Here is a 72,089-nt window from a genome sequence, read left to right on the forward strand (position 1 = left end):
GTTTCAATCTATCTTATCAACAGCCTTGGAGATAGTGTCACCCTTTGGAATGGAGAACAGATTTGTTTACTGTCCGGTAAAATAAAGGTTGCATCTCTCTCCAGGGCAAAGGTTGCACATGTAGGCTTGCCATCCAATTGTAAGCATTCCATTGCTCTGAGCTTGAGATTCTTCATCTGTGATGCAGACCTACTGTGTGTACAGTGACTCCTGGGTCGGCTTCCGTGTTGGCTCCAGGAAAACTGGGGGACAAGGAGAACCCATGTGACTGTGAAGTTCATGCTGCTCACTGGGTTATAAACAATAAAATCCAAGGATAAGCCCTTTGACCTTTCATGGTTCTTAGCCATGCTGTGTCTCACAGCCATGCCTCTGTATGAGTGATTTTTCCCCAACTGAATTTCCTTAGCATCTTATCCTCTGGTTCCTCCACATCACCCTCAGGCATCACTTCTTCCTTGGAAATTTCTTAACTCATCCACTCTCTCCCCTAGAACAAGTCAATCACACTTTCCTCTTTGTCACCTTTTAATTTATAATTATTACTACAAATGCCAGATTTAAAGGCCAAATATCTCCCTCAAAAAATATTCTTCTGAAAACAGGAAGTTGTATGCTGATTCCATGTAAAGTCTGTTACAGGGGCCTCCCTCCCCCCAATATTTTGTTTTTCAAGTCAGAATAGTATTTGGAGAGAAGACATTAGCATGAAGCAACCTCAGCAAGTGTTGGTATTGGATCCCCATAGTAGTCACCTAATGGAATTATTAACAAATGGGGCAAAGAAATTTAATTTAGGTGTAATTATTCCTCTGGGTGGGGGGAGGTTATGACCTCTTAAGTTCTTTCCTGGCATGTGGTCACCAACAAGGCTTTAAAAAATATCACTTTCCAAAAGCACTAGAGAAAGAGATTCATGCTGAGAAGCTCATAAAGAGTGAATGGAACTTGCAGCTTTAGAGAAAATTTCCTGTGACAACATCAATTCGAGCAGAGCAACCTCTCACACAGAGGGAAGTAAAGATGCCAAGTGTCAGATGATTCAAAAAACAGTTCTCCTGACGAGGGGATACAGACACTGAGGGGTACGTGAAGAGCTTGAATATACTTACATCATAAAAATGAAAATAGAAAGACTTAGCATTGCTTATAAATTTTGTAATTTGAAATGTACAACAAATTTAAAATTTAAATATTTTACGAAGCCTTTGGCCAACTTACATACATATTGGGCATGATTTTTTTTGTGTGTGTGCACAACTCTATTTTGGAATTTCTAATTTTGAAGACGGGGCTCTCACTGCATTCACAGCTATTTTGCATTTGGTCATAAATGGTACATTCATAAATGGAACATTTTTGCTACCAAGTCCATGACTGACAGTCTCTTCTGAATGAGCTGAAGTTAGGTATTCAGCTACATCCTCAGTGTTTGGCACATTGTCCGACACATGGTAGACATAAAAATTCATTTTGCAAGCAAAAATCCTCACCTGAGGTGTCAGTTTTCTTCTCAGTAAAATAATGTGGTTTGACTTGTCCATTTCTGCTGTCCTTCTGGACTTGGATGCTCCAAGAGGCCCTCCCGCAGTGGCCGCTGGGATCGGATGCTGTAACTGCCTTCGTTTCTGTGCAGAGACTCCGTTATGTCTCCCCTGGGAGGCCTGATCAAGACGGCCTTGCCAGAGCTGAATGGCACCTTTGTGACAGGCCCCCTCTCCCCTGCCATGGGGCCCGGTCTGTGGGAAGAGGGAAGCGTGTGCTTTATGGCATGTTTTGCTAATGTGAGAATCAAAGGCTTTCCAGGTGTTAATGGTGGCCACGGTGCGGAGAGCCCAGAGTGACATAACTTGGTTCTGGGCTGTGTGGGTGCGATTGCCTTTCTTGGCTCAGCTAACTCTTCGTTTCCTTTCACCTTTTGGTTGGAAGGGACCTGGTGAGCTGAGGCAAAGTTTCCTAAGGATTAGGATGTAAACCTGATCTTCCTGAACCCCAGATCCCAGGGTTGGGAGTCAGCTGGCTGACGCGGGGGAGGAAGCTGGGGACCATTCCCTCTGTGGATGCTGCTGCTCTCCATGTTCAAAAGATGCTGGAGGAGTGTTCTCAGGGCCCATTAATTAAGACCCGAGGAGCCCATCTTGCCTCTGCCACATCAGCGAACACCGTTGTCTCACCGTGCCTGCACAGGAGTTAAATGTCTTATTCTGCCTTGTTCATTACATTCTCAGTTTTAAGAGCTCAACCCGCCTGCCTATGGTGCCTGGCGGCTTGGGGACAGCCCTTCCCAATTATCACCTCCAGAATAAACCTATTCAGGTCCCTGCAAAAACAAATGACATCACCAACAGTAACCTAGCCATCACGTGCCACTGACCTTTTGGGGAGGATTTCTACCTGAGACACGTTCCCTCTAATTCCAAACAGTCCAGGGAGGCAGGCAGGGAAGGGATTCCTGTTTGCACTGGCCAATCAGGAGCAGGAGGACACACAGAGGTGAAGCAGTTAGCTTTCTCAGGATGACAAAATGCCTCAGGCCCCCTTGACCCAGGTCCTGGCCCTCAGACTCTCAGCAGGAAGAGTGCCTTCAGAAAACCACTTCATGCAGGGGTCACCCCAGAATGGATCTTTCTTCCACGGCTGCAGAGCTGCTGTGTGTGGCCTCAGAAAGAGAGTAAGGTATTCAGGGTGAGTTTATGCTGTCTGCACACCTGGGTTCTGTAGTTTACTGTGTTATTCAACAGCTCTGTGTCATTTAACAAATTAATTTTATTTATAAAATAGTAATCATCTCATGGGATTTCTGGAAGATAAAAATGTCTGAATATAAGTACTATACTTAAGTTCCCAACCAATCTGAGTTCCTCTCTCCTATTCTTTAAAGATACATCCCTTCACCATCAGGAATTTTACTTGAAGTCAGTTCAGTTGTGTTTGACTCTTTGTGACCCTGTGGACTGCAGCATGCCAGGCCTCCCTGTCCATCACCAACTCCTGGAGTTTACTCAAACTCATGTCCATCCAGTCGGTGACGCCATCCAACCATCTCATTCTCTGTCGTCCCCTTCTCCTCCTGCCTTCAATCTTTCCCAATATCAGGGTCTTTTCTAATGAGTCAGTTCCTCACATCAGGTGGCCAAAGTATTGGAGTTTCAGCTTCAACATCAGTCCTTCCAATGAATATTCAGGACTGATTTTCTTTAGGATGGACTGGTTGGATCTCCTCACTGTCCAAGGGACTCTCAAGAGTCTTCTCCAACACCACAGTTCAAAAGCATCAATTTTTCAGCACTCAAGTTTCTTTATAGTCCAAGTCTCACATCCATACATGACTACTGGAAAAAAAATAGCTTTGACTAGATGGACTTTTGTTGGCAAAGTAATGTCTCTGCTTTTTAATATTCTGTCTAGGTTGGTCATACTTTTCTTCCAAGGAGCAAGCGTCTTTTAATTTCATGGCTGCAGTCACCATCTACAGTAATTTGGAAGCCCCCCAAAATAAAGTTTGTCATTGTTTCCACTGTCTCCCCATCTATTTGCCATGAAGTGATGGGACCAGATGCCATGATCTTAGTCTTCTGAATGCTGGGTTTTAAGCCAACTTTTTCACTCTCCTCTTTCACTTTCATTAAGAGGTTCTTTAGTTCTTCTTCCTTTTCTGCCATAAGGGGGGTGTCATCTGCATATCTGAGATTTTTTATATTTCTCCCAGTAATCTTGATTCCAGCTTGTGCTTCATCCAGTTCAGCATTTCTCATGATGTACTTACTCTGCTTATGAATTAAATAAGTAGGGTGACAATATACAGCCTTGACGTACTTATTTCTGTATTTGGAACCAGTCTGTTGTTTCATGTCCAGTTCTAACTGTTGCTTCTTGACCTGTGTACAGATTCCTCAGGAGGCAGGTCAGGTGGTCTGGTATTCCCATCTCTTGAAGAATTTTCCACAGTTTGTTGTAATCCACACAGTCAGAGGCTTTGACATAGTCAATAAAGCAGAAGTAGATATTTTTCTGGCGCTCTCTTGCTTTTTTGGATGTTAGCAATTTGATCTCTGATTCCTCTGCATTTTCTAAATCCAGCTTGAACATCTGGAACTTCACAGTTTACATACTGTTGACACCTGGCTTGGAGAATTTTGAGCATTACTTTGCTAACATGTGAGATGAGTGCAATTGTGCGGTAGTTTGAGCATTCTTTGGCATTGCCTTTCTTTGGGATTGGGATGAAAACTGACCTTTTCCAGCCCTGTGGCCACTGCTGAGTTTTCCAAATTTGCTGGCATATTGAGTGCAGCACTTTCACAGCATCATCTTTTAGGATTTGAAATAGTTTAACTGAAATTCTGTCACCTCCTCTAGCTTTGTTCGTAGTGATGCTTCCTAAGGCCAACTTGACTTCTCATTCCAGGATGTCTGGCTCTAGGTGAGGGATCACACCATTGTGATTATCTGGATCATGAAGATCTTTTTTGTACAGTTCTTCTGTGTATTCTTGCCACCTCTTCTTATTATCTTCTGCTTCTGTTAGGTTCATAACATTTCTGTCTTTTATTGTGCCCATCTTTGCATGAAATGTTCCCTTGGTATCTCTAATTTTCTTGAAGAGATCTCTAGTTTTTCCCATTCTATTGTTTTCCTCTATTTCCTTGCATTGACCACTGAGGAAGGCTTTCTTATCTCTCCTTACTATTCTTTGGAACTCTGCTTTCAAATAGGTATATCTTTCCTTTTTGCCTTTGCTTTTCACTTTCTTCTTTCCTCAGCTATTTGTAAGACCTCCTCAGACAACCATTTTGCCTTTTTGCGTTTCTTTATCTTGGAGATGGTCTTGATTCCTGTCTCCTGAACAATGTCATGAACCTCCATCCATAGTTCATCAGTACTCTGTCTATCAGATCTAGTCCCTTAAATCTATTTCTCACTTTCACTGTATAATCATAAGGGATTTGATTTAGGCCATACCTGAATGGTCTAGTGGTTTTCCCCACTTTTTTCAATTTAAGTCTGAATTTGGCAATAAGGAGTTCATGATATGAGCCACAGTCAGCTCCTGGTCTTGTTTTTGTTGACTGCATAGAGCTTCTTCATCTTTGGCTGCAAATAATATAATCAATCTGATTTCAGTATTGACTCTCTGGTGACGTCCACGTGTAGAGTCTTCTCTTGTGTTATTGGAAGAGGGTTTTTGCTATGTCCAGTGTGTTCTTTTGGCAAAACTCTATTAGTTTTGCCCTGCTTCATTCTTTACTCCAAGGCCAAATTTGCCTGTTACTCCTTGTGTTTCTTGACTTCCACTTTTGCATTCTAGTCCCCTATAATGAAAAGGACATCTTTTTGGGAGTTAGTTCTAGAAGGTCTTGTAGGTCTTCATAGAACCATTCAACTTCAGCTTCTTCAGCATTACTCTTCGGGGCATAGACTTGGATTACCGTGATATTGATTGGTTTGCCTTGGAAATGAACAGAGATCATTCTGTCATTTTTGAGATTGCACCCAAGTACTGCATTTCGGACTCTTGTTGACTATGAGGGCTACTCCATTTCTTCTAAGGGATTCCTGCCCACAATAGTAGATATAATGGCCAACTGTAAAATAAACAAACAAGCAAAATTCTCAGCTTGAGAAGCAAGCCTGAATGGCCGGGCTACAGAAAGACATGCGAAAAAGAATAGATTAAACTATGAGGCCAACATCATCACATCATCAAAGGGGTTTCATGGAAGGGAGGACTAAACAATTTGGAGTTTTCAGCCCAATCACCCTAGGTGTGGGATGAGTCCCTCTTGACAGATGTCAGCTTCCCTGTGACTCTCAGCCCTGCTGTCCCAGGCACAGCCTCACTCATCTGAGAGCAGGACCTCAGACACCAAAATACTCACTGGTTGTTGCTCTAAGTCTCTCTAAGCAAAACGGTCGATGAGGTCAATGACAAGGGTCCCAAGGCCACATTTCTATTCTCCCACATTCGAGTGCAGACTTGGACTTAGATATCTAGAAACTTCCTCTGCACTGAGGGGGCCCCAGTTCCCAGCTTTGACTCTTTTTGTTTCCTCACTCCCTGAGCAGAATACCTGCCCTGGTTAATAATGTTCCCTGGACTCCCTATAAAGCTATGGTGTTGAAGATACCAGGTTATTTTGAAGCAAACATTTCCAGCTGAAGAAGTCAGTTTCTGTCTGAAATAAGTCAGAGAGAGAGAAAGACAGATAGTGTGTGATATCACTTACATGTGGAATCTAAAGAACACAACAAATGAGTGAATGTAACAAAAGGGAAGCAGACACACAAATAGAGAACAAGCTAGTGGGTTCCAGGGTGGAGGTGGGAGGGGCAGTGTGAAGGTGGGGAAGGAGGAGGCATAAGCTATTAGGTGTAAGATAGGCTCAGGGATGTATTTGTACAACATGGGGAATATAGCCGACAATTTATAATAACTGTAAATGGAATGCAACCTTTAAAAACTGTAAAATAAAATATAGTGTGGATAAACAATAAGTTCCTACTGTGTGGCACTGGGAACTATCTTCAGTATTCTGTGATAAACCATAACAGAAGAGAATATGAAAAAGAATATATACATACATGTATATATATATATGTACATAACTGAATCACTTTGCTGTACAACAGAAATTCACACAACATTATAAATCAACTATACTTCGATAAAATTTGAAAAGCTGAAAAATAAACAAACAAGCAAAATTCTCAGCTTGATTTGCAAGGAGCATACTCACTTCATAAATGGAAATGCTGGGCTAAGTTATTTAGAATCTAAAGCCAGAGGGATAGAGGAGCAACAGAACAACTCTGGAGCAACACTGTCGAATTTTTTCAAGTGTTTGTTGACCAGCTGAACTTTAAGCACTTTTACACAGATGTCTCTTTCATCTCCATTTTCTTAAGCTCGGACAGAGTCAGTGTTAAAACATGTTTCTGATTCAGCCCCACTCCATTCCTCAGCATGCTGTCTTGTCTAAGGAAGTTGATATTGAAAAAAATCCTCCAGCACCATGAGTCTTTTTTGGAAAAGGAAAACACACAGAACTAGCAACATGATTTGCCAGGCCCAGTGCAAATGGGCAACTCTTATTCAAAGGCGGCTAAGAATTTCCAAAGGGTGAGAGAAGAGTATTAAACCAAGCATGTGACCTTTCTAAGGCCAGGATCTTATAAGACTGCACAGATCACAGGCCCAGGAAACCACGCTAAAGAGACATTTCAAAGAGCTTAAGTGCAAGTGTTAAAGGCCTTCGGGGTGGGCATTTTCCTCAGATTCTGTAAAATATGAATTCAAAATTGACTAATTGGGGATCTCTAAATGCAGTGGAGTCAGCAGTTGGGAGAAATCTCCTGTATGTGCATCCATTCAGTCCTCACACTCTCCTGGGGGTTTACTGAGTACTATGCATCCCCACTTGAGGCTGAGGGTGCAAAAGATCTGTAAGACAGACCCTGCTTTTTATTTCTGTATCCCCAGCATGGCAAGGTTCCTTGGTGGCTCAGATGGTAAAGAATCTGCCTACCAATGCAGGAGATGCAGTTTCGATCCCTTAGTTGGGAAGATCCCCTGGAGAAGGAAATGGCAACCCACTCCAGTATTCTTACTTGGAAAATCCCATGGACAGAGGAACCTGGTGGGCTACAGTCCAAGGGGTCGCAAGGTTTGGACACAACTTAGTGACTAAGCAGCAATGGTCAGATTTAGGAACTCTGCGTAGAGACAGAGTAGATCGTATATGATCTAGGGTGACAACTGCTCTGGTCTAGGCATCTGTGGAAGAAAAGTTATCCTCATCCCTTGACAGCATCATGATGGCCACATAACCTCAATCACACCCCAACCTTGACTATCCTCTAGCTGCTAATTCCATAGGCAGAGTTCCCAGGCTCTGGCTTGGACACCAACAAAATGACACGAAGAGAGTATGAGTAATAATGCCCAGGAATATGCTGGAAGGAAGAGGCAGCCTGCTCAGATCTGCTGACATGACCCATTGCTCAGCCCACTACAGGCAGAACCCCTGCTGTCCTAGAGACAAAGGCCATTTCTCTCCAGGTACATCCCGATCCATCATCCCTATGAGTAGGATCTTCTTCCTTATACCCTAAGGTGGTAGTGGAGGCCATGACTTACTCTCAATGAGTAGCATCGTGCATGGAAAAGATCCAGCCAGGCCTGAGTTCCAGACGAGCTCCTCGTCTGCACGTATGACAAATCCCATGTGAGTCAGGGAGGTGGCTGCGCATCTGTGTGCAGGTGGTGACTCTAGCATGGTGCTTTGATTCTCTAATTAATGCTTCTCTCTTGATTTAACTGACGAGGACACTGTGGCCAATAGACATCAGTTGCCCTACCCTGGTGGGTACTCAACCCAAGATGCCCAGGCCCCAACTCTTTGCATACTGCACATGGCTGAGGCCTCTGCACCCTCGTCTGTGAAAAGCAAACCTCTCTGCTAGTTATGTCAAGGGTGGTTGAAGGTCCCATAAGGGGACATTAAAATCATCTCGAAAGCTAGGAGACATTGCATTGAATATGTAAATGACTACTGTTATTTTTCAGCAGTAGAAATGCACTTTTATATAAACAGCATTACGAGAAGATAGTGATATATGTATTGCTTTTAAGTCTTCACTAAGTCATAGGACAATTGTTTTGATTTTTATTACCTGATTATAAAAATCATATATGCTAATTGTATATGGTTGTTGTGGAAAATACAGGTGATACGGACAAAAAAATAATAAGAGAAAATACTCCTATAAATCCCAGACTGTAATGGTAAATAATCATAGCCTGTGTTTTCTGTGTGTGGGAGCCCCTAAAATGTATTGTTGAGAGAAGATTATGTAACTCAGGCATACACATACCATTTATATCCCATTTTGAAAATTTAACATTCATCCTTTCATTCAATGTGGCTGTTTCTACTGTTTCAAGCATATGCTAGGTCCTGGGGGAAAAGAAGATGAGCAATGCAGAGAGTAAAACCTAGCAAGGCAGGTAGACTCAGACAAAGCAATTACAAAAATGAACCTGAGCTAATTTCGAGAAGATGTTGGAAGGAAGAATATGGGAAACAAAAAGAGAAGAGAGATAGGAGTTATAAGATGAAGGGGGTTTGGTTGGGAGAGTAGCAGCCAATGTCTAGGACCAGGAAAGAGCACAGCACATGGTAGGGACACAGAACAAAAATGAGATCACTATGGCCAAGGCTGAAAGAACAAATGCTATGAGGTATAGTGTATGGAACTGCCCACATTGTTTAAACTTTCTGTGAAGATTCATTTTGAAGGTCTGATGCACTTTAAAGGTCTTCACTTTAAAATACGAGGTAGTGGGCTGCAAACAGTCCATCTCACCTCTGGCTTACAGGCTGGGAAGATTTCTCTCCCTGGAGCAAGAGTTGGTCCAAGATTCTAAGGGGCTTCCTTATTCTTATCATCATTATCCATCCCAGAGAAATCAGAAGATGCTACCTACAACTGTTGTGCTAAAATATATTTATACTGCTGCTGCTGCTGCTGCTAAGTCGCTTCAGTCATGTCCGACTCTGTGTGATCCCATAGATGGCAGCCCACCAGACTCCGCCATCCCTGGGATTTTCCAGGCAAGAATACTGGAGTGGGTTGTCATTTCCTTCTCCAGTGCATGAAAGGGAAAAGTGAAAGCGAAGTCTCTCAGTCGTGTCCAACTCTTAGTGACCCCATGGACTGTAGCCTACCAGGCTCCTCCATCCATGGGATTTTCCAGGCAAGAGTACTGGAGTGGGGTGCCATTGCCTTCTCCAATATTTATACTACATTCTTTTATTACTCTGCTTGTGTGTCTGGCTCTTCTGCAGAAATCTCAGTGTTTTTTAATTTATTTATTATAATTGGAGGCTAATTACTTTACAATATTGTAGTGGTTTTTGCCATGCATTGACACGAATCAGCCATGGGTGTACATGTGTTAAGGATTTGTCTGTATTTCCTCATGATGTGGACCTTTGAATCCATGCAGCTTGTAGATCTGGGCTTGGCCTGGATGGAAGCTCATGGTTCACCTCCTCCTCTGTCTTAGAAAATTCTGTCTTGGGCTCTTAAAGCAGGATGAGACAGTGGTGACGACTTTGATGTGAGGGCCACAGGTGTTTGTGGGCTGCCCCTGGCACTTGGTTTGGGACATCACTTCACCTCTCTGGGTCTCAGTTTCCTCTCTGGTGAAAGAGGGTGAATGGAGGTGGCAAGGACTGATGTAAGATGGGTGAGGACATGGCAGACCTGGTGCTGAGGGGCTGACCTGTACAAGGGCGTTGTTGTGAAGAAACCCCACACCTGGAGTCTGTAGGGAAAGGCCTCAGGGGAGGAAATGGCAGGGCCCAGTCTGTGGATGGGCATTTCCTGACAGGACCGGACCTAACAATGTTGAATGGATGGGCTTCTTTGATACACTATCCTTTCAGTGGGGGCTGGGTCTGTATATCAGGGTAATTGGTGTTTTCATTCTGTGTGTGCTCCCTAACATAGCTTCATATTTTATAGGGAAGCCTCCAATAAATGATGAATGAAAACTCCTTAGTACAGGACTTCTGAAATCCATTTATTATTCTACAATGGAGCCTAAGAAGTTCATGCTCTGTTTGCAGATCATGACAAACTTGGAATCAATGAATTTATTTATTTGTGTTCATTGCAGCCCCATATCTCATCATCAGCAATGTGTTTGAAATATGCTGGGCATGGGGACAAGACAGGGGTGAGGGAGACAATCTAGCTTATGTGGAGGGCTTACTAAATGACAAGTGTTCTTAACTTTGCAATTCTCCCTCTTGTGACTCGAGGCAAGTGTTGGGATCCCTAACTTTATAGAAAAAGAAACTGACACCCAGATTTCTAGATAGAATCCACAAGGCTGCTTGGCTAGGAAATGTTGGAACTGAGACCTAAAGCAGGTACATGTGGTTCCAAAATCTCTGTCTTAGCTCACCTATATGCTGTCTCCAAAGATAAGTGGAAAGTGTACCCTGTCCTCAGTTATACTAAGCTTGAGAGAATCTGAATGAGGCCATAAACAGCCTGAGCTACCTCCAGTTTGAGTCCTTATGTTTAAAGATGGATGGATGGCACTGGCTTGGGACTCCTGGATGGGTCCATTCTCTGCATGGCCAATCAGTATGAACAAGGGGAGCATGGGTCCCCTGGTTTCATCTGGTGGTCGGGGGAGGCTACAGAACCGCTCTCTAGGAAGGATGATGGCATGTAGAGGTGGGTACTTTTCAAAACCTCAATCAACCTAAATCCCATCAACAAGCTACTCACAATGGGTACAAATCCAGAGATCAAGTCAAAATCTGGAATATAAGTTTAAATAATCCCCTTTGAACATACTTCTATTCAATCCTTTGTCCATTTTTTTTAATTGAGTTGCTACCATTATTATTTTTTGCCACTGCGTTGTTCAGTCCAGTTCAGTTCAGTTCAATTGCTCAGTTGTGTCTGACTCTTTGAGACCCCATGGACTGCAGCACGCCAGGCCTCCCTGTCCATCACCAATTCCAGGAGTTTACTCAAACTCGTGTCCATTGAGTCGGTGATGCCATCCAACCATCTCATCCTCAGTCATCCCCTTCTCCTCCTGCCCTCAATCTTTCCCAGCATCAGGGTCTTTTCAAATGAGTCAGTTCTTTGCATCTGGTGGCCAAAGTATTGGAGTTTCGGGTTCAGCATCAGTCCTTCCAACGAACATTCAGGACTGATCTCCTTTAGGAGCGACTGGTTGGATCTCCTTCCAGTCCAAAGGACTCTCAAAAGTCTTCTCCAGCACCACAATTCAAAAGTATCAATTCTTCAGCTCTCAGCTTTCTTTATAGACCAACTCTCACATCCATACATGACTATTGGAAAAACTGAGTTGTAGGAGCTCCTTATATATTTTGGATGTTATTAACCTCTTATCAGATATGTGGTTTACAAATATACTCCCTGTTTCATGTTTCCCATCCACTATGTTGATATTTTCCTTTGCTGTGCAGAAGCTTCTAAGTGTATAATGTAGTCTAATTTATCCACTCTTTTTTTCTTGCTTGTGTTTTTGATGTAATTTCCAAGAATCATTGCCTAGACTAATGTCATGAATCTTTTCCCCTGGTTTCATCTGAGAGTTTTATAGTTTGGGGTCTTATGTTTAAATATTTAACTCGTTTGAGTCAATATTTGTTTAAGATTAAGGGTCAAATTTCCAAAAACATACAAATGGCCAACAAGCACATGAAAAGGTGTACAGCATCACTAATCATCATAAAAATGCAAACCAACAATGAAATATTGCTTCACACCTGTCAGGATGACCATTATTACAAAAAAGAAATAAACAAACAAACAAAAACAAGTACTGTCAAGGATGTGGAGAAATTGGAATTCTTATATACTGTTAGCGGGAATGTAAAATGGTGCAACCACAATGGGAAATAGTATGGAGGTTCCCTAAAAAATTACATTAGAACTATCATATGATTCACGACTCAGGTGATCAAACCCAGCACTCTGTGGCAACCTAGAGGGGTGGGATGGAGTGGGAGGTGGGAGGGAGGTTCAAGAGGGAGGGAACATATGTATACCTCTGGCTGATTCATATTGATGTATGGCAGAAATTAACACAATATTGTAAGGCAATTATCCTCCAATTAAAAATTCTGTTGAAAAAAAGAACTATTGTACAATTCAGCAATCTGAATATACTCAAAAGAATTAAAGTCAGGATCTCAATGAAGTATCTGTATTCCCATGTTCTCTGGAGGACTGTTTACAACAGTCAAAATGTGGAAACAATCTAAATAATGAATGGATAAATAAAATATTGTGCATTCATACAATCACACATATGCCAACATACAAAGGAATATTATTTATCCTTGAAAAATAAGGGAATTCTGCCATATGCACTAACATAGATAAGCCTGGAAGACATTATACTAAATAAAATAAGCTGGTCACAAAAGGACAGATATTGTATGATTCCACTTTTATGAGGTTTCCATAATAATCAAATATATAGAAGTGGAAAGTAGAATGATGGTTGCCAGTTGCAACCATGGAGGAGGAAATGGAAAATTGCTATTCATAGGGTATAAAGTCTCAGATATAAGAGAGAGCACAAGTAGAGTTCTGCTGTGCAATGCTGTGTCCACAGTTAACATCGCTTCGTTGTGCACTGAAAAATGTAAGAGGGTTCTCTGCATCTGTCTCAGATTCTGCTTTGTAAGTGGGTTTGTCTGGTGCCATTTTTCTGGATTCCACGTGTATGTGTTACTGTACAACGTTTGTTTTTCTCTTTCTTGCTTGCTTCACTCTGTGTGTCAATCTCTGGGTTCTTCCACGTCTCTGCAAATGATACAATTCCAATTTTTAAAAAGTGGGATATATATGTAAGTAAAAAGATTGTATTTCATATTCTTCTCTTATTTAGGAGACAACTCATAGTTTAAGAGCAAAAATTGTAACATTGAATTTTGTGGTTTATAATACACGCAGAGTTAAAGTACTGTGCAAAATACTACATGCAATTTCTTCCAAGTTAAATTCAAGAAAAGGCAAAATGAAGTAACAGAATGCAGATCAGTTGTTCCCAGGGGCCAAGGGAGGGTAGAGGACCGACTGAACATGGGTTTGGGGAAACTCGGGGGGTGACAGAAAATTCTGTATCTGGAGTTTTATGGTTATTACATGATTTCATGCATTTGTCAAAACTCTTCAATCATAAACACTTTTAAAATTAACAAATTTTATTGTGCAAAACTTTATCTCAATAAAGCCAAAAAAAACTGAAAAAAAAAATGTAAGAGGATAGATCTCATATTGTTTTTCCACAATAACAGTAAATGATCCTAAGAGAGAAAGTGAAAGTGAAAGTCGCTCAGTCGTGTCCGACTCTTTGCAACCCCATGGACTGTATAATCCATGGAATTCTCCAGGCCAGAATACTGGAATGGGTAGCCTTTCCCTTCTCCAGGAGATCTTCCCAACCCAGGAATCGAACCCAGGTCTCCAATATTGCAGGCGGATTCTTTACCGGCTGAGCCACCGGGGAAGCTCAAATGATCCTAAGCGTCCACTAAAAAGCAGGTGGGTCTTCCCATCCTCACCAAATTGAGGTTTCCCATCATTGGTTCTCCCCTTGGCCTGAACATTAAAATAATTTGGGGCAGTTTTAACAAATACTTGATGCTTTGGTTTCACCCCCAAAGTCTACTTCAATGTCTAGGGTGCATCCCAGGCATTAACATTTTTGAAAATCTTCACAAATGACTCTAACAGACAGGCAAGTTTGAAATCAATGACTTGGAGAATTCTCTTATCTTCCATAAGACTCATTTGCACAGTGTCAAAGATGAATCATGTGGTGTCAGCTTTCCCTCTCAGTTTCATTGACTTTTACTACTTGACATTCAGTGTTCCCTTCCCTCAGCTTCTTATACCTGCTAATGGTGCATGCTAATTCAGCCCAGGGCACTAACTCTTTGGATTTCCCAGCTCAGAGAGCACTTCTATTTAAAAAGGGACTTAGATGCCTTCTGGGCTTCCCAGGTGGTTCAAGTGGAAAAGAACCTGCCTGCTAATGCAGGAGTTGCAGGAGATGCAAGTTCTGTCCCTGGGTCAGGAAGACACCCCTGAGGAAGAAATGGCAACTCACTCCAGTATTCTTGCCTGGAAAATCCCATAGGCAGAGGAGGAGCCTGGTGGGCTACAGCCTATAGGGTCGCAAAGAGTCGGACACGCAAAGAGTGAGCCTGCATGCATCGCTGCCTTAACAACAACAGAAATCACAGGAGATCTGAGGGGCCTTTTGAAGGCTTCTATATAATAGTATTTAGAACAATTTGGAGCTTTCCCAGTGGCTCAGCAGTAAAGAATCTGCCTACAATGCAGGAGCTACTGGAGACAGAGGTTCGATCCCTGGGTCAGGAAGATCCCCTGGAGAAGGGCATAGAAACCTACTCCAGTGTTCTTGCCTGGAGAATCCCATGGACAGAGGAGCCTGGTGGGCTATAGTCCATGGGGTCGCACAGAGTCGGACACGACTGAAGCAGCTTAGCACACACACGCGCAAAGAAGACTGCATGGGAAGCTCTGTGCTGTCCTCGAGTTCAAGCCAATTGAAACCAGAATACAAACATCCCTTAGAAAAGCGTCATCTGATTATTAACTGAAGCCCACTCCTGAACCTTTGAATTAATTTTTCTTTGGAGTTAATGAAGGATTCGTTTTTCTTTAGAGGGAAATCCTAGTTGATCATGGCATTTCCAAACTTCCAGAGCATTTGTCTGGCAGGTGGGTAAATGGATCCAGGACACTTGGGATCACATCATCGAGTTCAACACACAAAGTCAGACATGGACCCTGTGCCATGCTCTGCTGCACCCTGGACCCTGCCTTTCAGAGGATGGAAGAGAATATGGGACCACGATTACAGGATAGTGAGATGAGTGCTGCAAGGGCCCAGAGAATGGATCCATCGCTCAAGCTGGAACTAGTGTGAGGGTCAGGGAAGACTTCCTGGAGGGGATAAGGATTGAGCTGAGGCTTTAAGTCACATCACCACACCAGGGGAGAGGCATTCTAGATGGAGGGGCCCTGGGGGCACAGGCCCGGGAGGTAAACATATGACTCGGAGGAACTGGGACAATCCCTGCGCTGAGAGTCGTGGATAACCCCCCTTCCAACGGTTTGAAGTTCTCTATGTGCAGCTAAGTGGATGGATTTCCCTTCTCTGAGCCCCGTCTTCCAGCTGTAAAATGGAACAGTGAGCGATCCTCTCTCTCTCCAGGTTTCCCATGGCTCCCAGGTCAAGGCCACCATCCTGTGCGAAGCAGGTCCTTCCATCTGCTTAGGGTGATTTTAATTCTCCTTTTAGTAAGTGCCAGGTGACACTCCCTTCTTTCACTTGCCACTGACCAGCCAGCAGAAGAGGCCAAAGGAAATGAAAGTAAGTCTTGCGCAACACACCCAAACAGCACGAGTGTCTGCATCTACAGGTCAGGATGCAGTAGGGCACCTCCATCTGGCTTTGCCAGGTCTCTCCTGGGCAACGTGCTCGGTTGCATTTGTGCTGGAAATGATAGCCAAGCGCAGGCTCCAGAACTGCCTCCAGTCCCAGTCCCAGGCGTGAACTAACCGTTCCCTTGACTGTGGGTTGGCTGGCTTTGGTTTACGGTCCCCTAAGAGAAGGCTGAAGGGTCTGTAGAGCTGTTTTTCTTTGATTTCCTGCCTCTTCTTTCTTCTGGAAAACCAAAAAAAATTAAAAATGGGTTCAGAATTCAAAGGCAACAGTATCTGTGGCTGGTACAGGGCAGCTCTCCCTCTCTTGGCTGTCTGTCTTTCACTGCAGACTCTACTGGATTTATTTATTTTTAACTATATGAAGCCCTCTCCAGTATGGCTGTGCCTGCTTAAGGCATCAGGGAGCCGCCAGTCAGCACTGTCTCCCAGGCTACAGTTCTCTGCTCCCTGACTCACCACCTGGCTTTGAGGAGAAAGGCCAAGGCTGACTTACTATCTTCCTGCTTATGTCAGTTCCTTCAGAGGAAGCAAATGCTCTTGCCCATCATGTGGTCTAAGCATTATTATCACTGTTATCATGACATCATTCCCACTTTACAGATGGAAAGCCAGCAGCTCTATCCTAACAGTTGGCTTCAACTGCCTGACTCCAGGGCTTATGGACTCTTCCTTTCTTTCTCCTTGCTTATGACAGTACCTCTAGCTAAGTGATCTTCACTTAAGTTTTCTCATCTGTAATTAAAGATGATTGCACCAATCATTGGGCTTCCCAGGTGGCACCAGTGGTAAAGAACCCAACTGTCAATGTAGGAGACATAAGAGATGCAAGTTTGGTCTCTGGGTCGAGATCCCCTGGAGGAGGGTATGGCTAACCACTCCAGGATTCTTGTCTGGAGAGTCCCATGAACAGAGGAGCCTTGCGGGCTACAGTCCATGGGTTGCAAAAGTCAGACATGACTGAAGCAATTTAGTAGCAGTAGCAACAGCAGCACCAATCATTACAACCTGGTATAAGTATTAAGACAGAGTTTACAAAGCACTTAACAGAGTCCTAGACACGTAGTATGTGCTCAGCTAATGCTGATTTCTTTCCCATTTTAACCCCATCTCCTCTGAGAGTCCCTGTGGGAAGGGAATCTTAAGTACCATCAAGCTTATCATATTTGCTTGTAGCACTCCTATAACAGAGCATCACAGACTGGCTGGCTTCAACAACAGAATGTGTCATCTCACCATCTAGAGGTCAGAAGTTCTAGGTCAAGCTGTCAGTAGGATTGGTTCCTTTTAAGGTCCATAAAGGAGAATCTGTTCCATGCAGGTGATGGTCAATGTGGAGTCGACTTGCCTGGTCCCGGAGGTGCCCAAATTAAACACGATTTCTGGGTGTGTCTGCGAGGGTGTTTGGGACCAGATTAGCATTTGAGTCAGTGGACTCAGGAAAACAGATTGTCCTCCCCGTGTGGGTGGCCGGAATAGAACAACAGGCGGAGGAAGGAGGAATTCTTTCCCATGTTTTTCTTCTGCCTCACTGTGGAGCTGGGACATCTCATCTCTTTTTCTCCTGCCCTCAGATGTGGATTTACATTGTTGACTCTGCTGGTGTTCAGTCTTGCAGACTCAGACTGAAATGACAGTCCCCAGGCTCTTCCTGGGTCTCCAGCTTGCAGATGGTGGGATTTCTCAGCCTCTATAATTGTGTGAGCCAATTGCTTATAATAAATCTTCTTTAATATACATATATCTGTAAATGTGTATATACGTGTGTGTGTAGAGGACATATACACATTTCCTATTGGTTCTGCTTCTCCGGAGAACCTGGGTAATAGAATGCCTTTCTCTTAGCTGCTGGTTGTTTGCTGCAATCTCTGTTACTCTTTGGCTTACAGAAGCATCACCCGAGTCTCAGGCTTCATCTTCTCATTGTATTCTCTCTGTGCACATGCCTGTTTGTCCAAACTTTCCCTTTTCCATAAAGAAATCAGTCATACTGGATTAGGGCTCACCCTAATGACATCATCTTAATTATTCTGCAAAAAAAAAAAAAAAAAAGCTTATCTGCAAATAAAATCACCTTCTGAGGTACCAGGGGCTATATTTTCAGTACTTGAGTTTTTGGAGGATGCAATAAACCCATAACACTTATTTTCCAATTGATGCTGGAATCCCATGTATGACCTCTCTGTGCCTACCTTTGCACTAAGCAATGAAAGCTCACTACCTTCCCAGGCAAACTGTCCATGAACATCTTGAAGCACCCATTTTTTCTATGATTCTAGCCCTCATAGACACAGCACATATCAACTCAAGTTTCCTTCTGATTCATCTAGAGAATTTGAAGAAAAATGCTTTTCCCTTTTGAAAATCCTGGGCTCCTTGGAGTCCTCCATCGGTCAACTTTGGCTGCTCATCAGAATCACCTAGAAAGTGTTAAACAAAACCTGATGCCCAGGATCCACCACAGACCAATTCCATAGCATTTTGGGGAGACTAACCAAAGGCTTACTTGCAGTTTCACAGCTTTCCAGGTCATTCCAATGTATAGCCAAGGTTGAGAATGTTGACCTGTCAGAATGTGTGTGCTTGCTCAATTGCTTAGTCATGTTCGACTCTTTGTGACCCTGTGAACTGTGGTCTGCCAGGCTCCTCTATCCACGGAAAATTCCAAGCAAGAATACTGGAGTGTGTTGCCATTTCCTATTCCAGGGAATATTCCTGACCCAGGAATTGAACTTGTGTCTCCTGTGTCTCTCCTGCATTGGCAGGCAGATTCTTTACCACTGTGCCACCTGAGAAGATCTGTTAGAATACTGGGAGCTTATCTCATCTCTACAGGTGAGAAGACTGACTGTTGAACGTGTTTGGGGGTCTTTGGATTCAACTAAATATGACACACTGGTACCCTAATCCTTAAAATATTGAGAAGATCCTTCATGAGCTTATGTCAGATATTCCTTCCTTTAGTTTTTAGACATGTACATATGAGAGAATGTGAACCATCTGTTTCTAATTAAATGACACAAGTCATCATTGGAATGCTATTTTGTAAAAATACACTGATGGCTCAGGACTCTATTTGCAAAGACCTGGTTGCTCAAACTGGAAACAAAGTGGCATGGGCTGGGTCCAGCAGGCATCAGAGTTGAAAGCCCAAAGGATCTAGCCAGTGTCCAAATGTGCACTCTGGGAGTGGGAGCCCCAGAAGAGTGGAAGTGTTTATTATCAGGACCAGAGGTGGTGCTGATGGTCACATGTTTGAAGGACATGGGAGACTCTGAGTCTCCTGGGTCTTTTGTCTTAGTCCCATGGGTACCTCCTGGAAATTTAAGAATTTTGTTATCTCTCTCTCTTTTTTCCTCACTCACCATGAAGCCTTTAACCCATTTATCAAACTAAACTGATTTGTGCCAGACTCTGTCTTCTAGAAAACAGACAAAAATGACTAGTTGTGATAAAATCTGAGCTGGAAGTAGCTCAATGGCAGAGCAAAATAAATGCTTCCAGGTAAGGAATAAGTTCAAGGAACACAGATAGCTCTGAGAGAAATGCTGATTAATGGAGATCATCATAAAACTTTGTAACTAGTATGTAAGAAACTAATCCAGTTCCTTCATTTTATAGGTGGAGAAACTGAGGCCAAGAGAGAAAAAAAGAGAAAGTAACTTACTCAAGATCACACAAGACTGTTTACATATCCAGCGAAGAAATGAGGTCTCTTCCCTTCCACACTAGAGTTTTCCAAAATACCATCCTGCTGGGAAATGCCCAGATAAAAATAAAAATAAAATATGAGCATGATTCGTTTAGCCTAGATGGCTTGCACCCCTAGCAATTGATATCAAGCACAATTTTCAAGGGGCTTCCCTGGTGGCTCAGCAGTAAAGAATCTGCCTGCCAATGCAGGAGGTGCTGGTTTGATCTCTACGTCAGGGAGATTCCCCTGGAGAAAGAAATGGCAACCCACTTCAGTATTCTTGTCTGGGAAATCCCACGGACAGCGGAGCCTGGTGGGCTACAGTCCATGGGGTCACTAAAGAGTTGGATATGATTTAGCAACTAGACAACAATGACAGTTTTCAAGATAGAGGGAAGATTCTGTTTAAAAGCAGAGGAGGGCACGGTGACATGGCATGAGAGAATGGTAAAGGGCACCATGATGCGTGCCCAGGTTGGATCCTTGTTTCAGGGTCAGGTAAGAATGGAAGAAGGCTGCTCAAACATGGGAGTGAGGAACAAGATCAGATCTGTTATTGAACAACGGTTTCCAGCCTTGGCTTAGAATGATCCAAGACTGGGGGGAAAAAAAAAATATATATATATATATACCGATGCCCAGACTCTACCCCTCTCCCAGTAATTCTAACTGATCAGAAATGGGACCCAGAAGTTGTTACGATTGTAAAACTTCCCTTGTGAGTGGACATGCTCTAGTAGTCTGAGTAAGAAATGATGAAGGGAAGCACTGGCATGATGACGGTTAGAATATGCAGAGGAGATGACTGTAGGGAAGAGATATGCAAGATACATACGATTCAGTGAAACTTAGGGACGAGTTGCGTAAGCAGTGAGGGAAGGGGAGGTTTCTGGCTTTGGTGACTGGGCAGATCATGGGTCTAATCTCAAGCTGTAGAGAACGTGACATTCGAGGCTGGTTTGATGGGATGGTGATAAATTCACCTTTAGACTTGTTGATTTTGAGATGTCCATGAAGCATCCAGATAGAATTCAGAGCAGCTGATTAGATGAAAATGCCTGGAACTCAGCTACTTTTGCCTTGGAGATCGCTGCATGTTAATTCTTATGCACACTACTTCTATTCAAGGCAAAAAATGAATCTTCTCTCCAGAAGAAGGGCAGTAACCAGGTCACTGAGAGCCCTGGAAACCTGAGCATACTCACTGTCACCCCTATCTTGCTTTCTGCCAAATGACAACTCTCAGACACACCTACCCTACTCCAGCATCTTGCCACCCCAGGGTCATTGACCTCAGAGTTAGCTGTGATGTGGGACAAGTCAGTTGGCTAGAAACATGTCACTTTTCATCAGTGAGGGCTTTTCTATCCTACAAGTCTGAATGTGTGGGCAGGGGTGAGAAATGAAAGGGTATGGCAAGGGAGTAGGCAGTGGGGAGGGGGTGCGGGGAGCTTATATAAGAGCATTCCACAGCATGCGGCTGACTCTAGAGAGAGGAGAGACAGACCAGCAGCAGAGACATCAGGGGCCAGAGAAAGATACAAGCAGGGCCTTAGATACTGATCTTACCAAAAGGTCAAGCAAACAATTCAGTCTTACGTCATGGCCTAGATATTGCCAAATATGACCGAAGTCAGACCACCAGTGGGGGCTCCCCAAGGCTCTGGTTGCCCTCCTGCACTCTGGAGAAGCTGTCCTGTTTCGTGCTGGATATGTGGCTCTGGACAAGAACAAGGAAGCCAGCTCAGGCAACATCTTCTGAGTCCTTTGGGTAGAAGAGATAACCACTTATGAGGAAAGGCACAAGGCTGCTTTTTTTTTTTTTTAATAATATTTATTGCAGTATAGTTGCTTTACATTGTATTCATTTCTACTGTACAGCAAAGAGAATCAGCCATATGTATACATAAATGTAAAAGTGTTAGTCACTCAGTTGTGCTGACCCTTTCTGACCCCATGGATGATAGCCTGCCAGGCTCCTCTGTCCACAGAATTCTCCCAGCAAGAATACTGGGGTGGGTGGCTATGTCTTTCTCCAGGGTATCTTCCTGATCCAAAGATCAAACCCAGGTCTCGTACACTGCAGGTGAATTCTTTACCATCTGAGCCATCAGGGAAGCCCTTGCATAAACATATATCCCCTCTTTTTTGGATTTCCTTCCCATTTAGGTCACCACAGATCACTGAGTAGAGTTCCCTGTGCTATCCAGAAGGTTTTCATTAGTTATCTGTTATATACATAGTAGTGTTACATGTGTCAATCCCAATCTCCCATTTCATCCCACGTTGGTATATGTTTATTCTCTATGTCTGTGTCTCTATCTTTGCCTTGCAAATAGGTTCATCTGTATTATTTTTCTAGATTCCATATCCCTGCACTAAGATATGATATTTGTGTTTCTCTTTCTGACTTACTTTACTCTGTCTGACAGTCTCTAGGTCTTTGCAATTCAGTTTCCCCATGCGTGGCTGCAAGAGACATAGGTGCCTGATGAAGCTTGATCTCCACACATCTCAGATGAAAGTTCACAAAAAGGCTCCCAAACAAGCTTCCCTGGTGGTTTAGTGGTAAAGAATCCACCTGCTGGTACAGGAGATGCCGGTTCAATTCCTGATCCAGGAAGACCCCACTTGCCTCAGAGCAGCTAAACCTGTGCACCACAATGACTGAGCCTGTGTTCTAGATCCTGGGAGCCACAACTGATCCAAGATGCCACAAATACTGAAGCCTGCACACCTAGAGCCTGTGCTCCACAACAAGAGAAGCCACCACAATGAGAAGCCCATGCACTGCAACTAGCGAGTAGCCCCGCTCACAGCAACTCAAGAAAAAACTCGTGAAGCAACAAAGACCCAGCACAGTCGAAATAAATAAATACATTTTAAGAAAGGTTCCCAAAGAATGAGGACGTCCTCAAGATCAGAGTCCTTCTGAAATCTATGCATGATCTAAAATTCATATCTTACCACATATAAGCACCATGCAAGGTAACTGACATACACTTTCCTACTCAATCCCCATAAAAATTTTGCCAAGGTTTCGTTTTCTACCTTGGCTATGCTAGTCTAACCAATTAATGGTGAATACGGTCTGTCTAGGTCACTTCTGGTTACTATCCACTGCTTCTGTAAAAACATGGATACATCTATAGACTAATACATTTCCAGGACTGGGAGGGCAGTCTGCTCTGATTCAAGGGTTGACCTTGATCTTATTAAGGGATATTCATTGGTTTGTCCAAGGATGTAAAAAATGATAATACTAAATGCTAGGAACCCCTAATTTAAGTTTAAGCTTTAATGTTCTTGAGCTGTTCTTATAATTACAAACCATGCCCTGCACCCTTGAATAGTAGTTTCCTCATATTGTAACAGGGATAATACTACTTAACTTATGAATTTTTTTAGATTAAACATTGAAGGTTTTCCCAATAGGTTACATTTGCTAGCGTGGTCTCACTGTTTTTAGGGTCAACTAAGGAGTGAAGAAAGCACCCAAATATTGGGCTCTAGCCCAAAACTACATGTTACCTCTGTGTTGATTTTGATGATATGCACTTGGAGTCATCACATTTCAATATCTCTAAGCTTGAACCATCTAATTCAATAGAACTTTTGCTCCAATGGAAAAATAAGATTATCCTTCTAAAATTGAGCCTTGACTAAGTCAAAGATCTCCCTTGGTAAATGTCAGACTGCCCTTGAAAATATGTGGGCTATTTTCAAATATCTTTTGACTGATCCCTAACATAATTCTACAGGAATAAGAGAACAGCTCTGTATGATTTCGATACCTTTAGACCTTGAATTTCTGCACCTGGTCTTATGTCTCTGGATATGTTCCTGTGTCTCCTAGTTTATAGTTTATGGGAACTTGAACAAAATTTATATCCTACTGCTGTGTGGAAATTGTATAAATCTTAATTATATCGAATTGGTTCATAATGCTTTTCAGGTCTGCTATATTCTTCTACTTCTCGACTTCTACATTCATTTTATTCATCTTTGAGAATTAGATGTTGAAACTCCAGTGAAAAATCTTAGTTTATCTACTTAAATGATTGGAACATATAGTGGGACTATATGTAACTTTGTTCCATATTTTCCAAGTCTCCTGTAAATGTATTATCATGTTTCCATAATTTAAAAAAACAAGAAAAGAAAGATAAAAATAAAATTGAGCCTTGGGAATAATTCTCTTGGCGTGTCTTTCCACGCACATCTTCTCCTTGAGCTGAGATCAACAAAAAACACCACACAGTGAAACCATAAGGTGTATTGGTGAGACATATGAGATCTGGCAAGGCAGGAAAAAGCATTCAATAATTCCATTTTCAACTAAGAGTTGCTTCCTCTGCTGAGGTCCAATGAAAACTGGAAAAGCCCAGTGGTCCTGTGTCCCCTGCTCTAACTCACTGCAGGTCTCCTTACACAGGTCTGGCTGCTTCATGACATCGTTTTTTCTGAGATCTCCATATTTCACCTCAGTCTGGTCTGTGCATGCATGCTCAGTTGTGTCTGACTCTTTGCTACTCCAGGGACTGTAGCCCACCAGGCTCTTCTGTCCATGGGATTTCCCAGGTAAGAATACTGGAGTGGGTTGCCATTCCCTTCTCCAGGGGATCTTCCCAACCCAGGGATAGAACCCACATCACCTGTGACTGCTGCACTGCAAGTGGACTCTTTACTGCTGAGCCACCAGGGCATCCCAAAGTAAGTAGCAAGGATATTTAGGGATAGGGACAGCCTTGATTTGATCTTAAAAGGTGCAGGGCCTTTAAAACCAGACTTTTCTGCATCTGTGTCAGGAAAGGCAGAGCGAAGTTGGTTTGGAGCCCAGTCCCCGCTGACTCACAGTGTGGGCACTCTTAACGCGCAGAGAACTGTCCGCTCCAGAGAACAATGTCCCCCTTGTGAAGATCGCTGCATTCCAGAGCCTGGGCTTCCTCCACCACAGGGCTCAGCGTGCCCGGGTGAGGAGGCTGAAGCATTCATGCAAGTGAGACTGTGCGTTCCAGTGTTTTCTGTGGCTCCTCTCCCTTCCTGTCTGAAGGAGTCTAATTGGATGCAGCTGGACCATCCCAGTGCTCTGTGCTTGCAAGCTTGAGAAAGAGGAGTGGGAAAAGCAGTTCCCACCATGCCCTGAGCCCACAGGCCACCGGAGACCCCTGAGATAAGGGCTCAGCCTCTCATTCAAGTCACTGCATGTGTTTTCCCAACTGCCAAGACCCGGCTACACAAAACTGAAGTCACTCTTTAAGAATGTTTGCAGATTAAATTTATCTCCAGCTTGAGACACTGGGAATAAAAATTAATAATAAGAAGAATAGTAATAATTTGTAGCATTAATTACCTCCCCAAATAGTTTCCCTGGTGCTATCAGTTGATGGGCTACAGTAACTTTGTTCTGAAAACAAGACGTTTGCAGGCCAGGGTACAAAGAAAAGATAGGTAGCGTGATGGGAAGAGCATGATTTGGGTTCTAGATCCAGCTCTGTGAATTACCAATTGTGTCACCTCGGGCACATCACTTAAAACTGAAATCTGAATCTCTGTTTCCCCAGGGTACAAATGAGCATACGTAAAGGCACATTACCAACTGAAATGAATTATAAAAAGTGATCAGATAGTAGCAAAACTGGGCTTTTTTCATTTCTTTACTTTTTTTTTTTGAAAGAGCAGAAGTTATATATCTACATGAATATATTTCCTTCCAAGAGTTTGTGGAGAGCTTATTCTTATGGTATAGTAATCCTCAGAACACTTTTGACTCCCAAACTGGAAGTTGATAGAGTGCTTGCTTATGAAACACTTGGCTTTGTATGACATGATTTTAATCACATCCTTTTGTACTTAGTTATTTTTGTCTCCATTGATAAGTCACTCCATTTATTTCCTTGCCTTGTCTCTGAGTGCTTTTTGGCTCTTTATAAAAATCAAATGCTTTCTCAAAATTCAAAGATTTGACATCAGTGAAGAAATCTCTAAGTTTGTTCCTCCACTTTTGGTTTTTTTTCCTCTCTTTAAAATTTATTTATTTTCAATTGGAGAATAATTGCTTTACATTGTTGAGTTGGTTTCTGCCATACATCAACATGAATAAGCTAGAGGTGTATATACATTCCCTCCCTCTTGAACCTACCTCCCACCTTCCACCCCATCACACCCATCTAGGTTGTCACAGAGTACCGTGTTCCTCCACTTCTTAAATCAATCCTTTGCATATTGTGAGCAACCATACACAGGGTCTACCTTTCCCTGCTGGCTGCTTTGCAAGAGAGAAAACTTACGTTAACTGGATGCTGACTATATGCCATGCTCTTTCTATGTTACGTGTATCTCACGCACATCTGGCTTTCTCTTCATAATAGTATTGCAAGATAGGTTATGTTATCTTTAAAGATAAAGACTCTGAAACACAGCTATTTTAACTTGATTTAGTCTCTCTGTTTTGCTAACTATAACATATGTGTCAGTTCTGAGTCTAACATCTTTGAAACACAGGAAAGCTAAATTAGACCTCAGTTCTCTTGGAAACCAGAATCTGGGTCCTTTTACCTCCACACCAGGTTTCTTCTTTATCCATGAAGACATGCACGCCAAATAAGCAGCCTCATCATTTTACAGTCATACCTTCTCCCCTTATCTGTTCATTCAATCATATTGGTTGAGCGCCTTTTGCTAATATGGTCCTGAAGGGGACCTATGAGACATCCAAGTGTGTGAGACACTCAGACTTTTCTGACTCTGCATGTTCAGAGTTTTCCATTTCTCCAGTGACTCAAAGCACCTCAATAGAATCATGTTTAATAATTATTAGAAATGAATATGATACAAAATTAATCCTTTACATACTCTACCGCAAATCAATAATGCTTTGTCCTTAGGACAATCATAAGAATAGTTCAGCTGGATTCAGGTAAGATAAAAGGAGGTTTACATATACACAATGGAATATTACTCAGCTACTAAAAAGAATGCATTTGAATCAGTTCTAATGAGGTGGATGAAACTGGAGTCTATTATACAGAGTGAAGTAAGTCAGAAAGAAAAACACCAATACAGTATATTAATACATATATATATGGAATTTAGAAAGACGGTAACAATGACCCTATACATGAGACAGCAAAATAGATACAGATATAAAGAACAGCTTTCGTACTCTGGGAGAAGGCGAGGATGGGATAATTTGCGAGAATAGCATTGAAACATGTATATTACCATATGTGAAATAGATGACCAGTCCAAGTTCAATGCATGAGACCGGGCACCCAAAGCCGGTGCACTGGACAACCCAGAGGGATGGGATGGGGAGGGAGGTGGGAGGGGGGTTCGGGATGGGGGACACATGTACACTCATGGCTGATTCATGTCAATGTATGGCAAAACCACCACAATATTGTAAAGTAATTAGCCTCCAATTAAAATAAATTAATTAAAAACAAACAAAAAACATTTACTCTAAAATAATTAAACCTTAAAATAAATATATAAAATAAAGATACACCTAAAAAAGGGGGAGGTTTTGAATATAAATATATATATACACACATAAACAGATATACATAATAAATATATATTGAGTTATATTTGCCCTTTGACTTTCATTATACTATTGGAGATACAGTTCTGTGAATCAAAAATAATATAATTTATCTCCCACATTGAGCCAGATTGTAACAACAGGACTAGCTTTAGCATCCCACTTGAAAAAAAAGTCAAACTAATAAAACATACAAGGTTTTCAAGGCACTGAGCATAAGGCAACTAAAGACAGTGATCAATGACAGACAGAAAACAACTGAGATATGCCCTACAATTGTTCCAGTTTACCACCTTGAGACAGTTTACCAACTATGCTGCAAGAAGAGGGAACCTCAGCAGAACGTGGTAAACTTCTTGGGTAAAGAAACAAAGATGAGATTTCAGGGAAACCAGGGAAGCCAGCATTTGCAGGAAGAGTATTAAAGAGGTAAATATGCAGAGAAACACAAAGGAGCTTCCTTAGGTTTTCACCAGGATACTGATCTAGACAAGCATGTGAACAGATTACCCAAGACTGGAAAAAAGAAACTTCCAAAGGGAACAGGGCTCAGCTCTCACACATGGCTGGAAATAGTACCTGTTTTCACCAGCCAGAATGGAAAAACTCAGTATACCTTCTGCTTTGGGTAGAATACTCAGGAGTCTTGGCTCAGTAACGGAGGAGAAACCCTAAATTTCTCTGATCTGCCTAATGAATGATTAAAAATAAGACTTTGAAGGATCAACCTTCTTCCAAATAACTGTATTACAGAATCTGTAGCGGTGGTGGTGGTTTAGTTGCATCTGACTCTTGCAACCCCATGGACTGAAGTCTAGCCAGCTCCTCTGTCCATGGGATTTCCCAGGCACGAATACTGGAGTGGGTTGCCATTTTCTTCTCAAAGGGATCTTCCCCATCCAGGGATTGAACTTGCATCTCCTGCATTGCAAGCAGATTCTTTACCAACTGAGCCACCAGGGAAGCCTTAAAGATCAAGAATATGTATGTTTTATACATATATATATTCAACAAGATAATAGCTATGTTGTCTTGTATCCAATCAAAGGTTTTGACCCAGAACTGACACATGTTAGAATCAGCAAGCAGAGAGATTAAAATAGTTATTATAAATGCATTTCAAGTATTCATAAAGTTAAGTAGAGATATGAAAGAATTTTTTTTTAAGGCTGAATTGAATTCCTAGAGAGAAAAATTGCAACATTGGATAGGATTAATGTCCTATTAGACATTTCGAAAGAAAAGATAATGAACCCAAAGGCATAGAAATAGAAACAACTGAAACAAACCACTGATAGAATAATAATTTTAAAATGAAAAAGAAGCATAACGTTAGTGAACTGTAGAAAACTTTCACTTTCATGCATTGGAGAAGGAAATGGCAACCCACTCCAGTGTTCTTGCCTGGAGAATCCCAGGGATGGCAGAGCCTGGTGGGCTGCCATCTCTGGGGTTGCACAGAGTCGGACACGACTGAAGTGACTTAGCAGCAGCAGCAGAAAACTTTAAACATCTCTGTATGTACTTCGTAGTCCTTGAATTGGAGAAGAAAAAAAGGACACGAAAAATTTTTGAAAAAAAATGGCCAAAATTTTTTTGAATTTAATGAAGCTCTAAACTACAGATCTAAGAAGTATAAAGAAAATTACACCATGGCACAATAATCAAATTGCTCAAAACCAGCAGTAAAGAAAAGTTCTTAAAAAACAGTCATAACAAAGAAGATACATTTTATACAAAGGAGCAAGATAAAGATGACAGGAACTTCTCATCAAAAACAATGCAAGCAAGCAGACAGGGCAAGAACATCTTTAAAGTACTGGTAGAAACAAAATGCAAACCTTGAATTCTATTAGTTTTTTTTAGTGTTGGTCGCTCAGTTGTGTCCAATTCTTTGCAACCCCACGAACTGTAGCCCACCAGGCTCCTCTGTCCATGGGATTTCCCAGGCAACAATACTGGAGTGGGTTGCCATTCCCTTCTCCAGGGGATCTTTCCAACCCAGGAATCAAACCCGCATCTCCTACGTCTCCTGAATTGCAGGCAGATTCTTTACCATCTAAGCCATAACCAGCAAAAATATCTTCAAAAACAAAAAGAGAAATTAGGACATTTTTGGAAAAACAAAAGCTGAAAGCCTCATCACCAACAGATAAGTTCTCTGAAAATGTTAAAGGAAGTCTTTCAGGCTTCCTTTCAATCTTTCAGGAAAAGAATCTTTCAGGAAAAAAATATCAAATGGAAATATGAATCTCGGCACAGGAATAAAAAGCAATAAAAACGGTACCACATAAGAAGTAGATGTTTTTTAAAATTATGGAAATCATTTCCCATGATAACTAATTGTAAATGAAAATAACAACATGTATAAGTAAAACATATGACAGCAATAACATGAAGTCTGTGAGAGGAGGAATGTAAACATATCATATTAAAGTTCTTACACCATATGCAAAGTGGCATATCATTTATATGTAGACTGTGATAAGTTAAAGATGTGTTTTGTAAATCCTATAAAACCACTAAAATAATAAAACAAAGAGCTATAGCTAGGAAAAATCAAAAGAGAAGACAAAATGAAATTATGAGAAATGTACAATTAACCCAAAGTGAAGACAAAAAAGAAAATAGGAACAATAACAGCTGGAATTCTTCTTTTAAATTTTAAATAACAAGATGATAGACTTAAACCACATAAACACCTTACATTTAAATAGTCTAGAAACTTCGGAAGGGGAACACATGTACACCCATTGTGGATTCATGTCAATGTATGGCAAAACCAATACAATATTGTAAAGTTAAAAAATAGATAAATAAACTAATTAAAAAAAAAAGATTGAAGTTCCCATAATTTACAAAAAAGAACTGTCTAATTATATGCTGCCTACAGAAACACATTTTAAATATAAAGATACAAATAGGTTAATTGTAAAAGGATATAAGAAGTTACAACATACTGCTGCTAAGTCGCTTCAGTCGTGGCCGACTCTGTGCGACCCCATAGATGGAAGGCCACCAGGCTCCCCCGTCCCTGGGATTCTTCAGGCAAGAACACTGGGGTGGGTTGTCATTTCCTTCTCCAATGCATGAAAGTGAAAAGTGAAAGTGAAGTCTCTCAGTCGAGTCCGACTCTTGGCGACCCCATGGACTGCAGCCCAACAGGCTCCTCCGTCCATGGGATTTTCCAGGCAAGAGTACTGGAGTGGGGTGGGGTGCCATTGCCTTCTCCATACAACATACTAATGCTACTCAAAATAAAACTACATTGGCTATATTAATATCAAAAGTATATATTTAAAGGAAAGGTTATTACTTGGAATAAAGAAAATAATTTCATAATGATAATGATAAAATACATGAAAGTCTTGTACATTGAAAACTATATACATTGTATAGAAATATTAAAGGTGGCCTAAAAATCAGAGGGATATACTCTGTTCCTGGATCAGAAAACTCAGCATTGTTAAGATATAAATTACGATCAAATTAGCCTATAAGTTCAGTTAAATACCAATAAAAATTTCAACAGGCATTTCAGTAGTAATCAACTCATTGATTCTAAAATCCATGTGAAATCATACAGGACCTAAAACAGCCAAAATAAATTTTAAAAAGAATAATGAACTTGGTAGACTCTCATACACTGATTCTGAGTTATTGTAAATCTTCAGTGTAGTATTAGTGTAAGAAATTAGATCAGTAGAAGAGAATAGAGGCCAGAAACCAACCCATGTGCATTTAGATATTGGATTTTCAACAAAAATGCAAAAGCAATTCAGTGGCAAATGGATAGCATTTTCAATAAATGATGTTGCAACAATTTGATATCCATATGCAAAAAATAAACTTAAATCCATGTCTTGCATCATATACAAAAATAACTCAAAATATCAATAGATGATCAATTTACATGTACAAACTAAAACTATGAAACTTCTTGTAGAATACTTTCGTGAGTTTGAGTTAGGCAAAGATAGCACACTAAAAATAGGATCCACAAAAAAGTAAATTGATAAGTTGGACTTCATCCAAATTAAAAGCTTCTGCTCTTTGAAAGACATAAAAGAATGAAAATAAAAACCCAAGAAAAGGGAAAAATATTTACCAAGCATGTATCTGACAAAAGACTTGCATCCAGAATACATAACAAATCCTCAAAACACAGTAACAAGAAAACAAAACTCAAAAAACAACAACAAAATAAAAACAGAAAACTATCTAAAAATGCATATCACTAATGAAGTTGCAAGCACATGGAAAATAAGAACATGAAAATAATATCTCTATGACTAATCAATAGGAAAATGCAAATTAAAACCACAATGAGACACCACTGCATACCTATTAGAATTGCTAAAATTAAAAAGAATGACCTTTTCAAGTGCTGGTGAGGATATGGAACTCAAAACTGCTGCTGATGTGATATAAAACGGTGCAACCACTCTAAGAGCTGGGTTCTTAAAAAGTTAAACAGGGATCTACCTATGACCCATTTTACCCCTAATTTATATAGTCAAGAGAAAATAAAAGATGTGCCCATAAAGAGATTTGTTCAAACATGCCCACAGTGGTTTTAATTATAATAGGCCAGACCTGGAAATAACCCAAAGGCCAATAGCAGGTGAATGAATAAACAAACCATAGTATACCCAAACAATGGAATAAGAAGGACCACGATATTGCTGTACTATGAATGAATCTGGAAATAATTATGCTGAGTGAAAGAAGGCCGACTACAGAAAACATACTGTATGATTGCATTTAGATAAAATCCTAGGAAATGTGAATTCATACACAGTGAGAGGAAGCACACTGGTGTGGGTGGGGGGAGGGGAAAAAGAGCAGCAGGAAGGAGAGATTACAAAGGGGCAGAGGGACTTTCAAGGTGATAGGTATTTTCATTGATTGCGGTGATCATTTCACAAGTTATATATGTATATATATACGTATGGCAACAAATTCCCGGTTTTAACTGTGTGTGCTTAGTCCCTCAGTTGTGTCCGACTCTTTGAGATCCCATGGACTGTAGCCCACCAGGCTCCTCTGTCCATGGGGATTCTCCAGGCAAGAATATTGGAGTGGGTTGCCATGCCCCCCTCCCAACCTAGGGATCACATCCAGGTCTCCTGCATTGCAGGCGATTTACCGTCTGAGCCACCAGGGAAGTCCTTAACTATGTTTAATTATTTTGTAAATAGAAATAATTAGTATGGTTTTCTACTTAAAAAAACGAAATCACCTTTGAAAAATCACATTTCCAGCAGACTTGAAAAAAATAATTTTCTGATGAAATATTGATTAAATTGTCCAAAATAAGCCACAGGATGTGGATGTTAAACATTTATGCTAGTTCTGGTTGGCATAACGGCTAGACAGCCTGAAGGAAAAACAGTGACAGCTTCACTGAACAGAACTCGGCAGGGCAAGAAGCCTCTCCAGAGCTAACAGGGTCCTTCAGAACTATGCTACAGTGGGAGGAAACTGCAGCTCTTTCTAGTGGCTTGGTGTGTATTCCTGGGCCCCGTTGGCTTCCAGAAAAGCGCGGGAGGAACTCGCCTGAAGGAAGTCGGGGAGGGCGGGAAGCTGCAAAAACAGAAAAGCTCCCATAAACCCAACCAGAAAGTCAACACAGAGAAAAGGAGATGGAAAAGTTACACAATTCTGTGGTCCCTGTAGAATGTGCAGAAAGGCTTCGAGGTGTGACAGACAGTGAGATGAGACATTTAGTTCGTGAAAGGCTGGGAGGCCTGGAATCCTCACCAGATCAACCTCAGCCCATGGCAGAAGAAAAACCCAGTCCTGGCACTAGTTCCTCTCCTGTGTCCTTGCACAGTCCTCCAAACGGGACAGGCAGCAAGAGCCTTGTGGAGCAGTGACCCGAGGCTGACCCCAGGACACTGGGTCCCTGTCTTCATCTTTCGTGACTCTTCAATTCTGCTTCTTGACTCTCCTTCTATTTTGCTGCTTCCTTCTCTCTCTTCCCTTGAATGTCCTCTTTCCTTTCAATCTGCTTTAAATGATGTCTGAACAAAGCAGGAAATATATCAATGAAGTACGTGAAAAACACTTTTCCAGCAAATATGTACTAAAGAACATCGATGTCCCAGAAACTGTGGTGGGCACCAGAGTGAGCCAAGGAAGAATGAACAGCTCAGTGTGAAACCAAAGCAGTCAACAGGAAATGATGCTTCGCAAATGATCCACGTGTGTGCAGAGCACAGGTAATCAATGACAGAGGGAGCCTGGGGAAAGGACAGCCAGCCTTGCCCCGCAGAGGTCAGGGCAGAAGAAGTGATTGAGCATATGAAGAGGTGTTTGTCAGTCCAACAAGTAAGGGGACGACCAGAAAAATGTGGGCATTTCAGGCAGCAACCCAAGTGAAAAAAGCAAATAGTGCTAAAGGGAAATTTCTATGATTGCCAAGCAGAAATCCAGTAGAGTTAGAATGAAGATGAATTTATGGCTAAAGCAGATGCCAATTAAATATTTCCTAGAGCTAGGCTTATGCAAGCTACTAGCTCAGGACCATTAATTTTTTTTCTCCAGGAAATGGGGAGTTTGACTAAATTATCACTAACTGTGGCTTTAATTTTGTGATTCCATGACACTCCCATGTGTTCGCATTAGAGCCTCTGGTCTCTTCCTGCACGTGTGTGCACCTGTCAGCCTGACATATCCACTGTACCTTCTAGAGTGTGGAAGATGAACAGTCTCTCGCATAAATGAAATCCACAAGCAAATCTCTCCTTTGAAGTCAGAGCAGGTTTTGGTCCAGAGTCTGGTCTTTAGATGTAGTCACAGACAAAGCAGGGTGATCTAAAAGTTAATATTTTCAACAAGCAGGGCAAAGGAAGTAATAGATTTGACATCTGCAGGAGTATGCCAGCAGTTATATATGCTACTCACAAAGCAATGGGCATATCAGCTCAGTCATGACCGACTCTTAATGACCCCATGGACTGCAGCGCCCAGGCTTCCCTGTCCATCACCAACTCCCAGAGCTTGCTCAAACTCCTGTCCATCAAGTCAGTGATGCCATCCAACCATCTCATCCTCTGTCATCCCCTTCTCCTCCCACCTTCAATCTTTCCCTGCATCAGGATCTTTTCCAATGAGTCAGTTCTTTGCATCAAGTGTATTGTAATTTCAGCTTCAGCATCAGCCCTTCCAATGAATATACAGGACTGATTTCCTTTTGGATGGACTGGGTGAATCTCCTTGCAGTCCAAGGGACTCTCAAGAATCTTTGTAGCATAGATAACTACTTACTCTATGTGTCCTCCATTACCCTTGTTCTCAGAGAATTATAGAAAATTCAGCAGAAGACCTGCAAATGACTGTATGCTGGACAAGAATATTCTGTCTGGTTTTTGCTTACTTCTTCTGACCCATCTTGCGATCCCATGCTCCTTGTCTGCCCTGCTGAAATGTAGAATTGTACTATAGGAGTTCCAAACTCTCATATTACAAAGAGAAACCTTCTTAGGAGGCCTAAGAAATGAATTCCAGACCGAGTCATGAGGCAAACTGCAGCCCCTTAGTCTAGCTTCTTCTAGGAATCAATGTGAAAGAGATTTTTTAAAAAAAGGCATGGATCATGCAACCAGGTCAGACCCAGCTTGTATTCCAGTTCTGCCCTTTCCTGGTTGAACAATGCTTAGAAGGATGACGGCTTTCTCTGCATTTCCTTGTCAAGTGGGAGTAATAACATCTAGTGCAAAGGATTGCTGAAAGGATTGGAGTTAATGCCTGTGAAGGGCTTGGCGTGGTGCCTGGGAGGTTTTAAGCGCTCACTAAGTGAGTCTAAGATAATATATCCACTGCAGGAGGCCTCGTCTGTGTCTCTCTGGTGACATATAATAAAAGCTGGGGTTATAAAGTTAATATAAGTGGAAGATGAAATATAGTCCAGCTGCCCTTGAAAATCACTTAAAAAGGTGCCATGGCAGAAACCAACATATTCTTACTCCAACACAGCCCAGTAGTTTTCTTTTCCAATCCAGCAATGTTACGGATTACCTTTTTTGGTTGCCCATAAGACAACCAAGTAATAGGTTTGTGTTTAGAGACAGCATTCTACCCAGGTTGTAGAGTCATGCAGTTAAAGCAGCTGGCAGAAGAAATAGCGAGATGCTCTGTTTCCTCATCTGCCTGAAAAAAAAAAAATAACAATGCATTAGGTGTCTGTCCTCCGTACAGCTTTATCATGAGGGTCAAAATAAGAAAATGCAGGGGAAAAAACTGTATTTGGCTCTAAGATACTTAAAAGTTAAAACTAGTGAATAGATCTGACTTCATGCAGTTGACAGCAAAGCATCCGGAAATTCCTAATCACAATAAAGAAGACTGAAATAAGAGGATTTAAAATGTAAAGAGTGATACCAGTCACCTCTAGTTGTAGCCCAAACTTAGTTCTGTAAATAAGAGGTCAAGGAGAGTTAGAGATGCCCAGCCTGATCATAGACAGCAAGTGTGATTTTACCAAAAGAAACTGAACGTATTGTTCCCTTCTCTACAGGCAGAACAGAGAAGGATCTTCCTGGAGGTCAGACTCAGAGAGAATCCAAGAACAAGGTGAAGTTAGTGTAACACAAATTCTCCTTAGCTGATGGGAATCTGAAAAAGCTGCTCCTATCTCTTGAAGTTTCCCTTTCCCATCAGGTCTAATATGCATATTTTAAAGCATTTATCAATTCTAAAATCAGATGTACCTGAAGTAAGAGAGTCTTAGAATTACTGGCAGTAATATACTGTAGTTGTCATTGACTGCATTCATGAACTTGGACTTGGCTTTTCATATCGTTTTCATTTCTGTGTCTAAAACACTATAAAACAGCTCTTTCAATGAGAGTAAAATAAAAATTTTAAGTGGTATCGAAGCAATGGATCACCACGTGATGACAGCATTCTTGTCTTCTTCCTCCTTCTCCTCCTCCTGCTCCTTCGTGGTTTTTCTTGCATTTGAGGACTTCTGAAGTGAGAGGAAATGCAGTTATTCTACAGAAGAGACGTTTCTGAATTACACTCAATTTTAAGATTCTTCGCTTTCCTCCTTATCCTGGTTCTAGACTCGTGAAATCGCTTCTAATTATAAATTAACTTCCCAAGTATCTATCACTAAAAGACTAGACACATGTTAGACACGAGGATCCCAGGAAAGATATTCCTTCTTGTACATCAGTAATAAAGTCTGGTTTTTCACTTCCATTGCCTGAAGCTTTGACAGGCAGGTTGAGAACCCCTGAGTCTGAGCGTTTTGGCCAAACACAGACTCTCAACTGGAAAATCTTCTGGGAAGATGCCACACCACGGTGATCTCATCACATTTCTGTCCCCCTTCAAGGCTCTGTCTGGGCAGCCAGCCGGACTCCTACAGGACATCACTGTCCTCTCTCTCCCTGCACAACTGGGTCTTAACACTTAGTGCAGCCTCTTACATTAAATCTCCCTCATGTGTCAGTCCTGCCGTTTGCCTTCACGTTGGATCTTGCCCTCGCCTTGCCCTGGTCTCTGTGGCAGGAGAGCTGATCTCATTCAGCCTGCATTTCCCAGGTCCTTGTGCAGATGCTTCAGCTTGGATTCTCTCAACGTGAGGGAAGGACAAGCAATGAGAAAGGGAGAAATAGGGCAAAGCCAGAGCTTCCCTTCTGTCCCTTTACCTCGGAGGGGCCGGCAGCTGCTGGCTCTGCCTGCTGTGTCTCTGGCTCCCCAGGGAAGCTTGTGGCTTCAGCTTGCTCCAGGGGACCCCAGCCCCTTGGCTCTGGTCACTCCACCTCTTTCCTTTGTCCTTCCTGCTGAGCAGTGGGAGCTTTTCACTGCTGTCCCCAATTTCTCCATTGCCCTCCGCTCCCTGCCTTCCAACCCTGCATAAGCCATTTCCTGTAACAGCAGGCCTGGTTTGCTTCCCTAGTTGCGTCATGACTAATACCTACAGGTCTGTATCCTCAAAGTGATTATGAGCTGCTGGAAGTCAAGAACCCCACCCCATGTCTCTGTATACTTAGATTTGAGTGGGTACGTGATAAATTGTTGTCCAATTGAAACTATGTCACATGAAGTTTAAGCTGACAAATCTGACAGACATGAGATGTCATTTTTTTTTTCTTTTTTGGCTGCATCGCATGGCTTGAATTGAACCTGGGCCATGGCAGTGAAAGCCCAAAATCCTAACCACTAGGCCATGAGGGAACTCTTACTGCTCATTTTAAATGGAGGCATTTGTTACCGTAGTTAAAATATGACTTGATTTAAGAAAATCACATGTACATGTTCATGCCCTTTCTGGGAACATGGGTACCTGTAAAATATTTCCTTTGAAATGATCACTGAACATTAACTGAGCACCTAGTAGGCACCTTAAAGAGATGATTTATAATTTTCATCATTAAGTTTTGTGATGTGCAGTACTGGTCCCATTTAACAGATGAAGAAACTGAGGTTCAGAGATGTTGAGTAACTGTTCCAAGTTCACACACTTGGCTTGTAACTTGATCCGAACAGACTCCACTAATGCTCAAACTTTAAGCGCTGCAAGAATCAAATATTTGTAAAAATAAAATAAAATAAAATAAAGCAAAACTAAGGTCCATACCCAGAGAATCTAATTTAGCAGGTCAGAGGTGTGACCCTTTATAGCACGCATGATGTGAATATTCATTTATAACATTCCCACCTGATTTGGATGCATTTTTAATCACATCTTGAGAAATACTGAACTAGAGCACAAGGAAAATATATCTGTTAAATTAGCTCACTTATACACCCCAAGAGCCTAGTCAAGGGCCTGGTACTTAGCCAATGATCAATAAATTATGGTAGAATTAATAAATGAATGAATAGCTTAATCATTTCTGATTGAGTTCAAATCCTGAATATTTTCTATTACTATTCACTAGCTCTTATTTTGGACACCATTCCAAAGCTTATTCATTTATTAACTCATTCAGTCAACACTGGCTTAACCCAACGATACTCTTGATCTCCCCTTACTGAAATGTATATTATTTTCCTTATTTTTTAGATGGGGAAATGAAAACCCAGAAAGGTAAAATGACTTGTACAGAACCACCCAGCTCACCTCTCTGATGACAGAATCTGAACCACTTATAATTTTTTTTATTTTTCTGCTGCTGTTCTAGACTGAGTCTGGAATATCCAGATAATGATGAAAATGCATGCATTTGTCGACCAACTATAACCATAAAGCAATTTAGCATCATCTCATTTCCCCTCCATAATAATATGCATTATCCTCATTTTATAGTGAGGTTACTGAAAATTAAATCTGTCAGTAATTTGGCAAGCCACACAGCCATGAAATGGTTGGGTCATTTAACTTAACTTACCTCTTATTTGAGCCTGAAATTTCCATATTTGGAGCAAATTCATTTGTTTCTGGATTGTCCTTATTTTCCCAGAATCATTTTTTAAGTATAACTATTTATATGCAAAATTATTACTTTTCACTCTGGAAATAAAAAAGGGGGGCGCAGAGAGAGCACTTTGTGGATTGCATATGAGTTCACCTATAATCCAGGATCTAATTTTATTTCCTTAATTGATAAACAGATCACTAATTCAAGACAGATTTGACTTCTGTTGAAGCACAGAAATATATAAAATGACCACAATGTTAAATTTTCCAAATAGTTGCAGCAACATTTCTTTATAAGTTTTAATATTACTCTTGAGTATTATCACATTTGACATAATTATACCTTATAAATACATCAAACTTGTAATAACATCTTTTCAAGAATTATTACTAATTATTGTACTTGACATGACAAATTAAACATGTTGTTTGACGTAATTACACTAAATAATTCAAAATGCTAATTATGCTTAGAAATAGCAATTAGCATAATTAAAGAAAAAAGGCTGGAAATTTCAATACTAATTCAGTATCACAAACTGGAATTTTTCAGAAGATTTTAATAAAGATTGACTGATGTGATTTATAAAATTGTCACTTTAATCAAGAATGATGAAACATTATTAAAGACTTTATATGTCCTGGAAGAGACAATAAGAAAATAAAGGGGAAGAACTTGATTTTGTGTAAAGGGCTAAGTCTGCAAAGGTAGCTGGACTTGAGTGTGAACCTGACCTGGCCATTGCTGGTTGGGTAACTCTAGCCTGGAAACAGAATCGTTTTGGCATTTGTCCTCTGCCAATGGGGATTATATTTGCCTCAAGGCCTGATGTAGAAATCGGTCTTGGAGAGATTTTAGCACTCCTGTGTTCATTGCAGTGCTATGCACAAGAACCAAGATATGGAAACAACCTAAGCATCCAAGAAAGGATGAATGGATAAAGAAAATGTGGTTTACACACACAGTGGAATATGATTCAGCCATTAAAAGGAAGGAAATTCTGCCATTTGCAACAACAGGGATGAATCTTGAGGACATTATACTAAGTGAAATAAGCCAGTCGTAGGAAGACAAATGGACTTCCCTGGTGGCTCAGCTTAAAGAATCTGCCTGCAATGCAGGAGACTCAGGAGAGGCAGATTCAATCCCTGGGTCAGAGAGATCTCCTGAAGGAAGAAATGGCAACCCACTCCAGTACTCTTGCCTGGAGAATCCCACGGGCACAGAAGCCTGATGGGCTACAGTCCATAGGGTCCAAAGAATCAGATGCAACTGAACAACTGAGCGTGTGCACGTGCACACAGAGGCAAATATGACATCATTCCACAGATATCAATAGTCTAAAATAGCCAAATACATACAATCAAAGAATGGAATGGTGGTTGTCAGAGGCTGCGGGGAGGGGAAAGTGTGGTTACTGTTACTGATCTACGTGCATGAAGTTTCAATTCAGTGAAATGAATAAGCTCCAGAGGTCTACGGTACGACTTCAAGCCTGTGGTCAACAACAGTATGTTGTGCACTTAAAAACAGGTTAAGAGAGTCGATCTCATGCTGTGTTCTTAGCAGAATAAAACAGCTTGGGGTTTTTTCAAGAATAAGCTAAGGGCTTCCCTTGTGGCTCAGCAGGTAAAGAATCTGTCTGTAATGCGGGAGACCTGGGTCCGATCCCTGGGTTGGGAAGAAACCCTGGAGAAGGGAAAGGCTACCCACTCCAGTATTCTGGCCTGGAGAATTCCAAGGACTGTACAGTCCATGGGGTCACAAAGAGTCAGACACTACTGAGCGACTTTGAGTTTTTCACCGCTTTTAAGGACATAAAATGCCTGACACAGCACATGACTCCTAGGAAGAGCTCAAAATATTCAGGTTCCATGTATCTTATTCATTAAACTTAGAAATATTTTGGATGTGAAATTCTAGGCTACTGGGAGGAAAAAGAAGGGAGGTAGAAGGTAGTTAAAAAAATAAATGATCTAAGAAGGAGGGGAAATGATCTCTAACATATACATTTTCGAGGATAAGATGAGGTGGCATTTGGGAAGATAACTACCAGTGTGCCTGGCACAGTCCGCTCTTCATAAGTGATTGTTTCTTTCTCCATTTATAAAAACAGATTTTTTAAAAAAATGAAAGTATAGTTGATATGTTAATTTCTACTATACAGCAAAGTGACTCAGTTATACACATATGCACCTTCTTTTTTATATTCTTTTCTATCATGGTTTATCACAGGAGTATCATTCCCTCTGCGGCACAGTAGAGCCTAGTTGTTTATCCATCCTATATATCATAGCTTGCCTCTACTAAAGTCCAACCTCCCAACCCAATCCTCCCCAGTGTGTGCATGCTAAGTCACTTCTATGGACCGTAGCCCTCCAGGCTTCTCTGCCCATGAGCTTCTCCGGGCAAGAATACTGGAGTGAGTTGCTATGACCTCCTCCAGGGAATCTTCCCGATTTGGGGATTGAACCATGTCTCCTATGTCTCCCGCTCTAGCAGGTGGATTCTTTAGCACCAGGGCAACCTGGGAAAACCATTATTTAACATACTCTACAAAGAAAGGGTCAAGATTTCAAGTTCAGATATTTTAAACTCCCTTCACCTATAAACTCTCAGAGAGTAGGGAGAGCATCTTTCTAACCATGGTATCCTTGGGTGACTCTCACACCACTGCTCCACCTGGGAAACCTAAAACAATTTAAACGTGCCCCAAATGAATAAGTTGAATCAGGATTTGAACCCAAGTCTGAGACTGAAGTAGTCTCTTTGCACTGTGTTTCTCTGTCTTAGGGAGCAGGTCTACCCCAGTCAAGGCCCCTCCTTACCTGGCTCTTGTGGATGTGTTCTCTCATCCTCCATGAGGGCTGCAGCCACCTCTGCTTCTCCTTTCCAGAGATACCGCTCTGTGGGACTCTCCAGGGGAATGTCAGGGCTAGAGAGACAGAGCTAAGAACTAGTGTTAGTCACTCAGTCATATCCAACTCTTTGCGACCCCGTGGAATGTAGCCCACCAGGCTCCTCTGTCCATGGAATTCTCCAGGCAAGAATACTGGAGTGGGTTTCCATTCCCTTCTCCAGGGGATCTTCCTGACCCAGGAATTGAACCCGGATCTCCCCCACATTGCAGGCAAATTCTTTACTGTCTGAGCACCACCTTTATTTGGATCTTGACAGTTTTCTTCTCATCTGTAAAACACTGTGATACAGCAACTTTTTGTCTAGGAAAGGCAGCCTATCAGACATCTCATCAGGGAAGAAAGACTGTCAAAGACACTCATTTTTTTTTTCAAGATAAAAAGACAGACAGACTCTTATTACGATGTAAAAGAGCTGCCTGGCAGGAGCTCACTCCCCGGGGAGGTTGGGGAAAGGCTTTGACTATGGGGCTCGGGAGCCCTGTGGAGGCAGCAAACACTGGTCTGTCAGCCCAGCCTGTGATTACAGACTAGACCGCCCATCCTCAGACCTCAAACTCCACAGCCTGAATGGGTTCCTGCAGCCAAATGAGAGAAAAAGAAAACGAAGTGGGTCTGCAGTTTTAAAGCCCTACTGTGTGCAAGTAACTTTGCTAAGCCCTTTGGGGGCGGCAGACGGGGTGGAGTGGGGGTGGGAGAACAAGGTAAGCTTATTATAATCATGTTGAAAAGACACGTTTCCTCATAATTTTATCCTGGGAACTAGAGCGTGGTACAAAGAACATGGTTCATAGAATCAGGAGAAATGATTTAGGTGCTAAGAAAGAGAGGGGATGATTTAATCCACGGATTGTGTGTGTGTGAACAGGTCCCAGTTTTTAAGGAGGATGTGTGGCTGGGGAGAAATGTCTTCTAGAGACAAAAAGGGTGAGACACCAGTCTCCACCACTTACTAGCTGGGTGACCTGGGGAAAGTTCCTTAACTTCTCTGAATCTCAAGTTACTCAGACATAAAATGGGTGAGGGTCACAGAGTGGCTAGGATCAAACTTGAAGGGCCTTTTTCTCCTGAACTTCATGTCCCCCAGAGAAGTCACGCTGAGATGTTTTTCTGCAAGTCTCATCTTCATTCCTTTCCTCTTAAGCCACCATCATTTATTCAACAACCTAAGTGAATACACTGAGGATTAATTTCCCACCTATTTCAAGTGTACAGGTCCTCACATTTTCTGGCGTCGGTACATACTATAGGAAACATCCCAATTGCAGAAATGTTAACTATCCTAGCCAACTTCCCATGTAAGTTTAGGAGCCAAGTTGTCGCCATTTTCTCCTCCTGGGTCCATTCTCCCCTGGCTTCTTAGCCTAGCATGGAAGGCGTCTCCAGCTTCCTCCCCTTTTGGCTCCTTCAGATTTATCTTCTGGCCTTTTGTATCATGGCTTTCCTTACTATCTCCAGGGGAAAAGACTCCAGATGGTGCTTCTTCCAGGTCTGAGCTGGAAAGGTGGCAGATGTACACCAATCTATCTTCAGTGAAGTGAAGAATCCACTACAGAAGTTTAGGAATGAGTGTGGAATGACCCTCAGAGGATGTGTAAGACTGCGTTGTTTCAGACAGAATGGCCAGAGAGAAAAACCTAGCCCAGAGGTGGAAGCCTCTGTTAGAAATGCTGGTTTGTTTTGATTTGTCTTTTCTAAATTGGAGGAAACATGAGCGTGTAATAAGGTGAAGGGAAAAAAAAGTCAAAGGAAATACAGAGTTTAAATGTATTACAGAACTTGAGAGAGAGTGAGCATGCAGATGGCCTGGGAGAACATAGCTGGGGAAGGTCTGGGAGGAGGAAACCCCATCTTATAGAAGGTGGTAAATGCCAATTGTCCCCCAGGGATTGCTGATGGAAGACGGGGAGGATGGGAGAGGGAGCTCTCAGATGCAGGAGGAAGTTAGGTTCCTTCAGCTTCAGCTTGGGAATCTGGGATACATTGCATTGGTATGCATTAATGTTTTGAGTTATCATAGCATTAACCCGGGTGTGCTCTCATGACTGAGAGATGTTAGATAACTGTCCTCAATGTCAGATTTTCATCTGTCGTCCAGCTAAGATTTGAAACTGGGTCTATCCAACTCCACAGATGACGTTTGTCCATTTTTCTTCCTCTCCCCTATTTACCCATGCTTCTTCCTGCTGCTGTCAACAATTTTTTTTGTGAATGAATTTATGTAAGGTCAAGTGTTCTTTTATGGGCTTCTGAGCTACCAGCCAAGAAAAGTCTTTGCATACCAATAAATGAATAAGAAACTGATTTTATTTCTTGGAATCAAAAGAAAATAGAAATCAAAAGGTCTCTTCTTGGATTTCCTTTCTCAGCAGAGTACCATTATGCTACTAGTAGGTCAAATTGGACATCTACGGAGTTGTTTAGGACTCCTTCCCCCTGGGCCATGTCCCATGACTTTACTTTCTAAGCAACTTGCTCTCCCTTCCAGGTTCAGATTCCTCACTTCACTTCCCCAGAAGGCCTTTATCTGCCTCTCCAGCTTTTCTTCTTGTCCATCCTCATCTCCCCTTCCATTCCTTATGACCTTACACCCCCTCAGACATTAGGATCTGTTTCTTATCCGCCCAATTATTCTGTACACTCATGGCCATGATCGCATGTGTCCTACTTTCTGGGGGACCATCTAACTCCCGCTTCTGTCCTCGTACACCTGTCTCACAAACATCTATTTGGCCTGCAAACCCTTCTAAGGAGTCTTCTTGACCTATTTTCTTCTCCTCTCCCCTCAAGGGAATTTTATTCAAATCTTTGTACAGAATTCCAGGAGAAAATCACATTTGCCCCTACTTGCTTGTGCATCTTCTCCTCTTACTAGCCTGTGAGCATCTTGAGTGCAGAATCATTCCAATTCATCTTTGCATCCCAGGATCAGGCACATGTGTGCTAAATGAAGAAATGAATGAATGAATCAATCAGTCAATCACAATTGACCTTTGGCTTGTTGTTGTTCAGTTGCTCAGTCATGTCCGACTCTTTGTGACCACATGGACGGCAGCACACCAGGTTTTCCTGTCCTTCATCATCTCCTGGAGCTTGCTCAAACTCATATCCATTGAGTTGGTGATGCCATCCGATCATCTGATCCTCTGTCATCCCCTTCTCCTCTTGCCTTCAGTTTTTCTCAGCATCTGTGGCCAAAGTATTGGAGCTTCAGCTTTAGCAGCAGTCCTTCCAATGAATATTCAGGGTTGATTTCCTTTAGGATTGACTGATTTGATCTCCTTGAAGAGTCCCTTGGACTCTCAAGAGTCTTCTCCAACACCACAGTTCAAAAGCATCAAAAGCATTAGACCTTTGGCTAGACAATTGTATATTTTTCTGGCCTGTGTTGAAATTTGTCATGATGTCGATTGGAAAGAAAAGCCTTTATAAATATAAACCAAAACTCTCACAAAAACTTCTTTTTGTCTTCTTTCATTTTTCAGAGGCTTTGAGCTGCTCATCAGAAGCTTGAGTGGGCAATTAGGATGACAGCCCTAGTGATTATGAGCAGATTCTGCAGCTCCTAGGAGAAGGCAATGGCAGCCCACTCCAGCTCTCTTGCCTGGAGGATCCCATGGACGGAGGAGCCTGGTAGGCTGCAGTCCATGGGGTCGCTAGGAGTCGGACACAACTGAACGACTTCCCTTTCACTTTTCTCTTTCATGCATTGGAGAAGGAAATGGCAACCCACTCCAGTGTTCTTGCCTGGAGAATCCCAGGGACGGGGGAGCCTGGTGGGCTTCCGTCTATGGGGTCGCACAGAGTCAGACACAACTGAAGTGACTTAGCAGCAGCAGCAGCAGCTGCAGCTCTTAAGTGGTAGGAAATAGGGGCCTTGGGTAGACTTGAATATATTTCCTTATTAAGAAATCACAGTGATTTTATAAAAGTCACAAAGGAAATGTTTTTACTGAGAAATCACATGCTATAACTAATGAGGAGAGGGAAAAATATATATTTTCAAATCTCACATATTAACAGTTTGCCTAACAATAAAATAACATACTCAGGAAATTCTAAGCTTACACTTGACTTAGTTGAACAGAAAGATGGTAATAATCTGAACCCTCAGTGGATAAAAACACATCCAATACGTTAGCAGCTTGCACTTGTGTGTCTCTTGTCAGTGTCAGAGGTGCTTTCTCATCCCCACAATGAGTAGGTAGCTTTTACACATTTAGCAGGTATGGAAACTGAGGCTCTGATTTGTTAAGCGACTTAATCTGAGAACACGCAGTGATATAGAGAGAGCCAAGACATCAGCCCAAGTCTGATTCCCATTGCTCCAGAGCCATACCTCTTGGTGATGTGTATATATACCATGTATTGAAATCCAAATAAATAAACTTAGAGGTTAGTATTGTCAGCCACAAATTGGCACTGGCCATGGGCACTTGCCCTCTAGCTCTACAAGGACTGAGTCATGTGCTGCTGTAGCTGCTGACCTCCAACACCCCCTGAAGGAGTTCAAAATGGAAAGCAGAAATGAAGCACTCTGTGCTCCAAGAAAATTGTCAGGACAGGTCATCAGACAGTTAGATATTCTCAGGAAATGATTTTATGAGCCTTATTCTTGCATCTTCTCATATGTAGAAAAGCACTAGAATCCTTCATGGTGACGACTGTTTCTTGTGACTAGCAGAAAGCTCACGAGGCCAGTAGAAACTTTCTAAAAAATGTGCTGTATTTCATGTACTCCCCCTTCTCTAAAATTGCATATATACTGTCCTTCCCCACCTCCCTCTTTGGAACAGTTTCTCAGAACTATCTGACGTACTGTCTCCCTGGTTGCAGTCTTCATATTGCCCCAAATAAAACTTAATTCGCAATTCTCACGCTGTGCATTCTGTTTTAGTCAGCAGTAAGGAATCGTTTACACCACTACTAAAAAATTTGATAGAAGCTCCTTGACTCTTCTTGAAACCCTTTTCAACAAATTCTTCAAAACACAGTTTTAAATGAAAGGGAAAAGGAGAAAAAGAAAACTTAGAACCCAAGATACTCTGGCCTTAGTCCTGGCTTTGGTGATAAATGCACTGTTGACCTTGAGTGAGTCAGTTTAGCAGACTTGACCCCAGTGAAATAAGGTTTGTGAGCTTAATTTCAAAAATACACCTGTCTCTGACTGGCTTCTGTTATGGGAAAGCAGATGGCAAAACTCAAGTAAAAGAAAAAAAAAAAAAACATTCAGGGTATCTTCTCAATGGCCAGTTCTTAGAATGGAAAGAATCCAGAGACAGGGATGGGGTCTGCTGGTCAGCACCCAGCACCCCTCAATATTCATTTTCAAATCAATACATGAATTCATGAATCAGTTTTCCATTCTTGCATTTTACGTAGGGTTTGAGTTTCAAAAAGTGTGCCTTCCTGTGGATGCTCCTTACACATTTTATGTGTCCTGTTGTCTACCAATATGGGCAACATAAACTGCCAGCATCAGGATAACATTAAAACAAGCAGTTGTACAAAAGAGAACAGAATTAGCAGCATATATCAGAGACTGACACAGCCAAGGCAGAATGACAAGTTTCAAGAGGGTTATATGAATCCCCAACTGAAGGAGAGTTGATACCTCTTTATTATATATTTTACTTACAATCAAATCTCATCCTCCTTTAAATGCAAGGATGTTGTGAATGTGACTTTTCTTCTTGGCAACTGTAAAGAAAAAGTGAATCCACATGGTTTAGGAGTTAAGTGGAAAAGTCTTCTGAATGCCAAAGGTCTCATATTAACTTTGATATATCATGTACAGAATTCTTCCCTCAGTATTATACACCATAATTGCTACTGGAAAATGCCAAGCTCTGTTTATTTCTATAATGCCTACCTTTCCGATCTTAACTGCATACTCAACATGTCTTTCTGATCTTAGTTATTGATAATAATCTCTTCGATGACTGTTAATTCAATTGATCAGTATTAAGCAAGATTTGTGGATCAAGAGATTGATTCAAAAGATTTAGACATGTTCCAAATGGCACTGTGTTCTGGGCACTGGATGTAAACTGGTAAACAAGCACACAATCTCTTGCCCTGGAGGGCTTGTCAGTTACAAGTATGTACAATCAAATGCCTTTTAATGTGATAAGCACTGTAATAAAAATAGAGTGCATGACACAGTGAATCCTAAAAGAAGGGTCACTTAATTCAGAATGAGAGAGGGTTTAGTCAGCACAGACTGTTATGTGATAATCACCAGCGACCCTAAAATTTTAGCAGTGTACAATAAACCCCTTCACATAATGATCACAGATTGATTTGAGGTTGATTCCACACAACACCTTTATTCTGGAATTCAAGCTAAAGAAGTCACCCCTGCCTGGAACACATGAATCAGAAGACAAAGAGGGCCTGTGGTAGGACACCTTGACAGGTTAGAAGTGCCACTTGCCACTTCCTGTTTCATTTCACTGGCCAAAGCACTCACCTGAGCAAGGGCTGGCTTTGTTTACTGCCCCGCATAGAGGTGTCCAATAAGGAGTGGCACTGAATATTTTAAACAATAATACAACCTACCACAGGGAAAATGCCTGCCATCTATAATGGCCTGAGCATGAGGTAAGATGGGGGATCAGTGAGAAATGATATGAAGGCAGAAAACAGATAATGGGAATTTTAGGTTACTAAGAAGCTCGTCCTTAACCCTATGAAAAATCATACAATTGGTAGGTTTTTTCCTGGGGGGAGAGGGAAATAGCATAGTCAGATTTTCAGTTTAAACACAGCTTCCTGTCTATGTTGTGGAAAATGGTTTGAAGGCAACACACTGCTGGCAGGAGCAGAGGAAGAGAATGCTCTTAAAGAATTGATGGAAAGATGAGCTCAGACAATGAGATGAGGATGGAGAGGAAAGAGAGAGACAAGAGCTTGAAGAGGCAGGAGGCTTTGGCTGCACCTTATATGCGATCCACTCATAGGATCCATGAAATGAAACATGAATACTAGTAAAATGTCTGCTTTATTTGCAAAGCACAGCAGAGGAGCTGCATAAGTACTTGCTGTCAGGCTCTGTGTGGTTTCTGAGATCTGTGAGAGATTTTGACGGCCTCATGGAAGCTCCTGCAGGTGCAGCTTTGACGAGAGATGAGAACCACAGCCAGATGTGCTGTGTGAACAGGACCCGCTGAAAGAGGGCCCATTCATTTGTGTAGCACATCACAACTCACTAACTGGAGCTGTGCCAGCTGTAGAGGTTTGAAGGGAGATAGACCTGAAATCCGGGCTTCACTGTGGCTCAGACAGTTAAGAATCCACCTGCAATGCAGGAGACCTGGGCTCAATCCCTGGATCAGGAAGATCCCCTGGAGGAGGGCATGGCGACCCACTCCAGTATTTTTGCATGGAGAATCCCATGGACAGAGGGGCCTGGCGGGCTACAGTCCGGAGGGTCACAAAGAGTCAGACACGACTGAAATGACTTAGCACACGTGCAGACCTGAAGTTCGGTCCCCGTATGGCTACTCACAAGCCAGTGGAACTTTCTCAGTTGACAACATTTCCATGAACCGATTTTCTCATCTGTACGGGAGGAAGGAGATGGGTAGGAAAATAAAGAATAAAGAAAAGGATATTAGTCAGAGTTCACAAGAGAAATAGACCAAAAGCAGAGCGAAAGAGAGATTTACTTTAAGGAAATGGCTTCTGCTACTGTGGAGACTTGGCAAGTCCAAAATCTAATGGAGTGGGACGGTAGGCTGGAGATTTGGAAGAGCTGGAATTCAATTTCAAAGGCCATTTGTTGGCAAGATTTTTTTGTTGTTCAGTGGGATCAGACCTTTGGTCTATTCAAGCCATCAGCTGATTCGTTGAGGCTCACCTAATTATGGAGAGAGAGCAATCTGTTTTACTCCAATTAAATGTTACTCATCCAAAAAAAGAACCCTTTGCAGAAACACCCAGAATAACATGTGACCAAGTATCTGGGCCAATTTGACATATGAAATTAACTTTTCTAGAAGGAAAAGGAGAAAAAAAGAAGGAAAAATTTTAAAGCACGATATTCTCTGTTAAAAGTCCAGGACCTTTTAGTCACTCATCAAATTATAACTTATTTTAGTATTGTTGTTGTTATATTATTTTTACAGTCCATCCTTCTTTCACAGACAAAGAGACTGAGATTTTGAGATGTGAAATCCCCCACTCAGATATATGCAGGCTCCTTCTTTCCTCTGTTGAAGTCATTCAATCAATCACTGGATGTTCTTGATAATTTTTCCATCTGTGGCTCATTCTGAGAAGGGCAGAATACTTAGATTTCGTGTCTAACTGACTTGATTTCCCATTCAGCAGGCACCAATTAGAACGATCAACTGAGAGGACAATTGAATACATTTGTAAATAACAGAAACAAAAACTGACCTAATTTACATTGTTGAGTCAGGCTCCAGAGCGCTCAGCTCTGCTTAAGGGGAGCTAAGTTTGCCAATGGGCTTTGTTTCACGTGGACATCATCTATTCATTTACTGATTCAACAGGACATTATGAACATATACTGTAATGTTACATGCCTAACATAGGGCTTAACTTTGAAGGAACCCAGAAAAGTGGAGAACACAACGAAGGTTGAGTTCTTAACATTCACCTCATTATATTCACATGTATGACCTCATTTTATCCTCATTTTATTTTAAGCTGGGCTCAACTTTGGGAGATATGAGTCTTCCTGGTTTTGTTTGTTTGTTTTTACTGATGAGTAGGTTGTAAAAGGGCAGGCTGCTGCCCTCCTGTCTCATGATTACACGAATGGAAAGTGGAAACATTGGCGTAAGTGTTCAATTGCTGCCCTGGACGAGCAGTGATGGGTGGGAGGTGCAGGCGGGTCAGAGGACCAAGCACCCAGGAAAGCGGTGAGAAGAGGGCAGTACAGAATTGTATAGATCCATAAAGCCAGGTTCATAAGAACCAGCCCCTTTGGAACCAGAGAGGTCGAGGAATGAGCCCGATTCATCCCGCATATGAGTAGCAAAGGCAGAACAGAGCATCCGCAGACACCAATGGGATGCGCTTCCTCTGGCTAATGCCCTAGCATCCCTCCAGCCAAAGACAGCTGTGCCCTGCCCTGCAGCTGTACCCTGAAGACAGCAGAACAGAGTTCTGGCTGAAGAGTAAGCTCTGAGTCGGAAAAGAAAAAGGCCTTGAGTCCCAGCCCTGCTGTGGGCTCTTAGGTAAGCAACCTGCCCATCCTCTAGAGCAAGGATAAGCATGCTGGCTTTGCAAAACTTGCCCAAGGAGATGATGGCATGACTATAGACAATAAATTGCTCAGCCCAGTGCCCAAGACATCCTAGGTTTGGTACCTCCTCACTTCAGTCATGGACAGCACTCTTAGGGAGTTCTGGAAATGAAATTTCTGCTTTATTAAGAATTCAGCTATTATTACTCTCTCTCTGAAGAAAGCCATCCTCTTTTGATCTGAGGCTGACAAAGAGGCCACACTGAGAAGGACTAATCACAGAACACATACAGTGAGTGCCCCTCTTTAGCCCACACACTGTTGTTGGAGCCATGATGTGACAAGCAGCCAGCATCACCACGTGGCCCCAAACCTAGGGTACCTGTTGGCAACGGTTGCCCATAGCAACAGCCAGCTGGAGGAAGGGAGCTGTGAGGATGGAAGTCACTTATTGTGTCCGTGTTTGGTTTTGTTCATAGATTCTTTTGTTCTTTATATGTATACAAGTAAAGAAAGGTGTAGTTGAAAGTGAGGGAAGTCACATGGGGAGCAGTGGGTGGGGGGTACTTCCTGTCTGTGCTAATTGTAATGAATAACTTCTAAAAAACAGAAATGTCCAGCTGGGAACTGCTCATGACATTTATTTGCAAATATGGGTGTAAGGAGTGAAGAGGCTTGTTTCATTTCACTCCAAGTCAGGCTATTCCTTTTCAGAGGATAGTTCTGGGATTCTCTGAGCCTTCAGGAAGGTGAACTTGGAGAGAAACAAAGCTGAAACAAGGACGATAGAAGAAGCTCTTTCCCAGTCCTGTGCTGTGTTTAGTCGCTCAGTCATGTCAGACTCTTTGGACTCCATGGACTGTAGCCCTCCAGGCTCCTCTTTCCCAGCCCAGTAACAATTAAATTATGAATGTGCATTGGCCTAAACTATTCAACAGAAATGTATTTTAGTATATGGCGTGTGGTAAGAATTCATTGTAATTAGAGAAAAATTCTTAGCCACATTTCTAAGCCTACCTTATTGAATAATACATCCCTTTTCTAGGTTTATTATATATCCTTGATTACATACTAGAGTCTTCTATGCAGTAGGAGTCATTTGACTGCTATACTTTTTTGTGCCCTACCTTTTATAGCCAATTTTGTGCAGCTACTCTTTAATTTTGTAGCTGTATAGCACATTATTGCATATGATAAAGTTCTACATTTTGCGCTTGCTTTTCAATTTCTCTCCTGCTCTTATTTGTTAATTTTTTGAGATGAAATTCAGAAACACTTTGTCTTTTAAAAACTCTAGAATTTCAATATAAATTGTAAGTCTATAAATTAACCTGAAAAGATTGATGTTTTTGCATCACTTATTACTGTATTATTGTTTCATTGTGGGTCTCAATCACCTGATGCTTTCTTCTCTCTAGTACTCTGAGCAGTATACATTCCTGGATGTTGTTGTTATATAGTTGCTAGGTCACGTTCAACTCTTTGTGACTCGATGGACTACAGCTCCCCAGGCTCCTCTGTCCAAGAATACCAAAGTGGTTTGCCTTGCCATGCCCTCCTCCAGAGGATCTTCCCGACTCAGGGATCGAACCTGCATCTCCTGCTTGGCAGGCAGATACTTTACCACTGAGCCACCTGGGAAGTCCATCCATACCTGTTATCTTTCTCCAAATCAGTGCTCAGTATCTAACCCCATGGCTCCCATTCAGTAAGTGGTCATTACATATAAGGCAACAGAGCTCCAGGAATAAGACTTTTCTGGCAGTAGTTCTACTAGAGTCCATATATCTAGAAATGTCTAATCCCATAAACGATGATCATTTTAAACTGTGTGTATTTTTTTCCAGTGTGAGTTGATTGATTATATTTACCCTGAGGAAAAAGTATGAACATATTAAAGTTTCAAGAAAATTATCCAGAAGCACCTCCCTCTCCCCGCCCCAGAATATCACGCATAACACAAATAGCACACGGCACATTGCAGCCGTAAAAGCTCTTACTATGGCTGCTTTTTATATTTGTGAGTGGATTAGTTCTGAATCCATAAAAAACTTTTGAATGAAATTTCGTAGATACCTTGTATTTATCTGAACCCAATACCTCAGAAACTGACCGTAGGGAATTCTTACTCCAGCACACTAAATTCCAATGATATTTAACAATTTAGATGACCAAGCAAATAGCATTGTGTTAACCAAGACCTACCTGGAAGCTGTATCCATTTTCCTTGGGCCTCAGTTTCCTCAATAGGAAATGCTGAGGTTGGATCCAAAAATTTTCACTGAAGTACCTCAAGCCAGTTATTTCTCCAGAGCTGTTTCCACACCTATGCGTGTGTGTCTGCCTGCATGCTCAGTCACGTCTGACTCTTGGCAGCCCCGAGAACTATAGCCCCACAGGCTCCTCTGTCCAAGGGATTTTCCAGGCAAGAATACTGGAGTGGGTTACCATTTCCTCCTCCAGGGGATCTTCTCTGACCCAGGGATCAAACCCAGGTCTCCTGCATTGCTGGCAGATTCTTTATCACTGCATCACCTGGGAAGCCTCCCTCACCTATGAAATGAAGTTAATCTCTAAGGGGACCTTCCAACACTAGCATTGGTGAGATTATATCTAAAGCCCAGGCAGAGCCCTCAGGGGACCTCCCACTTCCTGTCCTGGTGGCAGCTGAGTAGAGATAAACCCAACATCACAACAATCCACAAAGTCATGCCACATCTCAGGGCTACCCAAACAAAACCCAGAATAATTTGAAGTCACTTCTTTCTTAAAGTTTTGATGACAGTCTCAGACTGACATTGCATTTTCCTTGTTAAAAGAAAAAAGAATACATATGTAAATCACAAAAGCCAAATAGCTTATTATTGTCAAGAAAATGAAGATGGAATAAACCACCTGGGCATATACAGGTGCCCTTCTGAATCTCCTGGTCTTGCAAAAGCCTGTCCTCAGCTTTCTGCCCCTGTGAGTTGGCCTCTTCAGCCCCTTCTTTTCTCTGTTTCTCTGTCCCAGGTCCATAATGACAAGTTCTCACTATTCTCCAATCTTCTCTTTCCCTTTGATTCAATCGCCAATTAACTGACAAGTACTCAAAGGTAAAACCCACAACAAGTGATTCTCTGGGATCCTCAAGTGCTCTGTGACATGTCTTCACACAGTAGACTCTGAAAACTATGTACCAAGCTGGGGGAAATGCTTTATAATTTAATAGTTAATGTCTATACATTCTCCAGATATTTACGACAGGAAAATATTTCCGGAAAAGAGGAAGAACGGGGAAATGGAATGATGCTGAAGCTGAAGCTCTAATACTTTGGGCCACCTGATGCAAAGAATTGACTCATTGGAAAAGACTCCAATGCAGGAAAAGATTGAGGGCAGGAGAAGAATCCCCTTCTGAGGATGAGATGTTTGGATGGCATCACCAACTCAATGGACATGAATCTGAGCCAACTCCGGGAGATGGTGAAGGACAGGGAAGCCTGTGTGCTTCAATCCATGGGGTCACAAAGAGTCGGACATGACTTAGTGATTAAACAACAAGTTATCTGAATCCACACGGGTGAAAGGGGCATACACATGACGCTACCTCTCTCTCTCTCTGCCGTCCCTTTCTGCTTCAGTAGGCACTGAAGTACAAGCAGTACTGCATGCACTGAGTGCCTACTGTATGCAGACCCAACAATTGTAGAGACAAAGATGAACCATTCCCAGTCCTGCCCCCCGAGCAGACTGGCTGTGGAGATGAAACTGAAATTCCAAGTAGATGGTGAGGGAGATTTACACAATTCAGGGTCATGGGAGGTGCAGGCTCTTTGGGAGCAGAGGTTAGAGTGATTATCTATACCTGGAAATTTTTTAAAAGGATACAGGGATTTACCAGAAGGCAGGGGTAGAAGGAAAAGGTCATGTCAGGCAGAGTGTATGATATGTATAAGAGCACAGAAAACTTTCCTGTAAAGAGGTAATTATGGTTAAGCATGTCAAAAAGGATTTCCATTCTCAGAAAAGGATTGAGTTATCTTTGTAATGACCAAATATCAGGGCAATCATAGTACCTATCAAATGATCACCATCCTTATGTGCTTTTGAATTGAATCTTACACTTTATTAAAAACACTTTAGGATATGTGGCATCAGGGGCAGCAAAGAACACAGACTAGGAATTCTTTCCACCCCTTACTAGCCCCGTGATTATGGTTGAGTTAACCTCTCGGATTCCATTTATTTACTGCTCAGTAGGAATGAGCCAGAGGATGCTTCCCTGGTGGCTCAGCAGTAAAGAATCACCTGCAATGCAAGAGACACGGATGGGTTTGATCTCTGGGTCAGGAAGATCCCCTGGAGAAGGAAACAGCAACCCACTCCAGGATTCTTGCCTGGGAAATCCCACGGACAGAGGAGCCTGGTAGGCTACAGTTCATGGGGTCACAAAGAGTCAGATATGACTTAGCAACTAAACAACAACAAAGGAATGATCCAAAGCGTCCCTTTAAGGGCTGCTGTCAAGGTCATGGGTGATGGACAGTTAGAGTCTAGTATGTGGCCCACCATGGAGGCAGTCCCACACCTTCCTACAATACACGGACACACAACATGGGCAGGACAAAGCACCAATGCCAATTTCAGAGGCATATCAGCAGGTTATGGCTGAAAGATCTCCGTCCAAATGCTGCCTGAGCTCTGCTCCTTATTATAGAACAGTCAATTTCACCGCCTTCTACAGCAGCACTACTTTCCCAAGGAGATTATTCTTCAATTGATTTCACAGTCCTCTGTGGTATATAACCCTCCTGGCAATGACAGCAAGCAAGCTCTTATAAAGACATTGGACACTGCCATCAAATGAAACTGTATCATTTGTATCCAGAGGTGAAATAAGCACTGTTTTGAGTGGTGAAAAAAACAGAGCCCCCAGAAGAAAGCTACAGTCAGCTTGAACTGTAGGCTTTAATTGTCTGGAAAGGTGAGAAGCATTCTTTAAAATGAAACACTAGATAGTTGCTATCATCCATAGGAGCATAGTCCCTCAGGCAAAGTCCCCAAGACAAAGAAGTGCGTGGTTATTATTTATGACAGCAAACATCGGAGCTCCTGGTTGATACCTCTTTTCTTCTCTTACTCTTCCTGATAGATATCTTAAAAATTGTCATGGTGTTTCCTGGGTGTAGGGGACACTGGAGTGAGTGAGTGATAGTCACTTAGTCGTGTCCAACTCTTAGTGACCCTATGGACTGTAGCCCACCAGGCTCCTCTGTCCATGGAATTCTCCAGGCAAGAATATTGGAGTGGGTTGCCAATTACTTCTCCAGGGGAGGGGATACTGGGGTATGCTATTAATATACATATACGCTGACCCAGAGGGAAGAAGATTTTTCCAGCAGAGACTGGTTCACTCTCCTTAAGGGTTTATGATTTGGACAATAGATTACAACAACAGTAGGTCTGTATGTTTGAAGGGACCAACACTTTGGACTTTGATGATGTTGATTATTGTGTGCATGAGTTAGTCTCTCAGTCGTTTCTGAGTCTGAGACCCCGTGGACTACAGTCCACCAGGCTCCTCTGTCCATGGAATTCTCCAGGCAAGTATAGTGGAGTGGGTTGCTATTTCCTTCTCCAGATGTTGGTTATTATTGATCATATATTTCATATGTTTTTTGCTAAATTGAGTTGCTCACATCTCCTCATTATCTGTACTGTGAGCTCCTGAAGGGTGGGGGCTATGTCTTATTTTATTTCTCAGTATTTTTTTCCCCTCTTTTAATCTTCTCAGCAAACCAGTGGATAGGTGCTGATACTGTCCCCATTTTACAGATGAAGAAATTCAAGCTCTTGAGGCAGTCAGCTAGTAAGTGGAATACATTGTACCAGGTCTGCTTGGCTTCGAACCTCTGAATTTTTATTGCTCCTTCTGCTGAGAATGTTCTTTCTCTGAACATCCACCTGGTTGCTACTTCTTATCCTGCAGGATACAATTCCAAAGATACTTTCTCAGAAGTGGAGGATGTAGACCTGGACCAACCTGCTAAGGCAATGCCAAGTTTCTCCTTCCAAGTTGTTGTTCAGTTGCTCAGTCGTTTCTGACTCTTTGCAACACCATGGACTGCAGCACACCAAGCTTCCCCATCCTTCACCATCTCCTGCGACTTGCTCAAACTCATGTTCATTGAGTTGGTGATGCCATCCAACCATCTTGTCCTCTGTCGTCCCCTTCTCCTCCTGCTTTAATTTCCTGGTCTCATCCATATGCGATATCACCTTATTCATTTGGGGGTTTGTCTCCCATCACGGGAATCAAATCTATATCTGGAGGAAGACTCCGTCTCACTTGTTGCTCTAACCCGGGCACCTCGATCAGGTGAGATACTCTACGAGGGTCTGATAAATCCTCAAAGATTGACCACCTCTGTTTGCTGCTCCAGGAGATTTCTTTTCTTCTTGCAGCAAGATTTTTGTCTCCTGGGCTTCAAGGATCCACGAGGTATAGAGACCTGAAGAGGCTGCAAAGTTAAACCCTCAGCTTCTTTGACACAGAGAAAACTGGCTCTGAAGATGAAAATTACAACTTTGCTCAGGAACGTGTCCCATTGTCTAACTGCCATGCCAGGAAATTCTTCTGCAGATCTGACCTAAATTTGTCCAGCTGTGGCTGAAACTGACTTTGTCCTGGGTGGTCCTCAGTGGGGGCAGATGATGAAAGAGCTCTTTGTGTCTAGTGACACTACAGCCCCCTCAGACCCTGAGAAGGAGGACGGGCTTAATGCATGGTCACAGCCTAATGGAGTTATCAAGCTCCAGGGAGGCTGCCAGAGGGCGGTTGACGAAGCCCCAGAGACAATCTGGAGAGAGCTGGACTTGGCTCCAGCTCTCTGCCTACACGCTGGGTGACCTGAGTAAAGTCATTAACCTCCAGGAGATTCCTTTGGTCCTCGGTGACATGTACCCTAACATCTGCCTGACAGGTATGTGAGATGATGGAGGGGAGTGGTTGGTTGTTTCTTCATTTATTTAAAAGATGATACTAACTCATACCTGGAGAAGGGCATGGAAACCCACTCCAGTATTCTTGCCTGGAGAATCCCATGGACAGAGGAGCCTGGCGGACAAATGGGGTTGCAAAGAGCCGGACTCAACTGAAGCAACTTAGCAAGCACTAACTCATAAGGGCAATGAGTCCAGAATAGAAAAAAAGAACCTGTCCAAGCTCACTGAGAAAATTAAAGGTCCTGTTTAGAACATCACTGTCTTCAAAGTCACGACGTTACTTTTGTAATTCTCCCTCAGTCCTTATACAGGTTTCAAGCTCCCTTTGGCACTTTCAAAACAATAATCGGAGAGGGTTTTGTTAAATCGAGGGAGGACTTCAAAGCAAGATCACTGTCAAGCCACTGGCAGCTGCGCCCAGGACTACAGGCTCTGGGGCTACCTGGCTGACACCTGTCAGGCTCCTTCCATCTCCCGACAGACCCAGAGCTCCGCTAGCTGAACTCGCCTCAAGTCCTCTCATCCCATGGCTCCATGGAAACTGACAGCAAGGAAGCTGATGATGCAAAGGATCAGAATGGGCAAGGCTTCAGACGTGGGCTTTCTTGGCCTCCGTAGTGGGTTTACGCAGTCATTTCAGATCCTTGCAGCAAAGCACCCTCAGCTGTGACTGGCATTGTCACTGTTTCTGTCAAAAATACACACATTTTTCAACATTCTCCCTACAGGCAACAGACATAGAATAAATCCTTAGTGCCAGAAGGCACCTTAGCATGTCATACAGATGGGGAATCTGATGCAGGGAGCGATCGGCTCCCTGATTTTATGACAGGGCAGGCCAGATCCCTGATGTCCAGCTCTGGATCCTCCCCACAACACTGCACTGAGGCCACTAGATGAATCTGACTCAGCAAATCTCAAAGGATTATAGTACTTCCCTGCTTCCCTTTAGTTTGGAATCACAGAATTCTTGAACCGTTGGATTCTAGCCCTTGGTGTGGCATTTTCCTAAAGGCTCATTTATTACATGTTGCTAATACCCTGTGTTTTAAGAGTGGGGGCTCTAGGGACCATTGACAGGGTTTATAATATGGTCATAACACTTACCTGCTGTGTGTCCTTAGATGAACTACTTCATCTTTTCTGCCCCAATGTCCTCATCTACAAAATAGTGATAATGAACATAAGTGCCCTCATAAAGTTGATGTAGTAAATGAGTTACTAGACATTCAATGGTTAGAATGTCCAGCTTTAGTAAGCACTGAGTAAATGTTAACTACTGTTTCTGTTCTATAGATAAGGAAACTGAGATGCCCAGAGGTAATGTCAGAAGGTGAATTAATGAAGATGCAGAAATTAGCATCAGGTTTTCCATTTCCAGCTGCCGTGCCGTTTCCTCCACGCTAAATAAATTGAAAGAATCACAAACCAACTGCCAAGGAGAGAAACGGCTTCACACCCTTTTGTGCCCAATTTCACTGTTGTGCAGCAGGAGAACTAACGCCCAGAGAAAAGCACTCCTGGCTGCTCACTGGAGCCATCCAGGGTGATGGCAGGAAATAAAGATTGCTGGGCTCCACTCTGAACTTCAGGAATTTCCAGAAGCGGCACCTGAAATTTTGCATTTTGAATATTCATTCTCACGAAGCCAAATCAAAGCAGATTCATAGAAAGGTGTTTGAGAGTCACTGGATTAGAGTATTTCAGCCTGGCTTAGAATACTCGGTTGACTGGATTTGTGTCTCTAGACTAGAAATATATAAATGATCTTCTTTTTACCTCTTTAATACACATATTTGTTTACAAATTATATACTCCCAACTACTGCACTCAAAATGTCCTGTTTATTATTGAACTGACACATAAAAAGAGTGAAAATGTCAAAAAGGAGGAGGTGCAGAATCAACCTAAGTGAAAGTTCCAATATCATCATTCCATTAACAATGGGTCATCTTGAGCATCGCCTGGCTGAGCATGGCCTGTTTTTCCAGACAATGGCTCTACAAACCAAGATATTGCTTTTTGCAAGGCCCCAAGGAGCATATAATCAAACCCCTGCTCCCCAGTCTCCTGACCTGTTCCATCATTTCCGAATGCTCAGTTGTGAAGGAGAACCTGCCGTGTTACCCCCATCGTCCTGGCTTCTCCAACTGAAGGAACCACAAGACTGTTCACTGGGACCCAATGTGACTTGGGGAAGTTCTGCAACCCCCCACCCTCCCCACCCCCGTCGCTTCCCTCAAGGAGTGGCACTAATCTAATTGGTCATGCATTGAGTCATATCTGGGAGTGGGTGGGTCACTGTGCCTGCAAAGGTCAGACACATGGGCGTGGTTCTTCCTGCTTTGTCCACATCTGGCTAGAGGGGAGACTGACCTCAGGACAGACCAACCCTATGCCCTTGTCCCTTCTTTATTTAACTCCAGATATTCAGACTTACCTTTTGAGATTTAAAGGCGTTATCTTCAGCCAGAGTTAACTTGAGCTCTGACTAGAACTGTACCCAGCAGAGTGGACACTGTACCTTGACAGTAACACTTTGCTTTGCCCCCTGGGTAGCTGGGTCAGGGAGACTTTGCTCCCAGTCCCACCATCAGCCCTTCCCTTTGCATCATCCAGAAGGATCTCCGCTACTGCATATTCTATACCCACCGCAGAACAGCCCGATTCCAGTAACATTTTCCTAGTATGCTTTTTGCCAGGCATCTTAAGTTCCAGACTTGGCTAGTACAAATTCTGCTGGCTTTGAGTCAGATAATGTGGGTTTCGCCACTGAATGCTTGGGTGACCCTGGGTAAGTCAATTGATCTAACTGGGTCAATGTTCTCATCTGTGAAATGAAGATACTAATAACCGCCCTGCCTACCTCACTTGACTGGTATGTGACATGAACGTGTAAATGTGTTTTGTAAATAATCCCTTCCAAATGAAAGGGATATGAGGCCACCGATGGGGGGGGTGGGGGCAGGAATAACACCACAACTTTTGTTTTTAATGCAATGCAATCTGAAACTCTGGGCTTTTTCTCTTTAAACAAAATTCTTGTTGGAATGAACATACTAAGAAAATTTGGTAAAGACTTTGAGAGAAAGGGAAATTTGATATAAGGAGCAATCATGCACTCTTCATTTTGTGATAAACATATTCTGAACCCCTATTTGATGTCACACATGCTCTGTGAAGTTCTGGAGGAAGAAAAGGGAGTAAGACAAGGTTCTGACCCTCAATGAGCTCACAATCTAACAGGAGAAAGAGAGAGATAACTGTAAAATCCTAGTCCAGCGTGCTAATTTGTGTGATGGGGCGTCAACCCAGAGCTGGTGAGGGTAAACAGCAAGACCACCAAACTTTGCCTGTGATCAGGGAGGACTCACCTGAAATAGATGCTGACACACATAGAGGAGTAAGCAAAACTAAAGGCGGGGAGGGAAGATTCTCAATAGAGGGCGGGGTAGATGTTGTGAATTTGAGATAAGAGAAAGTGTTGCCCCTCTCAGGGGTCCTGCATGGCCACAGCACCCTCTGCATATGGAGCGTCCAGAGGGAGGTTAAGAGGGATGTGGAGCAGTGGAAGATTGAACCTGAGGAGGGACATGCTATTGATCTGTGTTCTAGAAGACTATTCTGGAGATTTCTTAAATTAATGATGTGCTGGTCTAAGATCGAGGCAGAGTTTCCCAAACTATGAGATTCATTCAGGGAGAACGTGCTAAATTCAGATTCCTGGACTCCATGTCTTCTAAACCTGAGTCAAGAGATGCATCTTTTGAACATGCTTACAGGTGATTCAGGTGAAGCTACTATCAACTGAAGTTGACTTCATGGTGGTCCCCGAAATGATATGTCCATATCCTGAAGCCCTGGCTTACAAATGTTGCCTTATTTGAAGAAAGGATCATTACACCTCATCCTGCGTTATGTGTGTGGGCCCTAAATGCAGCTACATATATCCTGAAAGACAGAAGATCAGGAGGATGTGATGTAACCTTGACGGCAGAGATTGGAGTGATATAGCACAAAGCAAGGACCGCCTGGGCCACCTGCAACAAGGACTGTGTCCCCTCAAGCTTTCCCACAGCCTAAGGTCCTGCCGGCTCCCTGATCTTACACTCTGGCCTCTGGAGTTCTGAGTGAATTCATTTCCAATCTTTTAAAACACTCAGCTTGTGGTCGTTTGTTCCAGTAGCCCTGGGAAACTGATATTTCAACTAGCATCAATTTCATTTTCTTAGTTTCATGAAGGAGGGAAAAAAGGGGCCCAGACTGGGAAAAAACTTAATAAACTGTTAGAGTTTGTTGAGAAAGAACATAGCAAACTATATCACTATAACAGAACTTCAGTCTGAGCTACAGTGCAAGCCTGACCTAGGCTGAGCTTTATGTTGTTTGTTTCGTTTTTGGCCACGTAGCATGCAGAATCTTCCCTGACCAGGGATCGAACCCTTGCCCCCTGCACTGGGAATGCAGAGTGTTAACCACTGGGCCACCAGGGAAGTCCAAGGCTGAGCTTTGAACAGAGCACTCCTCTCCCTTCCCCTCCATCCTGCACCTCAGTCCTATGTGTCCTGATTTTGGTCTGTGGGCCTGAAAGTGGCTAAGCGGGTGGACAACCTTAAACACAAACCAACCTATTTTGATCTTGCTGGAAGCCACACTCACCAATGTTCAGGAGGAAACTCCTGGTTACTGTATGAAATTAGACCTTGGGGACACAGTGGAAGGACTGGGCAGCTTCATCAGTGCTGGGACTTGACGCCATCGAAGGTGCGGAACAGGTCAGAAACCAGGTCACTGAGTCACTGGGGATCTTTCAGACAATCATCAAGGACTTATCCATTCATTATGTTAGGTTATTTAAGAAAAAATTTCCTAAATGGGCTATGTGTGTGTGTCTGTTTGTATCACTGTGTTTCTACTTCTGTGTGTAGTTCTCTGTGTGTGTACCTGGGTATGTGTGTGTGTTTGTGTCTCTGTTTGTGTTTGCGTGTGTATATGTGTTTGCTTCCCTGTATGCATGTTGTCATTTGAGCTCAGCTCCTTCCTGGGAGCCATATGTTTCAGAGGCACCTTTCATGATGCTAAAGACATTTCCTGAGCACCTAGTATAGCTCTGTTGAAGGCAGTGAAGACACAGAAATAAATTACACTCCCTATCTGCACTGAAAAATGTTCACATTTCTCTAGTGGAAAGGGAAACAATTCCATGTAAACGTGGAGGAAAGCAACTCTGGATCCAGAAAAACCTCCATCCAAATTCAGGCTCTGCTTTTCAACAGAGGGATTATTAGCAAACTTCCTAAGCCCTGGAAGCTTTAGATATGTAAAATGAAAATAATACTATCTTTAGTCAAGGTCATTGAAAGAATTTCACGAGTCAATGTAATATGTGGAGCCTGTGAGGCGGTGTCTGCTACATCCTAGGCGCTAGTAAAAGAGAACTACTATTATTTTGTTTGTGTTGTAATAGAAGTGAGCAGACCATTCAGTAAACACAACAAAAAAGAAGGAAGGAAGTTTGGCAGAGTCAGGAAGCGCTTCCCAGAGTCATCAAGGAGAATCGGAAGCTGCGAAAATCTCTGAGGTTTAGGGTCAAAGCCTTAGGATCTGGGAGGTAGAGTCATGGAGAATCCTGGCTGCTGTGTTAACCTTGAACATGCAGGTGATGGGAAAAATGAAATGGTCTTGTAATTGCTGTCAAGTGAGGATTAACAGTATATTTCTCTAATTTCATACTCAGGAGGCAGAAAATGCTTATTCAAATAGAGTAGTGTTTGGTCTCATAAAAGCACAGTGAACACCAATTAAACAGTTGAAGAATTAAGATACTACTCCTCATCTCAGGACGGAGCCATTACACTGAAGAAAAGTTCCTAAAAGCTGATTTTTATCATGTTTAGGGCTAAAGCATGAATAGAAGAATAAATGAAGCATATTTTTAAAAATTTAAACCTAGCTTGTAAATAACACTCCCCTGGTGAATTCCACATGTCTTAGTTTTTGCTTAAAGAAAAAATGCACATTTCTGAATGACATAGAGTCCTCATCACACACATGGGTTATGTCGTGGTGCCATTGATGGAGGGGGTTTCAGCCATTTGATACTTGTGAAGCATCCCTGACTACACAGCTCTTACACAGGCCACATCTGCTCTAATTTTGATCATAATATTCCTCTTTAGCCCTTTTAACCAGGGCTCAAAAAGTGTTTTATTTTGTCTAATCTTAATCCACATAACAGTATCGGGAAGCAAGTCCATCGTCCTCATTTTAAAGAATAGAAATCCACTGAAAGAGATGAAAGTAACTCAACCAAGTATCCACAGCTAAGAAATGGTAGATCGAAACTCAGTCTATTTGACTCAATATCCAATCTCTCCACACCAAAGCTTCTTCCATTTATGTTCATTCGTTTATTCACTGAACAAATATTTATTGGATCCAACTGTGGGGACCAAGCTAGAGGCTGATGCTTACCTTTTGTGGTCTTCTTGCATCTTTCACGCTTTTCAGTCCTCCTTTTACCTCCTGTGATTTAGCAGCTTGTCTCCTCTTTCAGATTCCAGAACTTGAACCCTGGAGGCGCACCATCTTGCTCTTCAACAGCATCTCCTATAACTAGGTTTCTAGTTACTACCCAATCCTGGTACATTTTCTCGGAATAATCTACTCTTAAAGCTCCTGCAGAGCACAGCGCTCAGATTCACGTGCACTCATCCACAGTCTTGGTGACCAATGCGGACCCAAGCAACCTGTTGCTGCCTCAGTCTGTTACTGCCTAACTCAGGCTAAGAGGACTCCAGGAAGATGGATTTTTAATCTAAAGTGGCCTTCTTCTCCTGTCTCCAGTTACCTCCCTGACACTCATGGGGCCCCACATGGAGAATGAGGCATATCGAAATGGAGGAGACTCATCAGATGTGAAATTCATCCCCAGCTTCGGAACCCACAGACCTCTGAATGTTTTTTCCATCAGCTCAGTTCACCGAGTTGCAGATACCATAGTCTACCATGTTATTAGAACTTTCTCCAATCACTTCAGTAAATCTCAATGGACTGCTCTTCTGAAAAGCCCAAATGCTCGTGGCAGAGGTGTTTAATCATGGCACTCCATGTTTTTAAATGGGGCGAGTTAAAGTAAGTATTCCATAATTCATGGTGTGCACCCTTTCAGAAAACTTTTTTATTAAGAATTTGATGAATAGTCTAATCATACTGCATATACAGATGACTCAGAACAGAAGATGCATGGGAGGGAAAAGTTCAGATTATTTTCAGAGGCCTTTTCCCCATCTAGAATGAGATGGCCTGGGACTCAGATTGAAAAGGCAGGCTGTGGACACTCATTTATTGCCCTCAGGGAGAATTGTGTTGAGAAACCTGAATGGGTCTGTTCAGCTAATTACCTTCCTAGTGTAAGAGAGGCTGGCACACCACAGGGGGTGGGCCGTCCAGTCCCAGAGAGACTCCAGGCTCTGCCTCTCTGAGCTCGCCAAAGGCTGAGTTTCATTGCGCCTCAGTTTCTAATCTTACAGTTGTGAGGATTAAGTCAGACAATACCTGCAGAATTCCATCTTCATGTCAATTGCTCCACAAATGGCAGCTGCTTGTAGGTTCAACATTAATTGAATTATCTAGGCAGAAAATCACTTTCCACTTTTAAAGACCACTCTTTTAATAGACCACTCTAGATCTACTCCAGAGTAACAAAAGAAAAAGCAATGCAAAAAGAAAATGTAGAATAATTGAACAGACACTGAGCTGGGAACCAAAAGACCTGGGAGCTGCCAGATGTGGCAAATTCCTATGTGATTCAGAGATAATCATTAACTTTCTTCTGGATGCCATTTTCTTCACCAGAAAATGTTGCAGCCGGAATCCATTATGTCTACTTGGTCTTCCAATGAGATTCCAAAGAACTACTTTAAGGGACATTTCTTGCATACACCTGGAGCCCAGATTTTGCACCAAGTTGTAGTTTGTTTCTATGACTACCTCGTCCAAAGTCACTGACTCATTCGAAATCCGAACAAAACTTTAAAAATATTATTCAACAAAAGATGTAACTAGACACAGAATCTAGGTCCATCTTGAACCTGAGCAATCAAGGAGAGAGTAGTTTTCTAGATGTCAATTTGTTCTCTACTATAAGCAAGTTCTTCCTGTGCAGATCATCCCTGACATTGGCCATTGCTTTGCAACTAACAAAATGCTGCCATACACATAGGGTGTCCAAGGTCAGGGTGTCCATGGTCACACTGCTGGTAGAGATTAGACCAGGATGGAACCCAGGCCCTCCAGGAGACAAAACTTTTCTTCTTTCCATGCTATTTAGTGCCTGCTGATGACATGGCCCTAGCAACATCATAACACCATCCATATTTTGATTGCATGAATTGAGAAGAGACACAGAAGCTTGCTCTCAATGTCTATTATTTAATAAGTGACAATCACTATTTGTCTTTGAAGGCAATAACTTCATTTTACTTTCCCAGCACTTGGGTTACACTTCATAGAATTTTAATGAACAAATAAAAGATGAAAATCAATTCCTTAGTTTGGGAGTGGAAGTCCAGAGAGAGAAAGCCGCTTGACCAGAGTCGCTCTGTCAGTAGTGCCAGGCCAGGGTTCATTTCCAGATGCCTCATGGTGAGGACGATGTTTAACCAAATCTCTTTTTTAAAGTTTTCTTCAGTTACATTAAGTGGTATGAAATGCATCTTGTATAAGGACCTGGACAGTTTTAAATTATTAAATTTTATAATATTAATTAAATATGTGTGGCAGAAGCTCAAAATCACCGTATTTGTATTCTTGGAAGAAGACAGTGGAGTATGACAGAAAACTGAATTTGCATAAGCTGAAAAGTTTCCTATGTTTGTGCTGTGCTGTGATGCTGGGTCCGCGGTGGAACGTGTGGAATTCTCCGCTGTGCTCACTAGTTCGTCTCTCTTCTAGGCTGTAGGCTCATCTCCGTATGTTTTTGTTCCTTCAGCATAACTGCTCCACTTGTGCAATTGTCCCCTTCACGGTGAGACTTCAGAGGTCACTCACTATAGTGTGATGTCAAGACAAGGGCATCTTGTGCAAATTGGACAGAGGCAAGAGAGGGCACAAGCCACTACCTCTGTGTGATGTTTGCCACACCCACTTCTCATCCCGGCTCAGGAGGCTGGCGCTGAGAATTTTAACAGTGTGGGGAAATAAGATGTGTCCTGGTAGCAGCCAGAGAGAGGGCTTCGCTGGTGGCTCAGGAATAAAGAATCCACCTGCCAATGCAGGAGATTCAGGTTCAGTCCCTGGGTTAGGAAGATCCCCTGGAGGAGGACGTGGCAACCCACTCCAGTATTCTTGCCTGGAAAATCCCATGGACAAAGGAGCCTGCCGGGCTATATAGACCACGCAGTCACAAAGAGTCAGATGTGACTTAGTGACTGATCGAGCGAGTGAGCATCTAGAGAAGGAATGCCGGCTGCTGCATCTCCCAGAAGAACATCAGAATGAGAGAAGAGGGAATTTTTTTGTGACACCTGGAACTCACCCCAAAGGGAGGCTGAAATATTTGGGGACTGAGGTGAAAGAGGAAATGAAATAGTCTAGTTACGCTTAGCCTGATCATCTATCTGATCCAGAAATAATGACAGCATTCCAGAGATGAATTTGTCCCCAGAGACTTGTTTAATACCTTCATTTCCTCTGTCAAGAGAAGAAAAAGGAAATACCTAAGGTCACCTGGTGAATGTATGGCAGTTAAGTCAAGTCCCATTTTCTCAGAGTGCTCATAACGGATTCAAATCTGCCAAATGAAGCCAATAACAGAGTATCAGGTCTTCAGAGTGAAGTATTTAATGCATTATATAGAGTTAAACTTTCTGTTTCCTTCTATCTTTAACAAAATTGGCAAATTGCAGGCACATATGTGGACTCGTGGGCTTCCCTGCTGGCTCAGTGGTAAAGAATCTGCCTACAATGCAGGAGACCAAGGCTCGATCCCTGGGTGGGAAAGATCCTCTGGAGGAGGGCATGGCAACCCACTCCAGTACTCTTGCCTGGAGAATTCCAGGGACAGACGAGCCTGGCGGTTACAGTCCAAAGGGTCGCAGAGTCAGACACGACTGAAGCGACTAAGTAGCAGCAGCATGTGGACTTGCATGCATGGAGACCTACCATGTTGATTTAAAAAAATAATAATAATAATCAACTAGAACCTACTGTATACCACAGAAAACTTTGCTTAATGTATGTGGAAGCCTGGATGAGAGGGAGTTTGGGGGAGAACGGATACATGAATATGTATTGTTGAGTCCTTTTGCTCTCCATGGAAGCTATCATAACATTGTTAATTGGCTATACTCCAATACAAAACAAAAAATTTAACAAAAAAAAAAAGAAAAGGATGACAGTATACACGAGCCATATGAAGTCCCATACCTGTTTGTCTACTCCATTCTATGCCATCCTCTATCTTCCTCACCTCCTTTTCCCCAACTACACTCCCTAAATGGCTTTCCTGATTTAACGATGCTACCCCATTTCTTTTATTTTGAACTTTGATGTCTACCAACAGTGATTCCGTTAGTTCAATTTTTTTTATCCAGACCCCCAAAACTCCAGGACCTAGTCACTGAAGGGAATCAACAACTCTGATCTGGGCAGGACTGCATTAAATTGGAGTCATTACAAGCCATTTTACTGACTCAGTCGTGTCCGACTCTTTGCGACCCTGTGGACTGTAGCCTCCTCCGTCCATGGGATTTTCCAGGCAAGAATACTGGAGTGGGTTGCCATTTCCTTCTCCATGAGATCTTCCCCACCCAGGGATCGAACCTGGGTCTCCCATGTTATAGACAGACGCTTTACCGTCTGAGCCGCCAGGGAAGTCTTTACTGACTCAAAGACTCATAAAAGAGAATCACAGCAGTAACCAGGAAATTCAGACTCTGGCCCCAGTGATTTCTTTGGTAAACTTTCTATCTTAATCTATGTTTTCTTCATCTGTTAAAGGAGGCAGTGAAACTTGAATTCTGGCTTCAATATTGGATGAATTTATGAATTGGAGGAGATCAGACAGGTAAAGAGAGGCTTTTCTGAATTAATGATGTCTCCCATCAAACCCATCATAAAGAAATTAACTCTCTGAAGGAGAATTATTCAACTAAGCAAATGCTGTGTAAACATGAGAAATGGCATTTTCTTAATGTCACAAATAGTAAGCTAATTTATAAAAAAAGAAAAATGAATCATCCTCATTTACTGGAAGTCATTTCTCTTGTGATTTTTTTTTTTTTTCCTTCCTCTGAATGGAGTATCCCAGGACTGGAATATTCTGGAAAACTTTTGAAGAAGCTGATTCTGCCATTGGAAGAAAGGAAGAAGTAGAATATTGTCCTGGACTCTCAGTCCCATTTGATGCCTACTTCTCCAAGCCTCCAAGTTTCTCTCGATTATCTTTCACTGTTTATGCATCCTCTATATCTCAAAATAAGAGAAGACACTCTTTTTGTCTGAAACCTGGCCTCTTAACTCTGGATCCCCATCCTGTCATTAAGTGTATACTTCTCTTACTAAATGGGCTCTCCTCGTGTCTCAGATGGTAAAGAATCTGCCTGAAATGCAGGAGAAGGTGGTTCAATCCCTGGGTCAGGAAAATCTTTTTGTGAAGGGAATGGTTACCCACTCCAGTATTCTTGCCTGGAGAATCCCATGGACAGAGAAGCCTGGTGGGCAACAGACTTAGCACTCAGACTCTTTGCGACCTCATAGACTGTAGCCTGCCAGGCTATTCTGTCTATGGGGTTTCTTAGGCAAGAATACTGGAGTGGGTTGCCATTCCCTTCTCCAGGAGATTTTCACTACCCAGGGATCAAACCTGCATCTCCTATGGCTCCTGTATTGGCAGGGCAGGAAGGAAGCCCCAAACTTCTCTAATACCTGCATTTGAATGGATTCCTCTTGAATCTTCCCTCCCACTTTGTAAGAAACCCCAGACAATCTCTTCAACCTGCAATAGACCAACTCTCTCCTTTATTCATTTACAAACACCTATATAAAAAAAGAGGCCTCATGCTTTTGCAACAGGAACCTCCCCCGCCCCTGCCTTGTATCTGGCTCCTTTCATCTCTTCCCTGGACTCTGCACAACCCCTGGCTCATGATCCAGCCTCCAGACCTGTTGCTGACCACCTCTTCTCCCCTCTCCATAGCACAGTGTGAAATGCAGCTTCCTGGGTCCCTCCCTGCATAACAGCCCCAGTGTCTCCTCATTGCCTCCAAAAGCCCACGCTTCTTGGCCTCCATCATCCGATTGGACATTACCTAGCAGATTCTTCCTCTGAATGCGTGTGCACCTCTCTGAATTGGCACCTACCTTTCCTACTGCAGGGAGGACATGTCTGGGAAGCCTTGTTAGTGGCCCTCATGTGGTTTAATTCCTGATGGGCAGCTTGAGCTCACCTTCCACCAGCATCTTTCCTTGTGGACTGGGGGTATCCAGAGTGTCCTCAGGAAAGCATAGCTGACTCCAGCAGACCTCTCTAGCCAGTCTCCCTCTACCTACAACCGCATATCAAAGAAAAGCTGAATAAATGTTTGGAAGAGGCAACTTAGTAAAAACATCAACTTTCCCAAAACTAATCTAGAAGTTTAATATAATTCCTATCAAACTTCCAGCAAAGTTTTTGTAGCTATAGATAAACTTACTCTAAAATTTACATGTAAAAGAATAAGCCCCAAGATAGTTAAAGCAACCTTGAACAAGATGAGTAAAGTGGAGGAATCACTTTTCCCAATTGTCAGGTTTACTATACAGCTATAATAATCAAGGCAGTACAGAATTCTTGACAGGATCAATGAAACAGAACAGAGAACCCAGAAATAGAGTCACATAAAGAGAACTGACTGATTTTTGACAAAGGTGTAAAAGGAAGTCAATGAAAGAGGATAGACTTTTCAATAAATAAATGGTGCTGAAGCAATTGGACACCCATAGACACGAATGAATGAATAAATGAATAAAACTTTATATAATCTAGCTTAAGGGATTTGAGCTACTTGAAAAATAGAAATCATTTCTGATTAATCTCTGGGACCTAGCACAGCGTCTGGAACATGCAGACACTCTGTGGATAGTGAATAAATGGATGATTTGTCAATGCTTATGTTAAGTAGCACAGAAGTGGCCCAAGTATGCAGTTGAGATGCTTCTCTTGGGGAAGAACCATCTGCACTGAATTTCAGAGCTGTACAGGATAAACTCTAAGACAGGCAGTCTGTTCAGTGGAAAGAACGCTGACATCAGATAATTTTGGAGAAAGCGCAGATCTGAGTTTGAGCACCAGCTTAGTAAGGTACTCACCAAGGTTTTTCACTCTGGAACACTTATCAACTATCACTGGACCTCAAATTTTTCATCTATAAAGTGTGAAAGAAAATATTTACCTTAAAGTTTATATAAGGATTCATGTTCATATTAAGCACAAACAGTGCCCAGATATGAGAATAAAAAAAAAAATCTCTATCCATTCAGTGATCTTAAAAAGTGTTAAACTGGAATCTGTCATTATAAAAGAATGCAAATTGTTGAAAAAAATTAAATAGTAGTAAGTTGACGTAGTCTTACTTTTGGTTTTAGCTAAACAGCTTTTCCTGGTCTTACTCAGAAATGCCGCCAGTAAGAATTCTCAATTCATAGCCAAAGTCATAGCTATTATCACTTGGATTTCTCTAAATAACTCCTACTCAAACAATCACAGCCAATAGCCAGTAACACATGGATGAATGACACTCTTCATTTCTCCCAAACCAATTCTGTTTTGAACTGTTTAAATGAAAATAGATTCCTTCTGTTCATGAGGTTCTTGCAGCAAGACTACTGGAGTGGTTTGCTATTTCCTCCTCCAAGGGACCATGTTTTGTCAGAACTCTCCACTGTGACCCATCCAACTTGGGTGGCCCTGTAGGGCATGGCTCATGGCTTCATTGAGTTATGCAAGCTTCTTCACTATGACAAGACAAGGCTGTGATCCATGAAGGGGGAAAGGTTAAGGAACACCCCTGGGTTAACAGCCAAATACGTTAACCAACTGTGCCACAGAGACACTTCGAATTGTGGTGCTAAAGAATCGCCAACATCCGATGGATCATCAGATTGCCAACATTCATTGGATCAAATTGCCAACGTCCCTTAGATCATTGGAAAAGCAAGAGAGTTCCCGAAAGACATCTACTTCTGCTTTATTGACTACGCCAAAGCCCTTGACTGTGTGGATCACAACAAATAGTGGAAAATTCTAAAAGAGATAGGAATACCAGGC

General features: G+C 42.3%; 2 long non-coding RNA genes and 1 other non-coding gene across 3 annotated transcripts; all 3 read right to left on the minus strand.

Moving 5' to 3' along the window:
* Positions 1-12,994: 12,994 nt before the first annotated feature.
* On the minus strand, positions 12,995-43,703 carry LOC145547404 (uncharacterized). The gene is made up of 8 exons (XR_014083811.1): positions 41,488-43,703; positions 38,630-38,751; positions 35,996-36,255; positions 35,304-35,435; positions 33,970-34,067; positions 21,335-21,500; positions 19,709-19,795; positions 12,995-13,368 (listed from the first exon to the last, which is right to left on the minus strand). It is a non-coding gene; the product is annotated as an uncharacterized LOC145547404 (long non-coding RNA).
* Positions 43,704-43,862: 159 nt separating this feature from the next.
* Positions 43,863-53,369, minus strand: LOC145547403 (uncharacterized). Its single transcript, XR_014083810.1, has 3 exons — positions 53,000-53,369; positions 47,216-47,277; positions 43,863-44,520 (listed from the first exon to the last, which is right to left on the minus strand). It is a non-coding gene; the product is annotated as an uncharacterized LOC145547403 (long non-coding RNA).
* Positions 52,365-52,435, minus strand: TRNAG-GCC (transfer RNA glycine (anticodon GCC)). The gene has a single exon. It is a non-coding gene; the product is annotated as a tRNA-Gly (tRNA).
* Positions 53,370-72,089: the final 18,720 nt, after the last annotated feature.

This window comes from Giraffa tippelskirchi, chromosome 4, assembly GCF_054371585.1.
Source record: "Giraffa tippelskirchi isolate mGirTip1 chromosome 4, T2T-mGirTip1v1.2.pri, whole genome shotgun sequence".
Taxonomy (NCBI): domain Eukaryota; kingdom Metazoa; phylum Chordata; class Mammalia; order Artiodactyla; family Giraffidae; genus Giraffa; species Giraffa tippelskirchi.